General features: G+C 37.7%; 1 protein-coding gene across 3 annotated transcripts; it reads left to right on the top strand.

Annotated features, from left to right (window-relative positions):
• The first annotated feature begins 9,287 nt into the window (after positions 1-9,287).
• On the top strand, positions 9,288-47,952 carry MMP27 (matrix metallopeptidase 27). 3 transcript variants are annotated; one of them, XM_027849481.1, is made up of 10 exons: positions 9,288-9,424; positions 10,426-10,664; positions 16,639-16,787; positions 17,168-17,296; positions 21,639-21,800; positions 21,993-22,113; positions 22,878-23,008; positions 24,154-24,313; positions 24,742-24,845; positions 47,487-47,952. In XM_027849481.1, the coding sequence occupies exons 1-10, from the start codon at positions 9,323-9,325 to the stop codon at positions 47,552-47,554; spliced, it is 1,365 nt and encodes a 454-aa protein (XP_027705282.1). In that variant the 5' UTR covers positions 9,288-9,322; the 3' UTR covers positions 47,555-47,952. The 3 variants fall into 3 exon arrangements, with proteins under 3 accessions (XP_027705282.1, XP_027705280.1, XP_027705283.1); XM_027849479.1 differs by lacking the exon at positions 47,487-47,952 and adding an exon at positions 29,492-31,889; XM_027849482.1 differs by lacking the exon at positions 47,487-47,952 and adding an exon at positions 25,657-25,711.
• Positions 47,953-62,993: the final 15,041 nt, after the last annotated feature.

Below are 62,993 nucleotides of genomic sequence, written 5' to 3'. Positions count from 1 at the left end.
TAAGAGACTAACTATAGTTCCTTCCATCCTATCTTGGCCCCCATTTATTCTATTCTCTCCTTTGATCTGCCCTTCCTCAAAAATGTTTGCTTCTTATTATCCCCTCCCCAATCTGCCCTCCCTTCTATCACCCCTCCCTCTCTTATCTACTTCCCCCCTAATTTCCTATAGGGGAACATAGATTTCCATACACAATTGGGTGTGTATTTGACTCTCTTTTTTGAAAATATTATCTAGAGTATCTAGACAGGGGTGGGGAACAAATCTCCTTCTATGATTTGGATTCAGTTTGGGTTCAAACAAAGGGCCGCACTTGAGGACCTAGAGGGCCACATGTGGCCTCAAGGCCACAGGTTTCCCACCTCTGACTGGGATTTAGAAATAACATTCAAATATCAAATGTCTCACAACTTTTTATTTTTAATTGTTGGAATATAATGATGAATCAACATACTGTTTCATATCGATGATCAAGTAGAATTTTAAACATCTCTAACCATCAGTCTGTTTTATATATATTCCATATTTCTAAGTTTTTATAATGAGTAAATCATTGATTTATTAGTTTTCCTCTTTATTTCTACTCAAATAAAATTTGAAGTTGATTTCAAAATCAAATGTTGATTGAAATCATGACTAATTTATATTTTCAATTTGGTTTTCTTTCATCAGAGTATTACTACCATATTTATTGGGTCTTGTTGGGTCAATGAGAATTATAGGATATCTGGTTGCCTTTTCTGGTCTCTAGAATAAGGAAAATGCCAAGAGTAAGGCTCTGTGAGCTCCTTATGGGCAATATGAATACTGCTCCAGAAAGGGACTTTAGAGCTCAATTGATTCGTCTTCCCTGGTGGCACCCCTAGGCCTTTTTAATAAGTTACCAATAAAGTGATGGACTATCTGGATCTCCCTCAATAAGATAGACTGAATAAAGCAAACTGGAAGAGCTTACTGTTACTTTTCAGAAATCTTTGTAGAGGAAGAGCATGCTGATGAACACTTGAAAATATGCCCAAAGAGTTATTAAACTACCTATACCCTTTGAAAAAGCAATACCATTACTTAGTCTCTTTCCAACAATGATTAGGGAAAATGGAAAAGAACCTACATGTTCTAAAATGTTTGTAGCAGCTATCTTTGTGGTGGCAAAGAATTGGAAATTGCAGGGTTGCCCATCAATTGGAGAATGGCTGAAGAAGTGGTATATGATTATGATGGAATACTACTTTGCTGTAAGAAATGATGAACTCAATGATTTTAGAAAAACATGGAAAGACTTGCATGAAATAATGAAGAGAGAAATGAGCAGAACCAAGAGGATGTTGTATACCATAACAGCAATATTGTTTTAAGAATGACATTGAAAGAATTATTTTGCCTATTATAAGTACCCAAATTAACTATTAAAAGACATATTAAGAAAAATGCTATCTGCATCCAGAGAAAGAACTGATAAATAGAAGTATGTAAAATAATTTTACATGCACACACACATACACATCTATTTGTGTCTAATGATAGCCATCTCTAGGGTGTAGGAGGAGGGAAAAATTACATGATAATTTTGTTGTATATTTGAAAGGAATATCAAGTTGTGCAGAGTAGATTTGTAGTTTCATGTACAATTATCTTCTTATTATGCCATAGAAATGCTTGTTTTATTCCATATAAATGCTATAGAAATGTTTGCTTTATTCCATAAATTAAAAATAAAATAAAAAAAGAAGGTATGTGAGAACCAGAATGGCATAATGTTTAGAAAACTAGCTAGAAAGACCTGAGTTCAAGTCTCGCCTTTGACAAATACTGAACAAGTCACTTAACCTCTCATTGCTCTAGAAAATACTATAAGCCTCTAAGTAACAGAGAAGACCCTGATTTTCCTTGGTAGAAGAAGGTTCCTTCCCCAAGAATTCCCTATGCCAATGAAATCACAGTTTCAGACTTTGTTCCTTTCCCTTGAAAATACACAGACATTCAGGGAAAGTTCTAGTTTAATCCAAATGTAAGTCTTTCAAAAGTAACCTCAACAATCTAATAATTGTCATGTATAATCATTTTCCCCATTGTTAGAGTCTCTTATGCTTGCTCCAAAACTCCCCTTGATATATGTGTCTGGAAAGTCAAATGGCGGGGAGGGGCAGAAATCACATTATTTATATTTCAAACATTACAGATTTGAGGGCCAATGGGGTTCAGGTCAGTTTTGAGCCAAGAAGGTCCAATCCTGCTAATAAAAGGAAGCTACCTCTTCGATCACTCTGGGAGACTATGCTTCCATGTTTCCTAAAAGGTATTGTTATGGCATAGGCTGATGAAGGGAATATAAATGATCATATTCCATCTTAAAATAGCTAGAAGATACTTGACCCAGAGAATAGAGCACCAGGCCTGGATTCAAGAAAGCCTGAGCTCAAATTTGGCCTCATACATTTACTGGCTATGTGGCTCTGGGCAAATCATTTAACCCTGTTTGCCTCAGTTTCTTCATCTGTAAAAGCAGCAGAAGAAGGAAATGGCAAACCACTCCAGTATCTTTGCCAAGAAAACTACAAATGGGGTCACAAACAGTCAGACACTACTGAAAAACAATTCAACAACTCAATTATTGTTATTTTCATTAAAAATATATGAACCAACAATTACTATTGTAATTATATTACAATATATTGTATTATATTAGGCTATATTAATAGCCTCTTAAGAGTAAAAAAAAAATAAAATTTACCCTGGAGACCTTGTCTGCTAACAGGCAAATGTTGAGACAGGGAGTAAGTTTGTCCCTTTAGTAAGTTGTGCTGGACAGTTACTTCCATTTAAGAATAAATCAAGAGGAGAACCTATCTATCAAGAGACACATGGATCCATCATTGTGTATGGGGAAGTTAGGAGAGTGAGTTTCAAGCCCCCAAACTGGTTTCTTGTTAGTCTAGAATAAATCATTAAGTGACAACTCTACTCCATTAGGTAACGAGAAAAGGGTGGGATGAACCAAGGACCTTGTGTCTCAAGTGCTTTCACCTTAAAGATTCCAAAGGGGGATTTTGAAGCTCCAGGTGCCAAGAGAGACTACAAAAGGAGTTGAAGAATGAGCCAGTAAAGAAAGTGATCAGGAATTTAGCCTGAATTAGAACTTTAGGAAGAGAAGGAAGAAGGAGAGAGAAGGGGGAACATGGGATAATGGCATTAGGGTATGTGTGTATGTTTTCTGAGGATATATGTTTTATGGTCGACAGAATGGAAAGGCCTGGACTGGTGATCCTTGTGATGACCCATGTCACCTATACTCACTGGCATAGAAAACTGAACTGAAAAACAGCAGCATTCATGATGTTTGGCTTAGAAATAGGACTATGTTGGGAAAAGCTGAATGGTTCAGGACTGGAACTTTGAAACTGTATTAAAATTAGCACTTTTAAGTAGCCTGCCATTTTACCTACCTAGGGGTTCAAGGAAGTCAAGGAAGATTGAGCTGGGACTCCCAATTGAACCAGATACTGAGATATTTCAGGAATCTGAGAGTTATAGGTCACTATGGATGAAATGAACATGTTCCAGGCCAGTATCTTGCCAATCAATCCAGTGTTGAGTGTGTATATCTTCCTTGGCTCAAACCCAAACCCCAAAATCTCACTGGATTGATCCAATTGACCCAACAATCTGCTGGCCCAGTCAGAAAACTGATATCAATTCCCTGTTGGTCATACTATAATATGTATAGTCAAATCTGTCATATTTCATATTATATCAAGTACTGTAATGTTCCCCTTTCAATTATTTAATAGGGCTTAAGATTCTAGAAAAATGTCATATACATGAAAAAAATCCACTTTCTTGGCAAAGATACTGAAGTGGTTTGCAATTTCCTTCTCCAGTGGATTAGGCAAACAGAGGTTAAGTGACTTGCCAAGAATACCCCAGATGGGATCATGAAGAGTCAGACACAACTGATGTAAGTGAACAACAATCATAATTTTTATTTGCCATTGAAACAGCTATATAACTTTAGGCAAACTATTTGATCCACTGAAAAGGGGAGTTAGTCCTTCCTATGTCCCTTTCCTCTAACTCACCTTGAAGCAAATTAGAATGCAATGAGGACTCAGGAGTAAAAGTCATGATGGCAGCCATCCAAAGGCTGCCCAGTGGCAGTAACAGGAAAACAGTGAAAAAAGGGAATGAAATAAAGTGAGTAAAGAGTTCAGTGAAATACAGTAAGGGAAACTAATAAGGAGTAGGACCCAGAAAGAAGCATTGAAACTTTACAAACCCAGAGCAGAGAAAATCCAGAACATTGAACCTTTACAGACGTGAATCAGGCAAAGGTCTAAATGTAAAATTGCAGCTTTCTCTTGCGGACTATAATGTGGGAACATGGACTGGAAAGTCACTGGAGATGTCTCAGAACATTCTTCATTCATCAACATCATTGAGAAAGAAAATATAGGAGAGTATATTGGCAGACAAATAAATTTTTGAATCCTGGAGTCTCAGAGTTGCAAAGGAACTTAGAGGCCACATTGTACAACTTGTATCTTAGACAAGAATCTCTCTACCACACACCTGAAGAGTGGTTACCTGGTCTTTGCATGAAAGACTCCAGTGAAAGGAAACCCATTACCTCCTGAGGCAGCCCATTCCACTCTGAGATAGCTCTAATTGTTAGAAAGTTTCTTCTTACATATATCTTGAAAGAGAAGAAAAGAAAATTAAACAAGATATGGGCACCTAGGATCAAGAAGAGAAGATCTTTGGTAGTGGTGGTGTTTTTGTAATTTCCTCGGAAAATATCCTGGGGGAAGAGAATAAGACAAACCAGTAGAGTTAAGGAGCCTACAATGACTCCATATTCCTTATTATAGGATCATAAATCAAGAGCTGAAAGGGATCTGGGGGAGTCACCTAGTCCAGCATCTTCATTTTACAGTTAGAGGCCTATGAAAATTTTTCAATTTTTATCATTCTTTTTTCCCCTTTTTCCATCTTTCTCCATACACTGGGATAAAAGATAGAAAGGAGGACAGGAAAGAAAAGGAAGAGAAGGAAGGAAGGAAAGAAAAAAGGAAGGAAGGAAAGAAAGATTCTTATATCACTTAAGTAGTCAAGAAAAACAAATACCCACTTTGGTCATATCCAAAAACAATTCTGCGTATTAGCCCATCATGTCTCTGTCATGAAGTAGTCAGTGTTCTTCTTTGTCAGTCCTCTGGAATCACAATTGATTATTTAGTCGATCAAAGTTCTTAAGTGTTTCAGAACTGTCCATTCTTACAATAATAATGTTAAAGTATAAACTTTTTTTTGTTTCTGCTCTACAGCTCAGTTCATGAAAATTGGTCTCTTTAAAATCATCTTTTTCCGAGGTTACATAGTTAAGGAGCAAGAAGAAAATTTGAACTCATATTCTTTTACTCTATAGAAAATGCTCTTTCTACCATACCATGCTGTCTTACATTTTAATTCAGGTCTTCCTGACGCCAAGGCCAGAACTCTTTCCACTACACTAAGGTGCCTTTTAGGTAACCTAGCAGATCAAAGCCAAAACCTTCAATTAAAGATAGTGTGTTCTCTCTTTAAAACTTTATATGGGTACCATTCTTTGCAAATTAAGTCATACTGAACAAAGAAGAGATTGGGTCTATCATTGTTTCTCCCTTTCCTTTTCCCTCACAATAACTTGTGATCTTCTATGTCAGCAGTCTCCATTTTTTTAATGTGCATCCCCATCAGTTATAAAAATAACATATACCTCTGGTATATGTATTATCATACATTATATATTGCTATACTAATACTTATTTATATTGTAAAACTTACACCAAAAATAAATGTAAAATACTGAGGCAAAAGTGAAATAATATTAGATCTTGAAGTCAAGTTGGAAACTACTGGAGTTTATTGAATGGGGGTTAGAATTTATTGAATAGAGAGAATTATATAATCAGACTTGAAAAACCACTTTATTAGTGGACTGAAGGATGGATTGGAGTGGAAAGAGACTTTAAGCAGGAAGACTAACTAGGAGACTATCACAATAGTCCAGGCAAAAGGTAATAAAGGCCTGAATTAGGGTGATGAATGATTAGGAGATGATGGATTTGACAAATGTTGTCAAGGTAGGAACAATAAGATTTAGGAAATGAGTGGATATGTGGGGGGAGGGAGAGTGATGATTCAAACATGACATGGAGATTGCAGTGAAGACACCAAAGAGGCAACCTGGATAACTGGAAGGATGGCAATGTCCTTGCTAAAAATACAATATTCAAGCTCAGAAGAGGTATGGGTTTGAGAAAAAACATGTATAATAGGCCTTACAATGCATATTGCAATCCAGCCATCCAGCTTAGCCTTTACAACTCACTCTGTCCCACTCAAAATAAAAAAGGATTGTGATATTCTTAACTTATTGGTAAATGCCCAGAAACCAGAGCTCACCCTTCAAGGGGCACCTGCCACAGCCACAAGGGGATCCAAGGGAAAAGAAAGGGGTATCAATTTTTCCTATGACATTTGCTACTGCTACTGGTAACAATTAGTTCTATCCCTTCTCCATAATTACCCTGAGGGGCTAAATGCCAATGCAGAAGTAGGAAGGTTGGGAATTTGCACAGTGGAGTAAGGACAGAGAATATTAAAAGATAAAGGTCAGTACAGCTGTGTTGGAGACAAACCCCAGGATTGGCTGTCACAGGGTAAATCGGAAATAAAGTCATTTTTACACTCTCTAATTGTTTCATGACCCCCTTGGAATCAGGCCATGAGCCCCCAGATGGCCCCAGGCTCTACTTTGGAAGTCATTGTTATATCTAGGCAATGAAGAAATAAATGTTTGACATATTGGACTACATTGAATAAACAACTTTACAAACAAATGAGAGAGAAACGTTTAATGAGTACTTGAAGACAAAAGGACTTTCTGGGAAATTTCTAATTCAGTACCAATATGCAAACCAATCAAAATTATCTATATTAACCAAAAGAATGTAATGCAATAAATGAGAAAATAAATAAATTAGAATAAATAGACAAAATTCCTGTTGGAAATTTAGAAGGGACTGAAAAAATGTTATGATACTTTGTGTTGAAATTAATGTAGCATCCTCTTGAGACATGCTGAGAGCACAGAAAAGCATATGGAAGCTTGGAGTGTATTGCTTCTGTGTACCCCACTCCAGACCATGCACAGATATCCTCTGCCTACTTCCTATTGGCCATAATGACTAAGGTCTGAACAGTGTAATCATGAAAAGTCTTAACTGGCTACTGAGCTGGCACTCCATAGATATATAGGGGCAATTCCTGTTCCTCAGACTTTCCTCTACTTGTTGGCTTTGACAAATAAGGACAACACTCAGAGCTGTCCAGAGGATTAGGTATATCTCTATATACCTAATATATAGGCATAGGAGTACAGTGCCCATGCATATTTATTCAAGGCATCCTCTCAGGGAAATATCCTTCCAGACAAAATATTTCATCTTGATGAGTCAAAGAAGAGACTGAAATCTGAGAACACCATTGTCACAGGGGATTCTTTAGTTAAAATAAATGGAATTTGTCTGACAGAATTAAATCCCATTGTCCATTTTAACAGTAATAATCTTCAGTTAACACATGATGGAGATGTTAACACATATTATAGGGGGGCAAATCTCTCCCTAACCAGTCACAAGTCATGAGCTCCTGGCCTCCTGGGCAAACCTTTGCAGGGTAGTAGATCACCTTCCATTTATGTCTTCTTTCCTTTGGTCCAGAGCCTTTGAGAGCCCAGTCAGCTGGCCTCTTCCTCTTCCTTAGCACCTGAGCAACAGGACAGTGGTTTTCAAGATGTAGTGACAGCTATCTCCTACACGTAGCATAGTGATGTCATTGTGTGGCTCAAAGGGAGACAGAATTGACATTTCTAGCCTCTTCGTCCCCCACCCTTCTCCAAGAGAGACTTTAGTTCCTGCCAAAAGGGGAAGCAGGAGATTGGATCCAGAAGGTTGGCCACTCTACTCTCTCAGAGAGGGGGTACCAGGTTAGAATTATATCTATCTTACACTAATGCACTGTTGGTGGAGTTGTGAACTGGCCCAACCATTCTGGAGAACAATTTGTAAGTATGCTCAAAGGGCTATAAAATTGTGCAGATGCTTTGACCAGGTAATACTACAACTAGGTCTGTATCCCAAAGAGATAGAAGAAAAAGGTCTCAAAGAGCTCACATTTTAATGAAATATGTAATGCATAAAGAAGGAAGGTGTGTGCGGGGGCTAGCTCAAACCGATTTGAGAAAGCCAATCGTTAAATTTCCAGTGTGAGCATTTTTACCTCAGAAATGGACACGCTATAAATCAGGGCTTGATTTATTGCTTTGTTGATTGTCACAAAGTGATGGAGAAAATGCTAATGATGTGGATTAAACTTAAAAATGTGTTCTGATCACAATTCTGTTTTGACGATCTCCTTATTAAATATTTTCCAGCACACACCCCTAAATTGAAGATTTCAGTTGCAAATCAAATTGAAAGGTCCCATGGTCTTTTTATTTTTTTTTAATTTTCTTTTATTTCTCCATCTCTATCTCTACCTCTCTATTTGTGGGCCTCTGTCTTTGTCTCTCTGTCTCTGTTTCTGTGTATTTGTCTATGTGTTTCAGTATCTGTGTGTCTGTTTGAAGTGAAGAATTAAATTAAGTTCAAGGGAAAAGAAGATGAATATTTCTTTCAAAGTATATCTCTTTGCTAATATATGTTTATGACTGAAACAAATGAAAATACAGAACCTATATGGTGAGAGTGTTAATCATTCATTCATTCTCTTTCTTTCTTTGTGTGTTTCTAATAATGAGGTTGGGTACTTTGAATGTGTATGGTTCTTCAGGAAAAAAATGTGTGAAATAGAGGCTACAAAAATACTTTGAACTATTTAGAGGAAAATATATCTTGTTAATCTCATTGATTTCAATTGAACTGAAAGTGCTTTTATAAAATCTATTCAGTATTTCTATATTTAAAAGTCAACTTTATAAAAAGCAAAGTTACACTTACATGGTCAACTTCACAACTGAGTTAAGTGGGCCATGGAGAATGGTTGTGTCTAATTATTAAAAGGAAATTTTGGGGTTTCAAAATGAAGTTTGAGAGGAAAATAAAACTCTATCATGGCAAGCTTTATGAGAAATGCATTTCTCTGTTGTTAATTAAAAGATGATACAATCAATGAGTCATGGCCCTGCTGACTTATGTTGCTGAAGTTCTGTACAAGCAGGATTGGCTTCATGTGAAGAGAGGAAGGCGTCCTGCAAAAACAAGGCACAGAAGTGGGGACCAAGATGAAGATCTTGCCCTTCCTCTGCTTGTTCTCTCTAGCGTCCTCTTCTGCTTTTCCTGCAGATCCCAAGAGGGAGCATGAAGAAAGCAGGCAGCTTGCTCAGGTACTTACTCAATGAGTGTTGTTGACTGACAGACTAAATACAATGAAAACTAGGAGCTACTTTTGTAACCATCATCTAAGGACCTGCAGCATTAGCAAAATGAGTCCCTGACCTTTCTAAGGGGAAGAAGCTCCTAGGAAGAGGCAATGAATAGGGGTGGAGTGGGTGGGTGGGGGACAAATAGTTAAGTTAAACAGTTAAGTTCTGAGCAAAGAAGTCCAATGCTGGACTGCTGGAATTTCAGGGAATGTGAGAAAGAAAGAGAGAGAGAGAGACAGAGAGAGAGACAGAGAGAGAAAGAGAGTCAGAGACAGAGAGACAGACAGACAGACAGAGACAGAGAGAGACACAGACACAGACACACACAGAGACAGAGAAAGAGACAAAGACCAGAGATAGAGAGATAGACACAGACAGAGATACAGATACACAAACACATAGAAAAACACACAGACAGAAACAGAGATAGAGACAGAGACAAAGACAGAGGTCCACAAATACAGAAATAGAGGTAGAGACGGAAAAACAAAAGCATAGTAGTAGCAACTACCATAAGGATGCACCAGGAAGGATTTTGAGATTGACTAGAATGGCCTAAGATGCTGGTTTATAATATCTGTTCACAATGGGAACTCAGGAAGGGGCTTATAGAAATCATCACAATTTGATGGTCCCATGTGACTGAAACTGATTGTATTTACAAAGCAAAGAATTTGTACATAGAAAATCTGTTTCTAGGAAACACCAGGCTGAACATAGCAGCCAAGACAGTTAAAAACATAAACATTACCCAACAAGCAAAAGAGGCCTAACATCCTCTTGGGTGTGGTTGGAGTTTGAGAAATTTTAGGGTTTGTTTTCTTTGGTCAATTCCAATTCATTCTGTTCAATGAGTTTAATTTAGAGCTCACTATGTCCTAAAGTGTGTTGTTGTATTTTTATATTTGTATCTTTGTGTGCACATATATGTGTTTTGTTTTGTTTTTTATCTTTTGGGTCAGGCATATTTAGGACAGTTCTATACACTTGAAACAGAAGGGAGTCATCTTGTTCAAAACAAGAGCAACGTATCCTTAGATGGAAAACTCCGGGAAATGCAAGCATTTTTTGGATTGACAGTGACTGGGAGACTTGACTCTAACACCCTTGAGACCATGAAACAGCCCAGATGTGGGATGCCTGATGTGGGTCAATATGGCTATATTCTACCTGGGTGGAGAAAACACAGCCTCACATATAGGTAATGCTTCTGTCTTCTTTAACACCCTGTAACTATTCTACTCTCACATTACACATGTGTACTTGACTGTATGAAATGTGTCTAAAAATAAATGGAAACTAGAAGATGGCCAGTTTAAGTTGGAAATGGAGAACTTCCCAACTGTGAGGGCTATTAAATATTAGAATGGATTTTGAGGAAAGTTATGGAATCCTCTACTTAAAGCTGTTATAAAATAAGCTGTTACAATAATTATTGTAACTGGCTTGAAATAAATTATATATGTTCCTGATTCACAATGAAGGAAATGGGCAAAGTCTATACATCTTCTAAGAGTCTTATCTTTTCCACAGCTCTCTTGTCTTGCTCTATCTAGGTGGCTAAGGAGATAGAGTGCTGGACCTGAAATCAAGAAGACCTGAATTCAAATCCAGCATCAGAATTTACTAACTGTGTGACCCTGGACAAATCACTTAATCTCTACTTGCTTGAGTTTCCTCATCTGTAATATGGGGATAATAATCTACCTCCCAGGTTGTTGTGAGGATCAAATTAGATTATATTTGTAAAATGTTTGGTTAGCCTTAAAGCATTACATAAATGCTCACTATTATTTTTATTACTATACCTTAGAGACATGGGTAGCAAACAGCAGGCTCAGAAAGATAATATAATGGTTCTAAATCTGCTCCTAAGTGCAGCAAAAAGATTGATAGATCGAAGGACACCAAGGAAAATGTGGGAGGTGACAAGGGCACAAAACTGTTTACAGCTACCAGTTATTCCCCAGGTGTATTTATGCCCTACAGGAATTATTCTCAGTGCTAGTGTTAAAAGTTTCTTGGTGGAAACCAGCCTCCTTTATGGTAAGAAAACATATGCCAGATAACTGATGTTCTTATAGTTTGCATCAGTAGCTCACCTAGTGCTAGGCAGCTAGGATGACAATGGATAGAATGTTGAACTTGGAGTAAGAAAGACCTGAGTTCTAATACTTCCTCAGATCCTTACTAGCTGTATGGTTCTGAGCCTGGGTAAGTCACTTAACCTCCCAACCACAGTTTCCTCATCTGTAAAATGGGGATAATAATAGAATCTACCTCACAGGGTTGTTGTGAAGATCAAATGAGATAATGTAAGTAAAGCATTTTATATAAATGCTAGCTATTAGTGTCACCACCACCACCATCACCACTACCACCACCACCACCATCATCATCATCATCATCATCATTTTCATTCAGAAGGCATGAATTAAAGTGCAACATGGAAAGAGAATGACTATAGCTGAGGGTACAGGAAAAGATACAATGCGTCTGTATAGAGGAAAAGATACAATGCATCTGTATATAGAAAAAAGAATGATTACTAAAGTAATCATTAAGGCTGACATGTCTAGCTCTGCATTGGTCCCTGAATGGAAAGAGCATTATGTTTAAGTTTGGGTTCCAATGTCTTTCATATTCAATGATACAAGTTGGGAGCCAATAAGAATGTCCAGTCAAACACTATGTATCTGACCAATTTTCCCCTCCTCTAGAGAGCCCTGAATTTAAAGTCAATAGACTTCATGTCTGCCATTTCATTACTCATGATCCTACCTCCTCCAAATACAGACCTCTTCCATTTTTTCCCTTTTCACCATCCTTCCAGTCACACAGATTCACAATCATTACGCAGTTCTATCCTCCTCACTCTTCCTCAGTTCACATGTTCAATCAGCTCAGTCCAATGCCAGGTCTTGTTGATTCCAGCTCAACAGCATCTCTACTTCATCTCGTTCTCTCCATTCATATGGCTACCCCCTCTAAGTTTAGGATTCTATCACCTCCTTCCTGGAATACTGCAAAAACTTTCTAATTGATTTCTCTGCCTCCAGTCTCTCCTATCTTTACTGTACCAACAGTTCATTAATGTATCTATTTTCCTTCATCCTCTTCAGCATTTGTCATTTCTGATAGGTGTGAGGTGGTACCTCAGAGCTGTTTTAATTTGCCTTTCTCTAATCAACAGTAGAGTATTTTTTTTCATACAGCTATAGATATCTTTGATTTCTTCTTCTGAAAACTTCCTGTTCATCTTTGAGCAATTATCAATTGGAGAATATTTCTTATTTTTATAAATTTGACTCAGTTCCCAACATATGTGAGAAATGAGGCCTTTATCAGGAAAACTTGCTGTAAAAGTTTTTTATATTATTTCATTGTCTATGGTACCTTTTAGCTAAATGTATTTTCCTTGATAATCTCTTATAATTAGATCTATTTTTGTTTTTACTTTATCTGAGATCATGATTGCTGCTTCTACCCTCTTCACATCAGCTGAAGCATAATAGATTCTGCTCCAGTCCTTCATTTCAACTCTCTGTGTGTTTCCGTCCCAAGTGTGTCTTTTATACACAATGTGTTGTTGGATTCTGGTTTCTAATCCATTCTGCTATATGCTTCCCTTCTATGGATTAGTCCATCCCATTCACATTCACAGTTATGATCACTAACTGTATTTTCCCCCATTCTATTTTCCTCTGTTAATTCTTCTCTCTCTTTTTTATCCTATCCCTCCTCAAAAGTTTATCTTGCTTCTGACCACTGCTTTGCCCATTCTATCCTCATCTTTATCATGCCCCCCCGTCATGTGTCTTATCTCCTTCTCCTATCTCCCTATTGGGTAAATAGATCTATATACCCAACTAAATGTGTGTGTATATGTATATGTACATGTGTGTGTGTGCATATATACATACATACATACATATATATATTTTTTCTTCCCATTGAACCAATTTCTATAAGAGTGAGGTTCAAACATTGTGCCCTAGCCCCCATTTTCCCCACCCACTACAAAAGTTCCTCCTTGTGCATCTCTTTTATGTGGGAAAGTTTGCCCCACTCTACCTTCCCCCTTCTCTCACCCCTATATTATCTTTTTAGAGCTCATTCCAACATAATTGACTTACACCTTACTGCTTTTAATAGCCCTAATAATAATAAAATTCTTAGGAGACACATGTATCATCTTCCCACATGGGAATGTAAACAGTTAACTTCATTGAGTCCCTTATAAGGGGCTTTTTTTATGTTTACCTTTTTATGCTTCTCTTGAGTTTGAATGTAAAATTTTCTATTTGGTTCTGGTATTTTTATCAGGAATGCTTGGAACTCCTCTATTTTATTAGATATGCACTTTTCCTCCTGAAGTATTATATTCAGTTTTGCTGGGTAGGTTATGCTTGGTTGTAACCCTAGTTCCTTTGCCCTCTGGAATATCATATTCCAAGCCCTCCACTCTTTCATGTGGAAGTTACTAAATCTTCTGTAATCCTGACTGTGGCTTCACAAACTTTGAATTATTTTTCTGGCTGCTTGCAATATTTTTCTTTTGACAGGAAGCTCTGGAATTTGAGAGTTTTCATTTGGAGATCTCTTTCAGGAGGTGATCAGTGGTGTTTTTTTTTCAATTTCCATTTTACCTTCTGGATCTAAGATATTAGAGCAATTTTCCTTAATAATTTCTTAAATTATAATGCATAAGCTCTTATTTTATAATGGCTTTCAGGTAGTCCAATAATTCTTAAAATATATCTCCTGGATTTGTTTTTCAGGTCAGTTGTTTTTCCAATAAGGTAGTTCACATTTTCTTTTATCTTTTCATTCTTTTAATCTTGTTTTATTGTTTCTTGAAGTTTCATGGAGTCATTAGCTTCCACTTGTCTAATTTGAATTTTTAAGAAATTATTTTCTTCAGTGAATATTTGACCACTTTTCCATTTGTCCAATTCTTCTTTTTAAAAAGTTCTTTTCTTCAGTGAGTTTTTTTTAAACCCCTTTTCCATTTGGCCTATTCTGCTTTTAAAGGAGTTACTTTTATCACTGAATTTTTGTGCCTCTTTTACCATTAGGCCAATTCTTTTTTTAAGGTGGCATTTTCTTCAGGATTTTTTTTGTTCCTCTTTTACTCAACTGTTAATTCTCTTTTCATAATTTTCTCAACTCTTATTTCTTTTCCTAATTTTTCTTCTACCACTCTTATCTCTTTCTTTAACAGAAATTCTTGCTGACCTTGGGTCCAATTAGCATTTTTTCTTTAAGGCTTTGTTTGTGGCTATTTTCATATTCTTGTCTTTTTTTGAGTTTATGCCTTGGTCTTCTCTTCCACCAAAGTAATTTTTTATGATCAAGTTGTGGGTTTGGTATTTTTTCTTTTTTTTCTTTTTCTATTTTCTCATTTTCCCAGCCTATTTCTTGACTTTAAACTTTATGTTAAAGTTAGGCTCTGACTACCTGGTTGGGGAGACACTGTGCAAGTTTCAGACTTTTTCATGCTGCTGTTTTCAGAACCAGTTCTGGGAGTCTGCAAGTTTTCAGTGCTTCCAAGTTAGTGTTATCCTGGGAGAGGTGTGGTCATGCTCTCTTTGTCTATGCTCTGGTCTTTACCCAGGAAGGGTCCCTGCTCCCCTGCAGCCACAAGTACTGGTGCTCATCTTGACCCTAGAACTATGACCAGGTCCTCTGTTCTCCTGCAGCTGCAAGTACTCATGCTTCCCTTAGCCCTGGAACTGTGCCCTTGGTGTCTGCTCCCTTGTGACTGATCACAAGTGCTCCTCTCTATCCTGGAACTGAGATCCAGAACTGCATAGGGGTAATAAAGTTGCCAGTCAGCACCAGCTGCAACTAGTGTCATCAAAAGGTCCCCTATAATCTCTTTATGAACAGCTGTCTAACCCCCTTATAGTCTCTGGGTTGAGAGCTCCCAAAGCTGCTGCTTTTGTACTGAGGTTGTGGTTACCTCCAAGACTGTACCCACCTCAGTGTTACAGATTTCTCCTTTGGGCTTCCTAAATTTTCTTAGGCTATAAAAAAGTCTCCTTCTCACTTTTTGTTGGCTTTATCTCTCCAAAATTTGATTTGAGGTGTTATTTTAAAGTTGGGGAAGAATATTGGGAGAGTTCAGCTGGGTCCTGGCCTGTACTCCACCATCTTGACATAATTTCTTTTCAATAGTCTATAGTCTAATCAAATTGGCTTTCTTTTTTTAAATAGTATTTTATTTTTTCTGATAGTTTACAAAGTGACTTTCTAGATTTTCTTTATACATAACATTCCACCTCTCATCTCCATGTCTTTGCACAGACTGCCCACCCCCCTGCTATGCCTGGAATGCACTTATCTCTCACCCCCATCTCTAAGGAATGCTAGTTTCTTAAAAGTTCTCACATGAGGCCTTTCCTGATCCCCTCAGTTGTTAGTACCTCTCCCAAATAAAATAAAAATTGCTTTGTATTTATTCTGTATATACTCCATGTATATGTGCCTCCCACAATAAAATTCAAGTTCTTCTGGGAAGCAGAGTGTTTTATTTTTGTCTGTATCCCCAACAATTAGCACATTGGCAAGTCCCCTCATTTCCCTAGGCTCTAGTTTCCTCATCTGTAAAATAAAGATGTGGAACTGATATGACTTCGAAGGTCAATCCCAATTCTAATAAAGTTATGATATAAAATTAGACTATAAGCTTCTTGAGAACAAGGATTATCTTTTACCTTTCTTTGTATCCCTAGAGCTTAGGACAGTGCCTGACACATGGTAGGCACTTTCTAAATGCTTGTTGATTAACTAGTAAATAACATTTTCCCTTGGTTAACTCTTAGTGGTTGGAGGGGAGAATTTTAATGAGTAGAAACATACATTAATTAGCCAATGATGTGTGTGTACATGGCTATATACACAGGTATTATAAAGATGATTTCTATAAGCCCTTCAAGAATGTAAGTCTCATTACTTTATAGCCATACCAAGTATGTATATTTGTAAATACATATGTGTATACATACAGATTTATCAAGTATATGCATTTGTATTTCTAACAGGGAATTAGACAAAAAAGTCTGAGAAGCAAATGTGGACCTTGTGTAATAGGACATCAGTGATTTAGTTATCTATATACCTATATGGATATGGAATACATATTTGCATGAATGTTTATGTTAACTTTCAAGGATATTGAACTATACTCCTGATATGGAAAATTCTGATGTGGATGAAGCCATCCAAAAAGCTCTGGAAGTGTGGAGCAAGGTGACCCCACTAACATTCACCAGGATTTCCAAAGGCATTGCTGACATCATGGTTGCTTTTAGGACCAGAGGTATAGTTACAATATGATTGAGTAATAAATCAGGGTGTTTTCATCTTGGGTTGTGTGAATTAGATGAGACTTAGCCCCTGCTTAGCCCCAGAGGGAAGCAATGGGTGCCAACTGTAAAATACAGTTCAGGTAAAGAGGGTTAAACCTTCTCTAATAATTAGATTCTCAAAGTAAAATGGGCTGCCTTGAGAGGAAGTGAGTTCCCTATCACCAGAGGTTTGCAAGGAAAGGCTATCTGACCACTTTTTAGGGATATTACAGAGTGGATCTTTTGTAGATACTGGTTCCAACATTGAAATTCTGAGATAACATTTGTAAGATGCTTTGTAAATTTAAAATATTATATAAATGCTAGTCTGTTATTGTTGTTAATTTTACAGCCCATGGTAAATGTCCGCGGCAATTTGATGGTCCACTAGGAGTGCTGGGCCATGCTTTTCCTCCTGGCTGGGGAATTGGTGGAGATACCCACTTTGATGAAGATGAAAATTGGACCAAAGATTCAAGTGGTGAGTTCTGGGGATTCTTAATAGCCAACATTTCTTTTTAAGGAATTACTTTAAATCAGTCTAGGAATAGAGTAATAGTCCTAGAGTCAGGAGGACAGGAGTTCAAACCTGGCTTAAGACATTAGCTCTATGACCCTGGGCAAGTCACTCACCTTCTGTCTGGTTCAGTTCCCTCAACTGTGAAATGAGGATAATAACAGTACCTATTTTACAGTGTTGTTCTAAGTATGAAATGAGGTAATATTTGTAAAGCACTTAGTACAGTGCCTGGAAAATAGTAAGTACTTAAAAATGCTAGTTCCCCCTGTCCATCCTAGTTTCTTCAACTACAAAATGGAAATAATAACACCTATATCTCAGTCTTGCTCTAGGCTCAAATGAGATAATAGTTGTGAATTGCTTAGCATAATGCCTAACTCATGGTAGATATTTAATAAATATTCGTTTCCTTCCTTCATTCCCTCTTCTCTTCCTTCTTCCTTCTCTCTCCCTCCCTTCTTTTCTTCTTTCTCCTTTCCTCCTTTCCTTCCTTCTTCCCTTCTTTCCTCAATTCTTCTCTCCATCCCTTCCTTCCTCCCTCCCTTCCTTCCCCATTCGCCAAAATAGTAGTTTGCCAATAATAGTTTTTCTCCAAATTCTCAAAGTTGCCTCAAGGCTCTAGCCTCCATATTACAGAATGATTTTACCAACTGCAAATACCAACTTTGTTGTTTGAAAATAAATAAAAGAAGAGCCTTCTCCACACTGTTCATTTATGGGCTGGTTATCCTGCATGTAGAGGACAGTCGTTCTTTCATGTGTGTGTGTATTTTTAATGCCTACCATAGATGGAGATTCCCAATCTTTTTTAGTCCTTATACTGCTAGACTTCCAGGTAATCTTTGTGTACCCTTTATTTAATGGGAAAGGAAATAAATTCTGTTGCTTACCATACACCTAAATATAAGTAAAAGATCAAATAGCTTCAAGAATATAGTATAGTCATTTACCAAATATTCTCCATAGCCCTTGACAAGCTTTTAGGATGTCCTGTGAATAAATGCACAACTGGTTGGGAATACTTGACTTACTATCTGCAAAGCACTAGGTGAGTGCTATGCAGACTGACAACTTATATAATACAATATAATGCATAGCTTTGAGGTGCTTCATGTCTAGTAATTAAGATAAGGAAGATACACAACAATATGTAATATGAGTGAGGATGGTTATAAGAGTGGTGCAGTGGACAATGTTGGACTTGGTGTCAGGAAGACCTGAATTCAAAGCCTGATTCAAACACCTACTGTGTCTGAGCTCAATCAGTCTCAATTCCCTCATGTATAAAATGGAGATAACAATAGCACCTATTTTTCAGGGTTAATGTGAGGGTCAAATTGGACATGCTTAAAGCACTATATAAATGTTAGCTATTACAATTATTCTTGTTACAAACTATGATACGCTGTGGAAGTTCAATGAGGAAGGAATGATAATTTCTGGCTAAGGAGGATCAGGGAATGTGTCTTGGAGAAGATGGCATTCGAGCCAAGATTTCAAGGACAGATAAGATTTCCATACTTGACCATTGTAGGGAGGATATTCCACTAAAGTCAGCCAGTCACTTAAGAGTCAGAAGCATTTATTAAGCACCTGGCATTGTGCTAAGCACTGGAGATACAAAAAAGGGCAAAAGATAATAGTCAAATGAGGGAGACAAAATAAAAAAAGACCCTATATGCACATGTAAAATATATACAGGACCATTGGTGATAATCACCAGAGGAAAGAAACTAGCATCAAGGGGAACTGGAAAAGTCTTCTGGAAAAAGCAAGGATTTTGCTGAAACTTGCAAAAAGTCAAGGAAAGCAGGAGATAGAGATGAAGAGGAAGAGTATTATAGGCATGAAGGATGGCCAGTGAAGTTTCACTGAGTTAAGAGATAAAGTGTCTTGTTTGAGAAATAGCAAGGAAGCCAGTCACTGGACTGAAGAGTACAGGTTGGGATTTAAGGTGTAAGAAGACTGGAAAGGTAGGAAGGTTGTGTAGGATTTTGAATGCCAAAAAGATGACTTTGTATCCTAGAGGTGAACAAAAGCAACTCAAGTTTATTTTTTTTTTGAGAGCAGTAAGATGCTTTATTGTTTCTGCATTTCTACCAATGCAACTCAAGTTTATTGAATGAGAGAGGGCGAGCAGTGTGTGTGTGACATGGTAAGACCTGCATTTTAGGAAGATCAATTTGACTGCTGAGTGGAGAACAGGCTCAATTGGGGTGATACTTAAGGCAGAGAGACCATAGTCTAAGAGTGAGGTGATAAGGGCCTTAAACAAAGTGGTGACATTGTCAAAGGAGAGAAAGGGAAATGTTACGGAGGTAAAATCCACAGGATGATAGGTGTGAATAGAATGGGAGTAAAAAATGCCATTGAGAAATTGCTTCACAGAAGAAAAAATGGGCTGGTCCTGTGCAAGAGTGATAGATAATAGGCAGACAGAAAGTGCTCCACTGGAATTCTCAGGATATCAGGGGAAAGTTTTGAAGACCTCTGCTTCACTGAATGGACTTTTCTGTGGCAAACTTATGTGAGGATATAGACAAAAAGCACATAATCATGGGCAGGTACAGCTGGATTATAATTATGGATTCATTGTCTAAATCAATGAGTTTATAAATCCATATGAGTATTTGAGTGGCACCATCAGCAGCATTGTCTAAAATGCAGGATAGTAATTTATAGTCCTAACAGCAAATAATTATAGGTTCTCTTCCTAAAGTAGCAATCATAAGGGTTTCTGAGACTCCAATGTGCAGAGACATAAGTAGCAATTTTCATACATGGGACAATTCAGTTAGGGAAGGGTGAGGATTAAAGGATGATGAGCAGAGTGGTCTAAGGAGTTTCTCTCGCAGGCTATGGACCATGAAGGAGAAGAAATATGTGATCCTGAGGCTTCCTACTTTATCTAATCCTTGCTAATTAGGTGCTTCATAGCTGTTTCTGCACAGCAAGTCTAAGAGTACAAGTGCTGTCAAACACCCTTTCCATTTCAGTGTTTGTGGCAAAGGACCAGCAACCTCACTCTAACTGCAGCTCTGTCAGGAAAAATCACCTTACTTCCATATGCTGAATTTCATCTTGTCTACCAGAATGAAAAGATACCTTGATGGATTGCATGGAATACTGGGCTTAGTACCTCTGAAACTTTATTAGATGGTGTGGCCCTGGACAAAGCATTTAACCTTTATGTACCTCCCTAACGCTTACCTATTAAATCATAAAGGAGTTGTAAGAACCTCAATAGTCTTATCCTGCTAAATGAAGAAGGCCTAGGAAAACTCAAATGCCTTGAGTCAAGGCATTAGTCAAAAGAAGATCATCCGTAACAACTGAAAGCCCCTTTCCCAAAGAGTTCAAATATTACCGAGTTACCAATTCCCCAGGAGTTTCCCTCTTCCCACCCCACCACTATCATGCATCAGCACCAGTTCCTAAGCCCAGGCTCCTTCCTCCTTCTCCCCAGTGTCTGGTCCTGTTTGACCTTAGATAAGAACGCTATAAAAACACAGGAGACTTTACCAGCTTGAGCTCCCAATTCTAAGCAGGGATCCAGAGAACTTGACCCGTATCTATTGTTCCTGATTGCCCTTCTTTACTGTAGGTCCCCTCAATAATGTTTTTTCAGTAATGTTGTGTGCTCATGTTTCCTTGAAGTGAACTTTGGTATTCCAAACTTCATTAAATCTGCAATAAGACAGCTATCTTTCAATAGTGAATTTGAGTAATTCCTGAATGAATTCTAGCCCATAAAAGTATTGTCTTTACTGTGACAATCCTATGTTCATCTCACCTAAGCCAACCTTTCATCTAACATGCAAGTGATCTAATTTACCTATGTTTATTATTCATTCAAAAGTATCTATTAAGCTCAATAAAGTTGAGTATCGTATTTTTTACACTATACTGCACAGCTATTTATCTCATAGTATTCTACCTCCTGACTCAGCATATTTATGGTATGTTATGGAATACTCTCCCTGCCCACCTTTGACTCTTGCTTGGCTCATTGGTTTCTTTGAAGGCTCAGTTCAAATTCTACCTTCTGCAGGAGATCTTTTCCACCCCTATCTTCTCTCTGAGATTATTTCCCACCTATCCTATATACATCTTGTATTTACATAGTGATTTACATGTTTTATCCCCCTTTAGACTGTGAGCTACTTAAGAGAAGGGACTGGTTTTGCTATTCTTTGTACTCATAGTGCTTGGTGCAATACCTGGCATGCAGTAGACAAACAGGTAGTTCTTAATAAGCACTTGTTGACTGACTGGCTAATTGTCTGTTTCTATTTTTTTTAAGGATTCAATTTGTTTCTTGTAGCTGCTCATGAGTTTGGCCATTCCCTGGGCCTCTCTCATTCCAACGATCCAAGTGCCTTGATGTTCCCAAATTACGCCTTCACTGATCTCAGCAAATCTCCCCTTTCTCAGGATGATATCAAGGGCATTCAGGCCATCTATGGTAAGTGGAGTTCCAGACTTTACACAAATGTGTTGAACAAGAAGACTTTCAGAAAGGAAATTAGGTAAATCATTTCTTAAATTTTTTCATAAAAAAACTCCCATTGTGCAAGCCTCCTCTGTACTCATGTTGTTTCCTCACAATCTTGTCATTCATTATGGCTGTTTCAAATGCATTGTTCTCTCACTGAAGGATCCTCACCTAAGGTATCTGCTAAGCCAAAGAGACCCACTATCCCCCAAGCCTGTGACCCTAATTTGACTTTCGATGCTGTCACCACCTTCCGTAGAGAAGTAATGTTCTTTAAAGACAGGTAAACCATTTTTCTCTCAACCAGATCTCTTCCTTTTCTGGAACTTGTTCTTTTTAAATGAATTTTTCTTTTGTTGAGTGTCCATTGTGCCAAAGGGCAAAATGTCTATTTTAAGCAATTATTTTGAAGGATACTGAACAAATATTTAAATCCTATCCTAGAACACTGTAATCTGTGGTAGGGACTTGTGCCATATTGAATTACTTAGGCTTTGATTGACCACAGTGCCTCACTTTTGTTCCTTATGTCATTTCTGCATTTGTTAATAGATTCCTAACTTTTAGTGTTCAAGCAGACACTGGAGAACTACCTGGATGACTAGACTAGAGAGTTTTCCTACTTTGGGTGGGAGGCAGACTAGGCAACCTCCAAAGTCCCTTCCAAAGTTAAAACTGACTCTAGCATCCTATGGCTGCAAAGAAGACATTTTTCAATCCAACAAATGACAGAGCTGAAAGTGCCATCACAGAAGGCCAACCCCAAGCCACGTAGGCTTTGGCCTCCTAGAGTTGTGGTCCTGTCTGAGAAATGCCTTCACTAGTACGGACTCTTTAGAGAGTTCATAAGGAGTACAATCTCTTCCGCCCAGCCCACAGAGGTAAAAACAAGTTCTTATCCCTTTAGAGTTGCTCAGTGAGGGTAGTTTCAATGCTATTACATCCTTATAAATCATGATGATGATGATTTAGAATATTTACATGCACCTCTTTGCCATCAATATCTATACTGTATATACACCTAAGATTGTCTTATGTCTGAAACAGGCATTTGTGGAGAATTTATCTTGAAGTCTCAGGAGTTGAATTTGAATTAATCTCTTCATTTTGGCCATCTCTACCAGATGGTATTCAAGCTGCATATGAAAATAACAGGGATGAAACTCTGATTTTTAAAGGTAACTTCTTACATTGTATTTTTCTGTCATTTGTAGCTAATTCAAATATTAGGAAAACAGATATCACCATTGATCCAGAATGAAAGTGCTTCCCTATTATAAAGTAAGGAAATATCACACATTGTGCTAGTTACTTTATAACTGTCTCATTTAATCTTCACAACAACCCTAGGAGGTAGGTGCTACTATTATCCCACTTTTAAGCTGAGGAAATTGAGCCAGACAGAGGTTAAATGACTTGTCCAGGCCACACAGCTAGTAGGTTGCTGAGGCCATGTTTGAAATCAGGTCCCTCTGACTCTAGACCCAGCACTCCATTCATGGCACCATTTAGTTGCCCTCAGTTCAGCCTTAGCTTCTTAACCGTAAAGAAAATTATAACAAGCATATCATAAACAGTTTCCAGTATTTCAATGTGTATATATTTCTGAGGTGATAGCGGAAATGTAATGTGAAGAGCATTTGACTTGGAATCAGAAGACCTGACTTTGATTTTTGACTGTCGCTCAATTTCTAGGTGACCTTGGACAAGTCCCTTCACTTCTCATTCTCTCAGTTTCTAAACCTGTAAAATGATGATGATAATACTTGCACTAACTACCTCAAAGGGCTATGGTGAAGAGCATATAAGACAATGTGTACACCTTAAAGTTGTATCTACAAATATCAGGTCTTTCCTATACAGTTTTGAAAATAAACACCAAGGTACCCAGGGCCTGCATGGGTATCATAAGAAATGAGACCCTTTCCTAAAAAAAACAGCATGCATTTTCTCTCCTTTCTGTTTCCCTTTTATTTGGCTTCCAGTAAGAAGATGTGTCTCTAGTGATACTTTGATTGGATATGCTCAGACTAATGTGGCTATTTTGACTTCTACAACTGGTCAAAGTTGACCAGAGAAATCAAAGTATTTCTCTTATGTAGACATAACCTCAAGGTGTTTTCTATAAGTAGCTGTTTATTTCCCTAAGTCTAGTGATTTGATGAGCAGAAGTAAGAGATTAGATATGAAGGGGATAAAATGAATAATCATGTCAGTAAGCAGAATTGACCTTGTGACCTACAGATTTTTCAAGACTCTGAAGACAATTTTTTTTCACCCTGAGAGTAAGACATTCAAATATTATCTCTTTTCCTCATTCTAGATGGACATTTCTGGATCATCAGTTCAAATGCCATTCTGCCAGGTTATCCCAAACCCATCTACAACCTTGGCTTTTCAAGGCGCACACAAAAGATAGATGCTGCTCTCTTTAACAGGAACACAGGAAAAACCTATTTCTTTGTTGAAGATAAGTACTGGAGGTAAACCCAGAATGCACTGTGTTCTTTGTCCTAGAGTGAAAAGTACCCGTACAACTTTAGGCCCATAGAGAGGAAGCAAGATGTTCCAGTATTGGCTTGTATTCTTTGGTGGTGCACATTTTGATCAATAGGGCTTTTTGCTGTCAGCATCTTTTGGGGCACAAGCTGTGTGCCAATTACAAATCTCCAGGTTTGAAGGCACCTTGGGGTCTATATAGTCCAATGCACTCCTGAATAAGAATCCTCTCTCAAAGATACCCAACAGAGAACCAACAAAACTTTTCTTGAGGAAGAAATCGGTATCTTCGGAAGCATCCTATTCTATCTGACTCAAATTATCTTAAATTGTTAGGAACTATTTCTCTTTTTAAAAAAGTCTAAATTTGCCTCTTTGAAACTTCCACTCCTTGCTCCATTTTATATTGCAGATATGATGAAATAAACCAAACCATGGAAAAAGGTTACCCTAGACGAATATCAGGACTCTTTCCAGGAATTGGCCTCCCAGTTGATGCTGCATTCCAGTATAAGAGTAAGTAGAAATTCCAAACAGGATATGTGGGAAAGCTATTCTAAATGACTAAAAGTCTGAATCCTTCTTAAAGATACGTACTTTCATTGCTTTCAAGAAAATATAGTTGCCAAGCGAACCAAGTGATTTTGGTGTCTCTGTCACTAAGGGAAAGATACCCAGCATAAGAGAATAGACAATGGTATCAAGAACTACAAAGAAGTCAAGGAGTATGAGAAGTGGGGGGAAAGGCCACTGGATATAAAAATTGGGAAGTCATTGGTGGTTGGTGTAAACACAGGTTCACTGGAATGGTGAGGTCAAAAACTACATCACAGGGGGAATGAGGAAAGAATAAATAGTAAGGAAGTAAAACCACTATATAAACAACACTTTTTCAATTAATTCAGTATTAAAAGGGAAAAGAGAAATGACACAGTCACTGAATGGAGCAGAAGCGTCAAGAGAAGGCTTGTTTTTGAGACTAGCTCACCCTCTCTCACCTAGATTGTAATTTCAGTAGCCACTCTTGCCAATCCTACTGTTGACTGGTGCAGAAACATTGATTTTCTCCATTTCCAGTCTGAGCCCAATCTCTACCCCTTGGGCAGCCTGGTAGCCCTTCTGCTCCCACAGGCTTATCATCTTGATGCTGGAGTTAGTGAGGATGCACATTTGGCTTTAGCCTTACTACATCTCAAAACTCCTCAGCTCAAGCAATACACTGGCTCTAAGCACCTCAGTATCAGGGCATATACATAGGCATTTGGCACCACACTCAGTTGAGAAAAAGCTTTTTTTTTGGACATGGGAGATTTGACTATTTTTGCAGGAAGATGGTAAGGAACCACTGGTGAAAAAGAAATTGAAGATGCTTAAATGAGAAGAAATAATAATAACAGTAGGAGGAGGAGGAGGAGGAGAAGAAGAAGGAAGAAGAAGAAGAAGAAGAAGAAGAAGAAGAAGAAGAAGAAGAAGACACCATAGCAGAAGCATCAACACGTAAGAATTCTAAGTAGCATTGAAGAATAGAATGTCAAGAAAAGTGGCTTGACCAGACCAACATAGAACAAGGAAATCTATACTGGAGGTGATACAATCTTGAAAACATTGGGAGGGATTACTTTATAAGAGGGCAAGATTTCAAAAGAACAGAAAAGAAAACACAGAAAAATTTGATAACCACTCCAAAGTGACTGAGAATGCTGCAACACCTAAATACCTACATATTTTGCTTTCTCTTTTTTATTCAATTCTTATGACAATAATCTACAAGTATAGAAACCTTTTGCAATTGATTTTCTTCAATAAGTCACAGCTTCATAGTCATTCATCTGACTGCAAGGTGCAGAGAACAAGATCCTACTGTGTTTATTATTTGTAAATTATTTTTAAAGTGGAAAAGTTTTTGACTCAGTAGAACAAAAGACGACCTTAGAAGCTCTCCTCCATTAAGGAGTGTTTTGTGACCACATTAAGATGATATAAGTTATCCTGATAAATGAAACTACAGAGATAAATGTTTCAATTGAATCTGGTTATTACTGTCAAGTAAGGTACAAAGCAAGGAGACATATCTTAGCTAAAGTTGTTCCTCACTATCGTAGAGGATGCCCTGTTCATGGTACAAATAGAGGAAAGATTCCACATAGATGATTCTCTGATGATCCTGTTTGTAGATGATAGTGTTTGATAACATCAAACTCCAAAAGATTACAGGGCTTCCTCAAAGAGATCCAAGGTTACTTAAAAGAGTTTTGGCCTAACAATTCACCTAGGAAAAACTAAATGAATGAAAAATGATTGTTGCTCAAACTGTGACATATTGTATCATCAGATCCTTGAGTTTGTATGTCAGTTACATACAGCTGGGATAGGCATCCTAGGAAGGCAATGACTTGAACCTATAAATAGATAGAAGAAAGAGTAGAGGCAATTGCATTTTGGAACTCGTACAATGCTTTGAAGATGTCAAACTAGTTCTCAACAAAAAAAAACCTATGTTGTAACATAAATGCTCTCCTGGCAATTTTGTTTAGCTTAAAATCTTCGAACACCACAGTGTCTGAATAATCAAAGTTATGGCTAACTCAAAGAGAAATAGATATTCAGTGGGCATATAATTGACTGCAGAATATTTTCAGTGATGACCAGCATGAAACAAATGGTAAAAAGGAAAATTGTTAAGGAAATGTGTGATTTGAAAATAAGGAAAGTTGATAAGAGCAATCAAAAAATGGATGGCTCAGCAGTGCCACTGGTACTCATGCCTCTGATTGATTCAGAGATGGGGACTGTCTTTACTTACTAAGCCTGTTCTATTTTAAGACAGCTCCAATTGTTGAAACAGTTTCCATATATTAAACTGTAATCCACTTCTTTGCAATTTCCATCTCTTTTTTGTACTTTGTTTTGCCCTCTGGAACCAACCAGAGCAAATCTAGCTACTTTTCTAGATGACCATCCTTCAAATGGGACACTTATCACAAAGGCTGAGTTCGTTTTTTTTTTTCCCTTTAAGCTCTGTCAAGGAAACAGATCAAAGAAGAGATGGGACCCTTGCTAGAATTATGATAATGTATAATGAAGGGAATACAGAATTATTCTTTTTTTTGCTTTGTTTCTATTTTCTTACTCTGAAAAAATATCTCTGGATTCAGGAGAGAACAAAAATTGTTAAAAATAGAACTGTACCCCCAAGAGAAGTGAGGAGATGGTATCTATCTTCAATGAGTTCATGTCAGTAAATGAACTATAACCTAATTTACCGAAAGGACTTATGGATGTGAATTCTGAGATATTATCAGGGATCTCCGAAAAACTGGAGAATAGGAAAGGGGCTGAAATATGTAATATGGACATATTTTGTCTACAACTTATAGGTTGCAGAACTTGACTTTGATTCTTTATAAATATTCTAAAGAATGTTATAAAAGGGATCACTTGTGAGCATTTAAAGAAGAAAAAGAATTGATTACTACTTACCGATTACTAGAAGCCACCATGATTTTATCAAGAACAGGCATAACAAAATACCTTCATTTACTTTTTTGACAGGATTTTGCACTGGTAGGTCAGGGTGCAATGGATTTCAGCAAAGTATTTTACAAACAACTATATTAAATTGAAGATGTGTTGGAGAAATGTGCCTAAACAAGAGTATGGCTAGGTGGATATGGAACCAATTGGATGACCTGCAAAGTAGACATTAGTGGGTTGAAATTAACCTAGAAGGAGCATTATAGTAGAATTCCCCAAAGATCACTCCTTCCTTTGCTGTTCGAAATCTTTATCAATAAGTCAAAGACATAGATGGCATGCTTACCAAATTTAACACAAAGCTGGGGAGGATAGCAAACTTGTGAGATGACAGTGTAAGAATTCCAAAGGGTCTTGATAGACTATAAAGATGGGTCAAACTTAATAAATATAATTGAATACAGATAAATTTACATTCCTAAATTTGGACTTTTCATAATTAACCACACAAGTATATGATAGGAAGTTGTGGCTAGACAACAGCTAATGTGAAAAAAGATCTCAGAGTTTTGGTATACTGCAAATACAAGATGAGTCAAGTATGTTTTTTAAGTAAAAAATTCTATCGTGAAGTTTGGCTGCACAAGAGAAGGGTGGTGTCCTGGCTTAGGAAAGTGATTATCTCACTGTGCTCCACACTACTAAGTTCTCTGCTAGAATATTGCCTTCAGTTCTGGCTGCCAAATTTTAGGAAGGATTTGATAAGTTACAGCATGTCCAGTGGTAAGCTAAAAGGATAGTGAGAAGGACCAAAGGCTTTACTAAGGGAGGTGGTTGTTCTTCATTCTCAAAGAGGACCATGACATCAGGGAGGTGATGCTGTGACATGCAAGTGAATTGGATTTAAGTGAGAGAGGGCTGTGCAAAATCACTAGCCTCACTTTCTCCTCTGGAGGCATCTGGGTTCAGTGGCAAGATATAGACCAGGATGACTGGAGATGGCCCTCTACAGGAGAGTTATTGAAGGAACTAAGGATGTTTAGCTTGGAGAAAATACAAGAGGACATGATAAATATTTTCGATGTTCCAGGACAGAACCACTGGAAATTACAGAAAGGCTTTGATGTAAGGGCAAACTTTCTTACAGTTTAAGTTATCCAAAATTGGATCAGGCTGCCTGGGGATGGAAGGGGCTCTGCTTCTTTGGAAATCTTCAAATGAACTCTAAATGCTGTTGTTGTTTTTGTTCAGTCATTTCAGTCATGTCCAACTCTTTGTGATCCCATCTGGGGTTTGTTTGTTTTTTTTTTTTTGGCAAAGGTCCTTCTACAGCTCATTTTACGTATGAGGTAATTGAGATAAACAGAGTTCAATGACTAGCCCAGAGTCGCATAGCTAGTAAGTGTCTGAGGCCAGATTTGAACTCAGGAAGATGAGTCTTCCTGCCTCCAGCCCCTGCACTATGCATTTCACCACCTAGCCATATACTCCAGATGACTATCTGTCAGTGATAATGTAGAAGAAATTTCTGTTCAGGTATAGTTGGTTTAGATCAGCAGTTCTCAAAATTTTTGGTCTAGGGACCCCTTTACACTCTCAAAATTATTAAGGACCTTCCCCAAAGTGAGAGACAGAGATATGACTACTTAACTGTACAAGGTAATAATTGGGCTTAATTTTCTTTCTAGGATTCTTCTATTTCTTCAGTGGGACAAAACAATTTGAGTTTAACCCTTATACCAAGAATATTACTCGAGTTTTGGAGGCCAACAGCTGGTTCAAGTGTCAAAAAACATTCAACTCATCACCTTATTATGGTTTTAGCCAGGAAAACAATTCAAATTCAAAATCAATGCAAGTGATTTCTCAACAGAGTTTTATATTAGTTATTTACTGTATCACTTATCTGCTGACAGAAATCTACAGTTGATGGAAGAGTTGTCAAATAATAGATGGGGAAGGGATTTCAAAAAGTCATCAATTCTAGACTTGTGCCCCAAAATATTCCTGAATCATTCCTGATGGATAGCCATAAATCCTTTCCTTAAAGACTAAGGATGGTGACTCTACGTCCTTTGGGAGTTACCAGGTTCAGTGTTTTATTATGCTTACTGTTAAGTTGTTCTTAAATCTCCCATATGACAATCCCAGTACTTTGTTGGCATAAAGAAGACTCGAGTAAGTGACTAATAATGACCAAATACTAACAACATTTATTAAGCAAAACTCAGAATTGTTTTTCAACTAGATCAAATAACCCCAATCTAACTATAACTTACATGTGTTAAAACTGAGTAATATGCAAATTGCAAGCGTGTGTACATGAACAATAGATATTTGATTTGAGGCATGTGAATGTGAAGAGTGTCCTTTCTCATATTTATCATTTCTCTTATAAACCATATTCTTGGATACCCTTCAAATTCTAATAATAACTGACGTTCATAGAGTGCTCTAAAGTTGAAAGTTGCAAAGTGCTTTACATATATTTTATCACTTGAACCTCATGATAACCCTATGAGATAGGTACTACAGGTATTATCATCCCTATTTTATGATGAGAAAATGGAGGTTCAGAAAATTTAAGTGACGACCAAAATCACACAACTGGTTAACCAGCAGAGGCAAGATTTCAACTGTGGTCCTTCTGATTCTACATCTAGCATTTTTTTGCCCTCTATCACACAAATTTCTACAGCAAGTTCTCTATCTCTAGCATTTATTTTTTCATACTATTAGTCACCAACCTAAATTCTAGTTCTTTTCTTAGTAGCAAAGCTCTCAATGCATTATCTTGGAAGATGTGAGAATCTCATTCTCATTTAATGTTAATTGGGTGTGGATATAGGAACTACAAACCACTAGAGACAGTACAGAAACTGAAAAATGTCACAGGTGCTATATACATTTTCACGAGACTCATTCTTACTTCTTCTCTAAATAGTTATTTTCCCTGAGACCAGAATTTTTCCAACTACCAAAGACATTTTAGTGAGTTCCATGTAAATATACATAACTCACATTTCTGCATAGCTGAACAGGTTGATAGAATATATTCCTTACTACAACCATGTAAGGTAGGTAGTGGAAATGTAGTTATTCCCATTTTACTAAGAAGGAATAAGGAAACTGAGTCTCAAAATGGTGAAGTGACTAGTCAAAGTGAGAAACCAGGCCTTGAACCCAGATTTTTTTAGTAGAAATTCACTATTCATTATGCCGCACTGCTGCCTATAAAACTTTGCACCACCTGCGAAGTGAAAAATGTTTTTATAAACATAATGTCTCTCTTATTAGGCACTCAATAAATATTTGTTGAATGAGTGGTTTTGTTTTTGTTATCATGGAATGGGGAAGGGAGAGAGGGAGAGAGACTTACAGACTCAATAAAAGAACATGAATGTAGATGAATGTAGAGTTGGAAAGAATCACAGATGTCATTTTGTATAACCTCATTTTATAGCTAAGGAACTGAGGCTCAAGGAGACTAATCATCTGAAGGTCCTCTGACTTTAACTCAGTACTTTTCCCAGCAAACTGTACTCTTTTCCACATATAGGTGTTACTATCCCCAAAGCTAATTAATCTGGTGAGTATCTGAAATTCCAGGCAGCTATTCTTAACTTTAAAGAAAGAGAATCTTCATAGGAAATATCAAGAATGATACAAGAGGGTCAATCTCTTGGAATATTAGAGGATCACACATTAAGAGCTAGAAGAAACCTTGGAGTTCATCTTGTCCAAAATCTCTCATTTTTCTGATTAGAAAACAGACCCAGAGAGCTTAAAAGACTTAGCCAATGTCACAGAGGGAGTAATTGGCAGAGCCAGTATTGGTACCCAGGTTCTCAGACTTTAAATCCCTCCTTCTTTCCCCTTTACCACTCTGACTCCTACTATTTATTTCTGCTAAAAATCCAGACATATCACTGCAGATTTCTAATATAGATCTAAATATTAGAACAATTAGAATGGCAGGTGGAATAGTAGATAAATCATTGAGCCTGCAGTCATAAAGACCTTAGTTTAACTATGACCTCAGATATTTACTAGCTGTGTGACCTTGGGTAAATTACTTAAATTCTATCTGCCTCATTTTTTCTTATCTGTAAAATGGAGATCATGACAGCACCTACATCCCAGGGTTATTGTTAGAATAAAATGAGATAATTTGTTTAAAGCACTTTGCAAACTTTAAATATATAAACATGTATAAGCTATAATATATAAATATATAAAAGTATATATTAGTATATAATTATTAGCTATATCAACAATTATTATTATTATCTAAAAGATTAAAAGAAAGGCATTGGGTGCACCCTTCTTTCCACCCCATTTGAACAGGTGGAAAACCAAGGCTGAAATTAGGCAATGTATGTATGACCTCAAGTAAGTTATTCCACTTTTCCAGGCTCCAGGATCATACCAGATGATTTCTGACACTTCTCCCAACTTTAGATCTATGATGCTATTATCCTATAAGTCCTCATGGAAGAAATGTTGAGCTCAGAAAGAGATTAGCAGGCTCCTTGGTTGTTTCCCTACTGTGCTCCATAGCTAACAGAAAACTAGGGCTATGCCCTTGACTCTGTCTTATTTTCTTCAAGTCAGTATGACTGGAGCTCAAAGAAATTCTCTCATGGACAAGTAAGATGACTTTGTGACATTTATCATTCTGTCTCGGAGATCTCACCTACATAAACCATGTTGATCCAAGATAGTAAATTTAATCATCACCATGGAATGGAAATGAATGCACACTCATTAAGCAGAGATAACTTTTTCACCCCTTACATCAAGCCAAAGAGAGAAATTCATGAAAGGTGAACCTCAAAAATGAATCACTTGCTTAGAGAGCTAGTTTTGTGTGCTGACTTGTAGAGATTTCTGATCAAATATTGTTAAGACCACACTTTCGTATGAAATCCACATCCTCAAATGTTGGTCTTTAGATATATAGGGAAGTTCCTAAATAGATAAATCTGTGTCTACAGAATATGTTTTTAGGCTGTTTTTTTCCTATATCTGACCTACAAGCTGCATCTGACTCACAATCACATATATTCTGTCCCTATCCAACATTCATTCCAAATCTGTCCACCTTCAGAACACATCCCAGAACCATGTCTTACTGGCATCACATAGGGAGAGCTGGGCGGCTGTATTTATGCATGGAAAGAAGAGCTTGAGCCTTAGTAAAGAAAAGGCACATATATATATATATATATATATATGTATATGTATATGTATATGTGTATATGTATATATGTATATATATGTGTATGTATGTATACACACACACATATACAGAGGGAGAGAGAGAGAGAGCAGTATAACAGAATTTTCACTGTTATATTCTTCTTCTAAGGACCAGTGGACAATTTATTGCATAGTAACTAGTAACCAATTTTTTTTAATCACATTTTGGAGTCAAGAGATACAACTACTGCTGTACCTTCCTCTTCCCTACCAAATGACAGAAAACGGGTGGTCAGAGGTAATCAATTTTTTTGTATATGATATTTCATAAAATATTTATAATTATAATAATTTAATGTAGTTTTTATCCATCATGATTATAAGCTTTTGAAAATAATAGCAGGAAATGATAATTGCTAACATTTACAGAGTTTACTATGCAATGGGCACTGTGCTAAGCATTTTACAATTACTATCTCATTTGATCCTCACAACAACCCTATGAAGTAGGTGCTATTATTATCCTCATTTTATAGATAAGGAACCTGAGGCAAGCAGAAGTGACTTGCCCAATGTCATACAGCTAGTGCTTAAGGTCAAATTTGAACTCAGGTCTTCCTGACTCTAGGCCCAGTACTCTACCCACTGGGCCACCTAGCTGATAACCAGTGTATTCAGTTTATTTGGTGAATTTTCATTTTTATTGTGTTTTGAGATCACCAAGGATAAAAGTAGAGAAAAATAAAAGAAGTTTAAAAAAGAGAATTTAGGGAAATATATTATTAATGGGACAGGAAGAAAAAGATCAGTCATCAAAGGTTATAGGGAAATAGTGTCAGAGACATGGGAAGAAAACAAAGTTATGGAAGGAAGTAGACAAAAAGGGGGCTCATCACCAGAAGCAATTCTTATAAAAAGTGAAGGATGATGAGTAAAAGAAAAGGCCATTGAATTTGGCAGTTTGGGTTTCTGCTCTGCTTGGAATAGAGTTCCCTGTGGTGCTATATTCCATTTCCACTATGACGTTAAAGCAAAACTTTCACAATTTCTATAACCCTAGAGTTCTTAATGAAGAAGGAGGTAGCCTCAAATTCTTTGCTACATGAAATCACTTAGGTGGCATCTACTTGTACTTCCAAATATCTACAAAAGAGTAATGATATCTATACCACAAATCTGAAGAGAACTTGGGAAAAACTTCTGCTAGTGACTTGTGCCATTATTGGCTTTCAAAATTCAACTGCTATTGTATTTCACTCACTGTTCTGACTAGCATGATGTTTTAAAATGTGTTGCTGCCAATGGAGCCACACCTATTGCTGGGAGTTTCACACTGGATACTTTCACTCCCCAGATCCAGGCAGCTTTCTGAGAGCTTCTCTTTTTGTGACCTACTGATCCCACCAGCCCTCAGGGGAGCTTATGTTAGCCTCCCAACTACTGCACTGTGTCGTAGACTCCCCTCTTTGATATATGGTAATTGCCATTTCATGGAATGGTAAAAGAGCTTACTCATTGGCTGTAATGTAGTGGATGCTGGTCCATGAAGCCCTTATTAGATATGGTACCATCCTTTGTGAACACCCATGAGAGATTACATCTGATTTTACTTTTACTGGGGTCTAGAGAAGATTGAAAAGAAGGAGTAAGTAGTAGTTGAAAAGACAGTCACAAAAGGGAAGTTTCAGGGTGAATGGACGGCCCCAGCCCCAGGACTCACTGTATATTGATCTGAAGGAGTACAGGTGCCAGGAGTGCCCATTTGGTACTCCACTGAGGATGGTAGTACTCAATTTGCTACTGAAGACTGGTCCACAGCTCCTTCTGGGTAGGAACTACCATAGAATGCTCTTAATTTTGGGGCCAGATGAACTTAATAATGTTGAAATAAACTGAATAAAAATAATAATGCCCCCCCCCAGGAATCTGGTGACCTCTCAGAGAGGATAGACAAAGATATACACAAGTTTTGAGGTTGTGAGGAAATAAACATTCATTAAGTGCCTAATTTGTGCCAAACACTTTACAAATATTATTTTATTTGATCCTCATGACGAGCCTGGAAGGTAGATACTATTATTATTCCCATTTCACAATTGAGGAAAACTGAGACAGACAGAAGTTAAGTGACTTGCCCAGTATCACATAGCTTATAAATGTCTGAGACTGGATTTGAACTTAAGTCTTCCTAACTCCAGAGCCAATGCTCTATCCATTGCACATCTTATGCCTCTCCACAACTCATGAAAAGTTGAGGAAATTCATAGGGAATGTCCTTTTCTCAGTAGAATAGAAAAAGAAGTCAACCACTGAGTGTGGGAAAGGACTATGAGGACTTAGGAAGAGTAAAAAAATGTTTAACATTGGTGCTATGCAGCAAGTGAAAAGTGGGGGGGTGGCAACTATACAAGATGAATAAAAGTATTTCCTAGAAGGACCAGCTAAGTTTATTTAGCATACAACAATAATGGACAAAAATCAGCTCACTTTTGTGATTTTCTTTAGGCATGTTTGATAGTCTGGGGTCAAGAATGAAAAACAATAAATGAGGTTTACTGGCATTAGAGCTTAGCAGGGCAGGAATGACAGAAGGTCACGAGTAAGGAATTCTTAGGTGGTATTAAGCACATCACTGAAATGAATGAGCATGTATCTAGACTGAGTAGGAAGATTAGAAAAGACAGAGCAGCAGGGAGGCGGGGGGAAGGACTGGGCAGAGCATAATGGAAAAAGTCCTAGACTTGTAGTCAGGAAGGCATGGGTTCATATTCTTCCTCTCATGCTTATTAACATTGGACAAGTCATTTAACCTCTCTGAGCTTCCATTTCCTAAACTGTAAAATGATAGAATTATACTACAATGGCCAATAAGGTCCTTTCCAGCTATGATCTTATGATCCTATAACCCAAGGTCACCATGAAAATAAAGGGCAGCAGAAGAGAGGGATTGGGAGATGTGGGATTATATGAGGTTATAGTAACTGACAATAGATAAGGTTATACCCATGGATTTTGTTATTGGGTTTGCAAAACACTAGACAGCCCCAGGAAGTAAGACACTGCTATTAGGATAGGCTTTTTACAAAAGAATTTCCATCCTCCCCTATTACACGTACACACACACACACAAACATTTATTAAGCACTTACAATGTGTCAGACACTGTCCAAGCAAAAATACAAAGTAATAGCAGAGTGGTACAATAGAGAACTAACCTCTGGGAAAATCAAGAAAGACCTCTTATAGGATGTATTATAAGCACTTGATCTGAGTCAGGAAGGGAACTAGAATGTGGAGCTTAGCAGGCAACTCATTTCAGGTTTGTAAGACATCCTGTACACAGAGACAGGAGATGGTATGTCACGTGTAAGAAATAGGAAATAGATGAGTTTGGCTGATACAAGGAGGTGTGAAGGGTGTAATATATAATCAACTATAACAGTAGGCTGGAGCCAGACTGCTAAGGACTTTAACCTAGAGGCAATATGGACCTACTGAAGCTTCTTGAGCAGGGGAATGATGCCATGGTCAGTTCCTTCAAATGATTCACAAATGGCACGATTCCCAGTTTTCTTTCCATCCTGCTCACTGTCCTTAAACCAACCAAAATTGTTCATCCTCAGAAGGATGGCCACCAGGCAATGAATCCGGAGGGTCGTAGTAACTGATGAAGCTGTCAAGGTGAGGAGGGTTTGTGATCTGCATCAGTGAAGTAATACTAATACCAATGAAATTATAGCTGCCCTAAAATCTAGTCACATCGGCTTAGTCATCATAGTTTGTTCCTCGCGATCCATAATCCCTTCCTTACAGTCTAAAAAATGTTAAAGGAACCATTACCTGTCATTAAGCTGTCACCTGATTCAGCTATTGCAAAACATTCTGGCTTTCAAATTTACCTTTGGGTAGTGGGGACACACTGTTCATGTAGAAGTCTTAGTCTTTTATTGATATTGGCTATGAACTAATCCACTGGATTGCAAGCTCCTTGAGGACAGGGACTGTTTTTTTTGCTTCTTTTTATATCCCCAGCACGTAGCAAGTGCCTGACACATAGTAGACACTTACTAAATGTTTATTGATGGATTGATTGGGTAGAGGGTAGGGGAAAACAATCCATATCTGTGATTTCATTGTGATAGAAAACTCCCTCCATAAATACAGATCAGTAACTGCTCTGCAACTCATTATCTCAGTTGTCTGAGACACTAAGACATTAAAAGACCTGTCCAGGGTCATACAGCCTCTAGGTAGAACTTGAGCCCAGCTCTTCCTGAGGCCAAAACTGGCTCTCTCTCTTTCTCTCTCTCTCTCTCTCTCTCTCTCTCTCTCTCTCTCTCTCTCTCTGTGTCTCTCTCTCTCACCAGCTCATCACGCTTCTTCTTGGATCTCAGATGGAAAATGCAAACATAAATTAAGAAACTGCTTGGAAAATACTTCCAACACTTGAAACTGTCTGTTTCTGGACTTCAGGAATTCATTTATTGTACAAACTTTCCTCTCGTAAGGGAAGTTATTACTCGTCTTCTTGTACTCTCTACCCTGCTTCCCTTTGGGACCACATCCACACACACATATGCAGATACATACATGCTAGAGCACACACACTTATGCACATGCACATGCCAGTGCATGGTCTTCCATCTAATCCATTTGCTTTGCAGAAGTATCAAGAAGCTTCTTTGCAACGCGTGTTTCCTGGCATTTCCACAACTCATTTCTCTAAAGTTCTGGTTTTATAATCACTGTGGTTTCTTTGCACAATTTCTTTAAAGAACATAGCGGGGATGCACCACACCTTTAAGCAATCCTAGTAAAAAGCTGAGGAGCTAAATATATTAACCTCAGAGATGCCAGACTCCTAAGTCATATTGTGAACAGAGCCGAGTTTATGTCACCTCAAGCTCTTCCACCTGTGGATCTTACATTGCACACAGAACACTAGGAAACATAAATTGCTTTCATCAGATCTGTACTGAAACTGAGTATGTTAGCTCCCTAAACCTCTCAGTGCAGCCACACTAAGCTTCATGCAGGAGTGGGACAAGCAGCCTACAAATTCCTTTAAGAATGTAACAGCATCAATCCTTCTCTATCTTCTTCTTCCTTCCCTGTAAACATTTCTCTTATCTTAAATTTTTATGAATTCTTCCAAGCTATAGCTCTTGTTCATTTCACTGTGACATTCCTAAAAGAACTTGACTACACCTGATGCCTCCATTTCCTTGCCACTCACTCACACCTCAATTCCTTGCAATCACACTTCCAATCCCATGACTACTGAAACTGGTCTCACTACTCTCAGGGCTCCTTCACACCCTCCTCCTCCCCCTGAGTGTGGGCATCTCCCAAGACTCTGCTCAGGGATCTCTTCTCTCACATCCTCCTTCCCTTGTTGATTTCATCAATGGCAGTAGGTTCTACAGGTTCCATAGGTTCAAATCTCTCCACAGATAACTCTCAAAACATTCTATCGGCCATAATCTGTCCCCTAAACACTAGTTGTGAATTTCCATATCTTTGCTGGACATTTGCGGTTGAATGTCACAACAAACCCTCAAATTTGATATGCATAAAATGGAAGTTTTCAACACTTTTCCAAAACCAATCCCCCTTCCTAGTATCCCAACATCTTTCCTGTCACACAGGTTCAAAATCTCACTTATTTTGACTTCCTTCTCCTTTCCCCTCCCCACATACAATTAGTTTCCCAGTCTTGCTGACTTTACTTCCTGAACATCTCTCCCTTCTTTGCCACTCAAACAGCCTCCACTCTAGTTTATCCCTTCATAATCTCTCTCCTGTACTGTTACAGTAGTCTTCTACTTTAACTTACTGCCTCTAGACTATCCCCTCTCCAATTCTTCATTCCTGAAATTGCCAAAATAATCTTCCTAGTTTATGAGTTAGACTATGTCACTCCCCTGTTCAAAAACCTTCCATGGCTCATTGGTTAAAATACAAATTCCTTAAATTGGTATTTAAAGTCCCCAGCATATGGTTCCAGCCTTATTTCACATTAATGTACTCTTTTATATAATCTTTTTTCCAATCAAACTGCACTATACCTTGTACCCAATCTCAACCCATATTCTGCTACCTGTGTGCAAGCTGTTTCCTATGGTTGGATTATATACCCCTATCTTATTCCTATCTGTTAAACTCCTTCTTCATTGCTTAAATATTCTATGAAACCTTTCCCAAATCCTCCCATTTGAAAATGTTCTCTCCTTAAAGTTTTCCTAGAGCATTTTGTCTATATTTTTCCTTTGACCCTATCAGATTCTACCTTGTATTACACTTATCTATATACCTTCTCCCCCCCATTAGTAGATTATAACTTCTCTGAGGATGCGGAATATGTCTTTTTTCAAGTTCATATTTACAGCATCTAGCACAATGCTACAGACTTAATATTTCTTGAATTGTTACTGTTGTTGTTGAAATGGCAAACTTTTTAAATCAATTTTATCCCTAAGCTATTATAATTAGTGGTTATCAGATGAGCACAACCAATTCAGAAAAAAAAAACTGCAAAAACGGTTAAGTGTGTCTTCAACTCTTCTCTCACTTTCCCCTTCAGTGTCATTCCACAGAACTATTACCCTGAGTATGGCTTCCTTGCCTGGTATCTACAGGCAGCCCTCAGTTATTCAAGAACTGTGTTCTAGAGTCCTACTTTGAGCCTGTCAGACAGTCATACACTAACTTACCTTTTCTACATTCTATGCTGGACTTAACAAGGCCGTAACTAGCTAATTTTTTCATGAATGTGTGTGTGTGTGTATGTGTGGGTGTGTGGGTGTGTGGGTGTGTGGGTGTGTAATGGCAGCAGCAGAGGGCTCTATCTCCTTTGCCAAGAAACATACACAACCTTTTAAAGAGGTAGTGACTCCATCTTTGCTGTCTAACTTAGAAGTGACGAGATGTTGAAGAACAGAAAGGAGTTCAGGGAAATGAAAGGACCTCAGAACATACTACACAGGCAACCACTTACTTAGCCCATACATAAACTCCAGTTTACGATTCATATCAACAAGTCATCTAACAATTTTTGCATTTATCCTGTGCTTTCAACAATTCTCATGTGAGCCCCAGATGTATACCAAACGCAAGTTGGCATGCCACTCATCCAGCTTTCTAAGCCAATATCTTTCCAATCCCTGGAGTTAAAAAACTTGGCACCTGGAATGCATTGATATGGTCTATGAAACCTAAGGTGCCAATTTGAACAGAGCCATGTGAGGACAGCGTAGCTTGCAGTTTCAGGAACTGATTTGAGGAATCTATGCACTCATTGCATTAATATGATTTGGAAAAGGGACTTGTTTTTGAGTTTAGTTTGAGAAAAGAGACTAGAGCCAGGGCTACAGGTGAGCAAGGTAAGCAGCTGCCCAGGCAAAACATGTAGGAAGCAAAATGAAAGGTACTTAAAAATGTATTTATATCTTTTGTTTTTATGTAACCTATACTTCCTCCTCTATCCCTTCCCTTTCTGAGAGACTTCCCCTATTACAAATAATTTTTAAAAGAAGAAAAAAATTCAGCAAAACCAATCAACACACTAAAAAATAATCTAATGCCATATGCAATGTTATACGCACCTGTGACATCCCACCTCTGCAAAGGAGTGGGGCAGAGGTAGCCTTTCATATTCTTCTTTGAAGCCAAGTTTATAATGTTAAATCTCTATGCGTTTGTGGTTGTTCTCTTTCCCTTTAACATTATAGTCTCTTTCCATTGTTGTATTGCTTTCATGGCTCTACCTATTTCACTTTGGATCAGTTCATGAAAGATTTTCCATGATTCTCTGCATCTATACAATTGATCCTTTCTGACAGCAGAATCACGTTCTGTTACACTGATGTACCACAACTGGTGGTTATTCACCCAAGAGATAGTTTAACGTTTCTTTTATCTAAATGTAGACATTCCTAATGCCAGAAAATTCTGCTTTCCATGTACATAGCTATATATTTTACAAGTAGTCAAGTTGCCCATTATATGAGAACTCAAAACCTTTGATAAGTAGTAATATATAGGGGCTGCAATTTTCAAACCATTCATGGTGTACAAAAGGCCTTTGGCTCAGCTCTGAAAGAGATCTTACTTTCTCTACCCAGAAAAAGTTTGGTCATCTGACACATTGGAGAAGTAGGAAATGCTAAGTGGTACTGAGGATAATGTGTGTTTTTGCAAGTGGTCTTAATCATTCAACAAAAGTTGATGAAGTCCTCACTATGTGGTCTACTTATGTGTTCTGTACATCTGGTGCTTCATCTTCTGTCTTTGTGCTATCCCATTGACTTGCTCCCATGTCTAGAAGGCCCTTTCTCCTTACTTATGATTCCTGGAATTCTTGGTTTCCTTCAAGATCTAGCTTAATCTACCTTCCATGGAAGATCTTTCTTGGTCTCCTCAACTATCAACCTTCCCCTCCAAGATTACTTTATATCTATGTCTTATATTTATCTTACTTTGTATGTGTCTTAATATGAACACACTTATATATGTACCTATTTATACATATATATTTACTTATATATAAATATAAATGTGTGTGTACATGTTTTCTTCCCCTTTAGAAAGTAAGTTCTTTTAGGGTAAGGACTTGTTCATTTTGTCTTTGTATCCACAGTCACCTGATGGTTGCTAATTGAGTGGCTGATTGATTATTTGTTCATCCTAGACCCTTGTGTCTCTGTTCTAAAATTCATCTTTCAAACAGCCAGACTGATATTCCTAAAGCACACTTCTGATCTTGTCACTCTTCTGCTCAAGGAGTTTCAATGGTCCGTCATGTCCTTTAAGATAAAATACAACTTCCTCTGCTTGGCATTTAAAGCCCTTCACAATCTGGCTATAGTAGATCATCACAGATTGACTACATAGTAATCTACTTCATACACTCTACAATCCACTCAAATTGGCCTACTTTGTGGTCTCCAGTCAGGGCATTCCATCATCTGCCTTGATGTCTTACTCCATGAAGTCCTTCCTCACCTCGAGGCAGAGCCAAGGTCCATCTCCTCTAAGAGGCCTTTGTGATTCCCTTATTTATTACTGCTGTCCTCCAAATCACTGTGTATTTACATTTATGTTTCTGTTTTATATATTTTGCTTTACATACTTAATGGTGAGCATGTCATATTCCACTCTATGATCAGAGACTTACGATGTATGATACATAGTAGTTGCTTAATAAATTATATTTATTAAAATTAAACTTATTAAATATTAAAATTTAATTGTAGTGCTTTGAAAACTTTATAGTACAATATTCATGTGTAATAAGCTTAAGAATTACATATAATCTTGGTACATAACTGGGGCTATGTGGTGCCCTGTTCTAGATGATAATAATACCAATTCTTACCCTTTTCTACTTGATTCTAGCTCATTTCCTTCTAAATTCTCCACCTAGGTTCTCAGGCAAAGAAAGAGTATATTCTGATAGTTACTCATAATAGAATTACACAACTTCTCTAATTATTTAATTAGCTGAGTACTCACCATAGTTTAGAAATTAAACTTTTGCCCATACCTCTCTCTCTCTCTCTCCCCTCCTTCTCTCTCTCCCTCTCTCCTTCAATATCAAACTCTAGTCTCACAGACTTAAAAACATCAGTGTCACTAGCTATATAAATTATTTGCAGAGTACTTAACAACACAAAGATATATTTTTAGCTATTTCAATAATATAGTAGCTGTAAAAAGGATCACAGCTATTCATCAACTGCAATTGCAAACTCCTTCACAGACAGTGGAACCACAGCTCCATCATTTAGCTTTCTTAGGATGTTAATTAAAGTCTTTCTCAGGATATTTTCTCCATAGAATAAAAGTTAAACCTAAGTCTCTCAAAATGTCATTTTAGACTTTCTCCACGACAGTTGTCACTCTATCTTTCATGAAAGAACTTCTCTAAGTTTTTTTTTCCCTCCAGTCCCTAAGTTATGACAGTAAACTCTCCTCAAATGACACATAAATTGTCTGTCCTCAAGACTCCATTCTTTCTCTCTTAAAAATGCAGTAATATCCCTAGTTTCTGTGAGTTAAGCTATTTCAGCCAGAATGACACCTCAGCTATTACTAGCAGGCAAAGGAAAGGTCAGAGAATCATAAATTTAGAGCTGGAAAGAAAATCTGAGAAGGCCTAGAGAAGGCCCAGATGATCTCACTCAGATCACACAAACATAAAGGGACAGGACTGGAATTTGAATCTAGGTGCTTAGATTTAAAATTCGATACTTTTCTCTCTCTACCATGAAGTTGCTAACTAAATACTAACAAATTAATAAATTGTGGACATTTAAAACCATCCCCCTCCCATTTTACATATCAGGGAATAGAAATGCCCTGTCTAGTCACACAGTTAGTATTAGAAGTCAAACATAAACCCAGGTCTCCTAACTGTAAGTTAAGTGGTAGGTTCCAACCGGGCTTGAATCACTTCCAAGCACAGAGTTCTAGACAAACTTTGTTTTCTCTTTTCATGTGAACCTGCCAATGCGGTGGCTGCAGTGATCACAGACCTCCTGATTTTCACGTTTCCAAGCAATGGCATTATTTGAAGCTCTCCATATGCCACCTAGTGGTAACTCCCTCATATAAAAAGTATTTTATGTTCCAACTTGTTTTCTTCAACCAAGGCTCCAGTCAAATTAGATTATATTTGTTCCTGAAATAGAGTCCCTGGCTTTCCATACTTAGTCTTCTTGTTAAAAACATCTGTAATCTCTGTGTTAAAGAATTTGTAAAAAAAAAAAAAAAGAAAAAAAAGGTTGACATGGTACAATCCTGTGTTATTTTATAATGATATTTCATTGCTACTAAAATGTAGAAAACTTGGATGAAAACTGATTTCAAACATTCTAGTCCCACCACAAATATCAAAGATAGAGAAGCCTAGTGAAGCTTCTCTAGAGCAGAACAGGGTTCTCTTCTCTTTTCTCTACTTTTCTCTTCTTTATACAAAGACTTTTTGTCTTCTGCCATTCACCCACCCCATGCCTCAGCTGCCTCTTGTGTCTATGGGCCCCTTCTCTCCTTGATGAGTTCTTCCAGAAACTTCCATCTTGGGGAAAGGCTCAAACCAGCCATCTCTCATTCACCAGGCTTAGTCACCATTCTTCTGTGTGGATACCTCCTTTCTCTCCTCTCTCATTTTTCAGTTCTCTTTTTTTTTGTTTTGTCTTCTCCCATTAGAATTTAGGCTCCTTAAGGGAAGGAATTATCTTTCTTTTTGCTTGTATTTATATTCTCAGCATTTAGTACAGTACCTGGCACACAGTAAGCATTTAATAAATGTTTGTTGACTGACTGATGGCTTCATAAACTTCATGACTTTCCATTTTCATCATCTAGGAAGGAAGGAAGAGAGAAATAAAAGAAAGAAGAGGAAGGAAGGAAACAAGCATTTATGAAGCACCTGCTATGTGTCAAGTACTGTGCAAAGCACCTTATAAATAATATGTCATTTGATCTTAACGATAACCTTAGAAGGTAGGTGCTAGTATTATTCTCATTTTATAGTTGAAGAAACTTAGGCAAACAGAGGCTAAGTGATTTGTCCAGGATCATCCACTATGCCACCTAGCTGATGGAAGGAAAGAAGGAAGCAAGCAAGGAAGGAAGAAAAGAAGGAAGGAAGGAGGGAGGGAGGAAAGAAAAAGGAAGGAAAGCATATGAGAGAAATTAATTTTATGCAATATAGCCATATAGAAGGAAATAAGGCCCTATCACCAATTAGATGTATGACTTCAGCCACATCTTTTAATTTTTTCAGGCCTCAGTTTTCTTACCTATAAAATGAGACTGGCGTCTTACTTCATAGACTCCTTCCAGATCCAGGATTTTAAGTCCTTACGTAAAGGACCAAGTAAATTTATTCCACAACGTTCCTCTCAACTCAGCAAGGGAACGTTGTCCATAATTTCCTTTACCAGGTCAATAGACCATTGTGGTAGAGATAATAGGCTCATTTTTGGATGCCCATGCTTCAATCCTCTGTGAATCTGTGATCTTATCAGGCTAGTTAATATCTCAGCTTATACAGGTGCATTTCATCCATGCTTTTATGGTTAGTACAAATCTTTCTTCAATGCCTCACTATAATAATATAATAATACTTATTTATGTAACAATTTATATATATATATGCATATATATATATATATATATATATATACACATATCTTCACACTTGAGCCTCACAAACTAAGGAACATACTACAGGCATCACAATCTTCCATTTAAAGATGAAGAAACTAAGGCAGAAAGGAATTAAAAGGTTCACCCTTGGTCGCACATCTAGTAAGGTCAAAAGCAAGATTCAAACTCAGGTCTTCCATGATCAGCCATCTTTCCATTCCACCATGCTTCCTCAATCATTAATCATGGCATGAAGATAACTGGATTTTATCTGCCACTGAGGGAGAAGCAATAATAGGTCTTACCAAATTAGAAAGTCTTCATATATGATGGCCCCATAATTTGTTGTGTTGTAATAAGACAAAATACAACACCAAAGTAATCAGGCCTTGTTGCTGAACAATATTCATAATAAAGGAATTTAGGTTAAGCATATATAATGATAATAATAATGATAATAATGATCATGATCATGATAGCTAGCATTTATGTAGAACTATAAGGTTTGCAAAGCACTTTATTAATATTATCTCAGGGAGCAGAGCAAATATAGCAGAGTAAAAGCAGTGACTTGTTTGAGTTCTCCCCCACACCCCTCCAAATATTTGTAAAAAATTACTCTAAACAAACTTTAGAGCAGTGGAACCCACAAAAAGACAGAGTGAAACAAATTTCCAGCCCAAGACAACCTGGATGATTGATAGGAAAGGTCTGTTGCACCAAGCTGGGAGAGGAGCACAGTTCAGCATGGGCTTCACAGGGAAAGACCAGACCTCGGTCAACCTGGAGCAGCCCTCAGGGGACTGAATCACGGGCAGCTATGGCAGTTTCCAGACTTCTCAACCCACAAACACCAAAAACAACTTAGAAGGTCAGTAGGAAAGGTCTGGTGGATCTGGGTGAGAGGGGAGCATGGTCTGGCTCCAGCCCCAGGGCAGCAGCTGGAGCAGCTTCTTCCAGAGTTCTCAGCCAACAGATGGTGGAGGGATCAAGTGGCTGATCAGAGGGGGATTGCAGGGATCTCTCTGCTGGTGCTGAAGCAGACAGAATTCTCTTGCTTGGCCTGTGCTTAGATCTGGGTCACAGTTCTGGGTGGTGGTCCTAGGGCAAGAAGGAGTGCTGGTGTGGTGGAGTTTGTGGTGTGGTAGAGAGGAAATCCTCTTCATAGTTCCAAGGCAGAAATGAGTGCTTGTGGTCACTCATAGACCAGAGCACAGGCCAGGAAAGGAGTAAATACCTCTCTTTTGATCATATTACCTTGGAAGACCTCAAAATTTACAGGTCCCTGGGGGCAGCTAGGTGGTATAGTGGATAGAGGACCGGCCTGAAATCAGGAGGACCTGAGTTCAAATCCAGCCTCAGAACAAACACTTCACACTTACTAGCTGTGTGACCCTGGCCAAGTCACTGAAACCCAATTGCCAAAAAAATTAAAAATTAAAAAAAAATTACAGGTCTCTAGAAGTATCTCTGAAAACAGCTGCACAAAATCCCCAAAGCTTGGGACAGTACACCCTCCACACTGGAAGTAAAGCTTTACCTTAACAAAGAGTTTAAAAGTCAAGTAATTGGCTGGGAACATGAGCAAACAAACTCAGACTATAGAATCTTACTTTGATGACAAAGAAGATCAAAACATACAGCCAGAAGAAGACAACAAAGTCAAAGCTCCTACATCCAAAGCCTACAAGAAGAATATGAATTGGTCTCAGGCCATGGAAGAGCTCAAAAAGGATTCTGAGAAGCAAGTAAGAGAAGTAGAGGAAAAATTGGGAAGAGAAATGAGAGTGATGCCAGAAAATAATTAAAAAAAGGTCAGCAGCTTGCTAAAGGAGACCCAAAAAAATACTGCAGAAAATAACACCTTAAAAAATAGACTAACCCAAAAAGCAAAAGAGGTTCAAAAAGCCAATGAGGAGAAGAATGCCTTAAAAAACAGAATTGGTCAAATAGAAATGGAGGTCCAAAATCTCACTGAAGAAAATAATTCCTTAAAAATTAGAATGGAATATTATCTTATTTTATCCTCACAAAAATCTGAGGAGGAAGGTACTTTTATAATTCTCATTAAACAGATGAGGAAACAGAGGCAGACAGAGGTCAAGTGACTTGCCCAGGGTCACATAGCTAACCTGAGATCAGATTCAAACTCATGACTTCAGATGCAATGCTTTAATCTTGCCTCTTTAGTCTATCTTTTTTCTGATTCAAATTTTTCACAACTGATCTACAGAGAGTCTTATAATCTATAGGGAATATTTAAGACTATTTGAATTTTGAGTTAGATAGGTTTTTTTCCCCTAACACGTGACTTTGATCTCCTTCCAGATATCTGTGGAAAAGGAAAGACCTATCTTAGCGTTGGGGCTTTTGTTATGGGAGTGTGGTGGCCATGACTAAAAAGCTGTCAATCTGCCCTTGCCAGAAAGTTCTATCCACCAGACCCTAGTAGAATGGAAGTGAGATGGCCTGGCTAGCTCTGAAGGGATGAGCCCAAAAGACAGAAAGGAGAAATTCCCAGCAGAAACCTAAGACCAGCAAAAAGAAATCTCCCTAAGCCAAGACTAGAAGGGAGCAGCAAAGCCCAGCAGAGATGCTATGTCCTATGAGGAATAGACATACTTAGGGAGACACCATGTCATCACCAGAAGACACCAGGGATCCTGCAATATCAGAGGTGTGAACTCCTACTGTTCTACAACTTCCCTAAATGTGAGTCCGTTATGCATTTTCATTCTCCTCACTGATGCTACATATTTATAGAACCATGTCTGCAATGTTTATGAGGAGACTATTCAACTGTAAACCATTTTATTGTAGGATTTCATTAAATAGCTCTTCTTTGAACTGTGTCCTTTGGTTAATCAAAGAAAAAGCAAACACATGAGCAGAGGTTTGTAAGCTATTATTTTAAGTGGATGTGGACTCACATTAAGACCTTGAACCCAGGGTAGTTATTCTAAGGTTCCTGAATATGAGAGGGGAGTAACCCAAATATTACATATGTTTCTCTCATCCAAGGACCAGATTATCTAAGTTTAAAGAACTAGGCCATGATTTGTTTTTGTCATAGTAACCTTCACAGACTTTGAGCGTGGTAATCCATAAACATTTTTAATATATTTTAGGTCCTAGGACAATAGATTTAGAGCTGGATGGAGCCTCATAAATAATTTAGTTCAAATACATTATTTTCTAAATGAGGAAACTAAGGAAAGTGAAGTAGTTTGTCCAAGGTCACTAGAAAGTGTACAAGCAGGGTTCAAACCCAGGTTATCTGACTCAAAATATAGTGCTTTTCTCACTATATACATAGGGACTGGATTAGACCATCAGTACAGGGAACTCTTAGGTGAGGAAACTCCCTCTGTCAAGGCAATGGACACCTTCTCTGCGATTTATATATTTAGAGAGCACTGAGAAATTAGGCTAGGGACTCCCAATGGATGGGCAGATGCCCAAATGTACTCTCATTTGTGACCTGTATAATACACCAGAGTGGCTCCTCATTTCTTTCTGTAACCCTGTAATCATACCTCATCAGCTATGTAATCATGTGATTAAGATGTTACAAATGCTTGTGTTCTTATTAGAATAGATAGCAAGCTTTGAAAACCATGAATGCTAGGCATATGCATTAGCAATCATCTTGAAAACATCATGGACCATCTCAAATGTTCTGCAGAAATGAATCTTATATTGCTTCTCATCACAATGTTAAAGCTGTTTCCAATTTTAAACTTATCCTTTGCTTATGTTACTGTTCTGTCTGGTGGGTTTTCAAGTAAACTGGTTGGCATCACTGGTCAGCCATTCAGTAGAGTTTCTGTGAGATTGTTTTGGTGTGCCAGTGGAGTGGTTGAAGAGAAGAAAGACATGGCTGAAGAAAGTCTTTCCTTACAAAAGTTAGTTTACATATAAACATTGTTAAAAGAAAAAAAGAAGCAATACATACAATTGAATTTTAAGCACATTTACCATTTAATGTAGTGCTTATCATCAGCCAGTGAAAAAGTAAATCTTTTATATTGTAACTAGCTATTTATTTTCACCAATTGGATAAAAATAAATTTCTATCTCTAAACAAGAGCACTTGTAAAATTCTCCTACTGTTTTCCCCCACATATTTGTATGCACGAGACTTTTCCCTCAATTTTATTTTAAATGAAAATATAGAAATAAACTCAGTGAGGAACTAGATTGAAGACTGGTGCTGAGACAAATGTTGCAAACTTTTGTTCAAATAAAAAAAAAACACATCAAAATTAAGTTTACATATGATTATTACATTATGGTAAATATCTCCTAAAGTGTAAGTTATTTCATTAAAATGTTATTTATATTAAAAAACTCTGTAAAATGAATTTAATATAATTTATTGCAGATAGTAATCATATGAGGTTTTATTGTATTGCTTCTTTTAATTCTTACAGAATGTCTCATATAAAATATTCATACTTATTTTATCTTGGAGTTTTCATTTTGAGGAGAATAAAACTTTAAATTTTATTATCATAATTATATTACATAAGTTTAATCTGGAGCTTGGGGAACATATTACCATAATTATTTTAAGTATTTAACAAATAAATCTAAAATAGTACAGTAGATTACCCTGGGAGATCATAACCTATTTTTTTTAATAAAAAGTGTTTACAGAACAAAAATATTGGGAACCACCACACTATAGCATGCTGCCTTTCCACTTGTATGTATTTACTATTTATTTGTTGGGAGATAAAAGATTGAAGGATGAGTAGGGAATTGTACAAACTATATTGCATTTATTTATAAGAATGTCTATATACCTATTTCAGAAGGCTTTACAGACTAGAACTGTAAGTAGTAGTTGACAGATTTTACTTAGAAGTAAAGAAAAAAATCCTAATGATTGAAAGCTACTCCAAAAGGGAATAGGCCACCTCAGGCATGGATAGGTTCTTCTTTCCTCAGAGCCTTCAAGAGAATGTTGGAATGCCATTGTTGGGGATGTTATAGAGGAAATTTGGGTTCAACATTGAACTCAACATAAAGCTAAGTAAACTAGCAAGGCATTGTGCTAAACACTGTGGCATTGGTTGTTTGTCTTTCATTTTCAAAGAGAACCAATAACATCACAGGGTGAGGTCTTGACTCATGGGGGAACTGGATTTAAGTGAGGCAGAGTTACACTAAATCATGAGCCTCACTCTTCCTTCCAGAGTCAGCAAAGTCCAGTGGCAAGACAAAAGTCAAAATGACTGGCAAGCCTTGGTATTTTTTACGTCTGACCAAGCTCTAAGAACTGCAAAGTGCCTGCTTCAGTCACCTGCATGGTGACTGGAACAAAATTGTTTTCATCCACCTATTCCTTTGGGGGAAGTTTTCCCATGCTTGAGGTAGACGCCGCCTAACTCACCAACAGGGTTACCCTCCACTTGGGTTAGGCCATCTGCTGAGATGGTTTGCCAGAGGGTGGCCACTGTATATGCTATAGTTTCTTGAGGCCACTACCAGATATACACCAAAAGTAGATGAGCAGCCTGGGAAAGGGGTGGGCAAGCCCTCACAACTGAGGTGTAGTCTTACTTGAGCACCCCATATACCCCAAAACACTAAGGATACAAAAAAAGGCAAAAATAGTCTCTGGCCTTAGGGAGCATTCATTCTAATGAGGAGGATAAAATGAAAATAACTAAGTACACGCAATACACACAGCTATATACATATATGTGTATATATATATATACATATATACACACAGCTATATACACATATGTATGAACATATGTATACACACATATATATGCATATATGTGTGTGTATCTGTGTGTGTGTTTATATGGGGTAGATAGATGGAAGGTTATCTGAGAGGGGAAAGCATTCGCATCTGGGGAGACTGGGAAAAACCTCTTACAGAAGGTATGATTTGAGCTACTTCTTGAAGAAAGTCAGAGAAACCAGGGGTAAAGATGAGAGAATTAAGCACTCCAGGCCTTGGGGACAGGTAGAGATGGAGTGTGGTGTTTGAGGACCTAACAGTACTACAGTATGACTAGATTATAGAGGGTACAGAAGGGAGCAAAGAGTAGAAGGATAAGAAAGGTAGAAAGAAGCCAAGCTATGAAGATCTTAAATGCCAAGCAGAGGAGTTTACTATTTAATGATAGAGAAAATGGAGCTCCATTAGAGCTCAATGAGCAGGGGGTGACATGGTCAGATCTATACTTAGTAAAAATCATGTGAGCAGCTAAGTAGAAGATGGACAGAATGGAGAGAGACTGAAGGGAGGCATTCCCCTCCAAACAACTTTAAAATAACACCTCAAATCAAGTTTTGGAGTGGCAGAGTCAACAAAAGTTCAGGGTGAGACATTTTTCTAGACTAAGACAACCTAAGAGGTCAACAGGAGAGGTCTATGACATCTGGGTGGAGGTCAGCCCACAGCAGCAGTGTGCCTTGGAGGAGACCACAGAAGCAGCAGCAGCAACAGCTTTGGGAGCTCTCAGCCCAGAAGGAGTAAGGAGGTGGGACCACTGGTCAGAAAGAAATTATAGTGAACCCTTTGCTGGCCCTGGATGAAGCTGATGCTAACTGTCAACTCTTTGCCTATGTACAGTTCCAGGTCACAGTTCCAGGGCAGAGAAGATAGGTGATGGTTGTTCACAAGGGAGCAGGGCCTTCGTCACAGTTCCAAGGCAAGAGAGGGGTTGTACCTGTGGCAGCAGTGGATCAGAAGCCCTTCCTGGGTAAAGACCAGAACACAGATTAGTAGAGCAGTAACCACACCTCTTACTGAATCACACCAACGTGCAAACACTGAAAACTTGCAAACCCCTAGAATTAGCTCTGAAAATAGCTAATTGAAAGAAACAATTCAAATATTGTGGAGCCACAAGATTCAGTAGCTTCCATGTTAAAGGAGCGAAGGGCTTAGAACATGATATTCCAGGAGGCAAAAGAGTTAGGAATTCAACCAAGACTGACCTACTCTGCAAAACTGAACATAATCCTTCAAGGGAAAAAATGGAAATTTCATGAAATAGAGGACTTTCAAGCATTCCTAATGAAAAGACTATAGATGAATAGAAAGTTTGGCATTCAAACACAAGATTCAAGAGAAGCATAAAAAGGTAAACAGGAGAGAGAATTCATGAGTGATTCAAAAAGCTAAACTGTTTACATTCCTTTATGGGAAGATGATACACATAATTCCTAAGAAATTTATCATTATTAGGGCGGTTACAAGGAGACTCCATAGACAGAGGACATTGGTGTGAGTCAATTATATTGGAATGACCTCAAAAAAAGAAGGGGTGAGAAAGAGGGACAGGGAAAAGGGGAAAGGAGAGATAGAATGGGGGAATTTCCTCACATAAAAGAGGCACATAAGGAAGAATGTTCACAGTGGAGGGGGAAATGGGGGTGGTGGTGGACAATGTTCGAACCTCACTGTCATCAGAATTAGTTCAAAGAGGAAAGAATATAAATGCACAGTCTTTTGGGTATTGAAATCTACCTTATTCATTTGGGAAATAGGAGGGGAAGGGATAAATGAAAAGTGGAGGATGAAAAAAGGAGAATGGATCAAGGGAGGCAGTAGTCAGAAGCAAAACAGACTTTTGGGGAGGGGCAGGATAAAAAGAGAGAGTAGGATAATGAGAAGAAAATGAGATGGACAATAAGTGATTATAACTAATTTTGTTTTTGTTTTTTTGTTTCATTTTGTTTTGATTTGGATAGGCAATGAGGTTAAGTGACTTGCCCAGGGCCACACAGCTAGTAAGGGTTATGTGTCTGAGGCTGGATTTGAACTCAGGTCCTCCTGAATGCAGGGCCAGTGTTCTATCCACTGTGCCACCTCGCTGCCCCAATTATAACTAATTTTGAATGAGATGAGCTAACCCATAAAGTGAAAGTGGATAGTAGGATGCATTAGACTAGAATCTAATAATATGTTGTTTACAAGAGATACCCTTGAAACGGAAAGATATGCTCAGAGTCAAAATAAGGGACTGGAGCAGAATCTATTAAGCTTGAGGTAAAGTAAGAAAGACAGGGGTGGCAATCATGATCTCAGACAAAGCAAAAGCAAAAATGGACTAATTATGAGATAATCAGGAAAACCACATTTTGATAAAAGGTACCACAAATAATGAAGTGATATAAAAAATTTACGGCTAACTTCTCTGATAAAGGTCTCATTTTTCAAATATATAAGAAACTGAGTCAAATTTATAAAAAAACAAGAGCCGTTCTTTAATTGGTAAGAGGCTAAAGGTGATAAATAAGCAGTTTTCAGAAGAAGAAATCAAAGTTATCTATAGTTATATAAAAAAATGCTCTAAATCACTAATGGTCAGAGAAATGCAAATTAAAATAACTATGAGATACTGCCTCACACCTACCAGAAATGACAAAATGCTGGAGGAGCTGAGTAAAAATAACTATTGGTGGAGTTGTGAACTGCTCTAACCATTCTGGAGTACAATTTGGAACTATGCTCAAACGGCTATAAAACTGTATATGCCCTTTGAACCACTACTAGGTCTGCACCCCAAAGAGATCAAAGAAAAAGAAAAAAGATCTATATGTACAAAAATATTTATAACAGTTTGTTTGTGATGGAAAAGAATTGGAAATTAAGAGGATGTCCATCAATTGAGGAATGGCTGAAAAAGTTGCAGCATATGGTTGTGATGGAACAATATTGTGCAATAAGAAATGGTGAGGGGGATGGTTTCAGAAAAACATGTGAAGACCTACATGAACTGATGCAAAGTGGAGTGAGCAGAACCAGAAGATCATTGTACATAGTAACAACAATTTTGTAACAATGCTCAACTGTGAAAGACTTAGTCACTCTCACCAATGCACTGATCCAAAACATTTCTAGAGGATTCATGATGAAAAAATGTTATCTTCATCCAGAGAGAGAACTGATGAATTCCAAGTGCAAATTGAAGCATAATTTTCTCAATATCTTTATCTTTCTTGCCTTTTTAATGATATGACTAATATAGAAATATGTTTTGCATGATTTCACAGGTATATTTTATATCATATTGTTTGCCTTCTCAGTAGGTGGGGGAGGGCTTGAGAGGGAGGAAGAGAATTTGGAACACAAAATTAACTTTTAAAATGTGAAAAAAAACAAACAATAAATTTAAAGGAGAGAGAGACACACACAAAGAGTATTAGGGACTGAAGTTAGGGAGACCAGTTAGAATCTTGCTACAATAGTCTAATTCAGAGATAATGTGGGCTTAGGCTAAGACTGTTGTTGTATGAGTAGAGGGGAGGTATCCAAGATATGTTGTGGAGGTAAAAAGAATATTTGGCAACAGATTAGATAAGTAGAGTAACTAAGAGTGAAGAGTCAAGGATGACACCAAAGTTGTGAGCTTTTGTGTCTTAGAAGATAGTGATACCCTTGACTACACTGGCAGAGAAAACCAAGACACAAACTCAGAAGAAGAAAACCATGTGAAAACAGTTACAAGAAAAGCCTCAAAGAAAAAAAGTGCTAATCCGACACAAGCTCAAAAAGAATCCTTGAAAGGGGGTGGGTATGGGATGACACGATCATACCTGTATTTTAGAAAAAATCTCTTTAATGTCTGGAGAATCCCATTCCATTCCATTCTCACTAAGGTGTTTATTATTTAATTTATTGTTATTTGGTCAGAGATACATCTACCTGAACCAATAATCAGGCTTCTCAAATTCAGGGCAATTATCAGGAATTAAAAGAAGAGTGTTAAGACCAGAGCTCCCAAGCAGCAAATAGTTGTGTTGTTGAATACAGCAGGGAAAATGGCCTACTTTGGGGAAATGATTTGGTCAGCATTATGCAGCTAGAAATCACATTCCATGATTCTCAATATGCTGTCCTTCCTCATCTATATCTCTGCTCTTTGTTACCTATTTTCTTTTCCTAGCTACCTTTTTGATTAACATATATTTCTACTCTCATCCTTGTATATACTTGTTTTAACTGTAGGGAAGTTGACATTTCATTATCAAATAAAGGCATTCATCTTGCCTACTGCAACAGGATTTGATTTGAAGTTATTTGCAGTAGTAACTTACAGAATTGGCCAAACTTGAGTTTTTATCATTATTCTCACTATAATAAGATTCTTTCCAATTCTTATAAGTTATCATACTCCTAATGGGATATTTTTTATTGATATAGCTATGCATTTGTCATCTTAGTAATATGAACACTATCACCCAAAGACAGATAACAAGCCCTTTATCCCGAACTTCTCATCCTGTGTTATTCCTGGTTAACATTTTTCTGTACCTCTTCCACACTGTGCAAGAATAAGAAAGCAATAGCCCTGTTGTAGCCTGGCTTGGTCAGACTATGTCTGTGGTTGTGTGTTCAGTTACCCATGCCGTAGCTAAGGCAAGCTGTTAATAAATTAGAGAGAAGTCAAAGAACAACCAGAATCATGAAGGGCCTTGGGTCCATGCCCTATGGGGTTTATTATTGGAACTTCCTAATGTTCTATTCACTTCTCAGCTAATCTACCTACCCACTCTGTTGTGTGACTGTAATTGTTCTCTCAAAGATTACTAAGTATCTCATCATATAATTCAATAGCTCAGGAGGACATCAAGATGGTGGAGTAAAAAAAAGCATTGCAATTCAACTCCTCCACAACTACTCCAGTAAGATCTAGGATTGCAGGAGCAAGTAGTGATTTGGAAATTGAAAGAAAAACTATGCTAACTAACCATGATTCCAGAGGATGAATGATGAAGCGTGCTATCCAACTCATGATAGAAATGTAATGGACTCATGGTGAAGGATGAGATGTGTTTTGGACATGAGTTTGTTTCATTGAACTATACTTATTTGTTACAAGGGCTTTGTTTTGGTTTTGGATTTTTTTCCAATAGAGGTATAATGGAGGTAAAAATCAATTTTTATTAACTGAAAAAACATTTAGTTTTAAAAAAATTCAATGGTCCTCCCATTGGCCCTTACCCTTCTTGACCTCTTTTGACATTTGACATTGTTGACACTCCTTATTCCTGATTAGTCTGTCCTTTCGGGCTTTTCATGACGCTGCTCTTCTGCTTCTCTTCCTACCTGTCTGACCAGTCATTTCCAGTCTCCTTTCTGGATAATCATTCACAATCTTCCCCCATACTAGGGTATGTATACTAGGCCTCAGTCCTAGGTTTTCTCTCTCTCTACACTCTCCATAACCTCATCAGTTTCCTTGGGTTCAATTATCATGCCTGTGTAGACAACACCCAAATCTATATATCCAGTTCTTATTTCTCGCCTTATTTCCAATCCCAAATCATCAACTATTTATTTGACTCATTTGTCAGGATGTTCCACAGGCATCTCAAACTTAATATGCCCAAAATGGAACTCATAAAAGACCCCTCAACACTTGCTCATTTTTCTGCCTTCCCTATTTTTCCTGTTACCCAGGTTTGCAAAGTAATGTAGGATAAAATGCAAATTTCTCATTTGACATATGAAGTCTTTCTGGTTACAACCTCTCTGTGTCTAGACTAATTTCATATTATTCTTCCTCATGCACATTAAAGTCTAGCCATACTAGCTAACTTACATATATTATATCCTATCTCACACGTCTGTGCCCCAGGGGTAGAATGTTCCCTCCTCTTCTCCACATCTTGGAAGCCCTAGGTCTCTTCTAGGCTCAGCTCAAGTGTACTCCTGTAAATAAGGCTTTCCTGATCCCTCGACCCTTCAATGCCCTTCTTTCCCCCTCTAAAAAAATTACTATATATAAGTATACAGGAAGTAGTTTCTCTTATCTCTGGTCTTCTTTGATTCCTGTTCCAGCTCCTCAGAAATTCCATTATTGCTTCTTTCCTTTAAGAATGTTTCTCCAGAGTAACTTTGGCTAAAGGTGGGAATTTTCTCTGGGGCTTCAGTATGTTCAGAATAATGAGAAGCCCTTTAAATGCTAAATACCTAACCAGTTGGAATCCTGCTCTACCTAGGACCAGACTAAGAGAGAATTACCAAGGAGTAAACACCTATCTTGAGATTCTTTCACCTTCTTTCTTAGCACCTTTTTTTTAATGTTAGTCCCTCCCTTTCTTCTACTTCTGCCCTCACTCCCTCAAGACACCTGCTGTCCTTCTGGTATTCTTGGCTAAATAAAGTTCCACCCCTTCCCTCCCCACCAAACCTGTTGTTGCAGAAGCAACATCTACTATACACACAGGGAAATTTTTCTCTAAAAGGTAATGAAACCATTCTTGAGATCTGATTGGTCCAGGGGACTAAATATTAACTAACTTCTGGTCATTTAAGTACAAAAACGTTCAATGCAGGAGTGAATTTGTTTCTCAAGTTTGACAAATGTTGCTGACCAGAATGGGGCCTCTATGGCAAAACAGTGTCAGGAAAGCTGCCCCCAATTGCATCACTGCTGTATCCTTGCTTAATATTCTTCCATGCTATTGTTAAGTAAACTTGACTGTGGGATGTTACGTGGTCTATGAGTGCCTCATTTTTGTTTTAATTCTAAACTTGAACCAGTGGGCCAACCTGAATTAGGTCTACAACACCTGTCCCTCTAGGGAAATTCCCAAGTCTAAAGTTCTCTTTCTATGTCCAGTCTGCTTTTCCCCAAACCCAAAAATTTTATCTATTCTGCCTCTTCTTTTGAAAAAAACTGCTTTCTGCAAGCTATTACATTGAAAAGGATGTAGAAAAATTCATTCAAAGGTATTAATACCTCATAAGGCTTAATATGATACTCTTCCATAGGGTATTTACATTGTACTGACCCAAAGGAATGAATCTCTAATCATAAAATATGAAGCATTAGGGTCTAAGAGGTTGGAGAGAGGCAGCTTGAAGATGTCCCTCCAGCCATACTATCTTTGGCAATAATATATTCTACTTATGTAGAAGATGGGTCCTTTTTCTACCTCTATAAAAGATTTGGGAATTGTTTCTCAGATGGAATTTGACAATTTAGATCTCTAAATCGTAGATTCTTAAAGCAAGGAGAGATCACTCCCCTTCCCCTACATTTAGTAGAAAACTACAGCATAAAGGCAATGGGACCCTAGGAACATAGATTTAAAGCTGGAAGGAAACTGAGAAGCCATTTGGTCCAGTCCTTTTATTTTCACAAATAAAGAAATTGAGGTCCAGAGAGGTGAAGTAACCTGTTCTAGATCATACATGTAATTAATGACCAAGCCAAGGCTAGAATCCAGGCTTTGTTACTTCATTTCATGGCCTTCAGACAGGCAATCTCCTTTATTGTCAGGTCGTAAAAGAAAACAGTGAGGGAGTAATAAAAAAAAAAAAAACAGGCAGCAGGCTCAACCCTCACCTATCCAACACATTTTTCCTTTGGTTTCCATGGGAACCTGTGTCAGTTAGGGAGAACTTGGTGTAATGACTGCAAATAGACACTTAGAAGCTCAGTCTGTGATATGGCAAGTGTTGAAGTTGGGAAGGGGGCAGGGAGGTGGTTATTGTCTCAGGACTGGGGGAGGATGTGTGTGGTATAGAGAGATGTTGGTGTGGGTGGGTGGGCTAACACACCCAAGCTCTGTGAGACAGATGGAAATTCTATGAGTCTAATGTTTTGGGAAAGCTAGCCAGGCTATTCTCTGGAGTCTGTAGTGAAAATCCCATAAGGCTCATCTCTTTTGGTCTGCCCAGTTGGCAGCACAGATGTACAACAAATGTTCCCATCACTCACTGTAATTTTTTCAGTTTGCATTAACAAAGGCACTCACTTTCCACTTCCATTTCCATGCTATGGAGTATGGTCTCAAATTTACTGAAACAATAATATTAACATGCTGCTATTTTATGAGACAGAAAATGATTTTCCAAGGAGAAAGCTAGCCAGATTCCCATGCTAAGAAAAGTAGCTCTCCAGTGACATAAGTGAGGGCCAATGGTACCATTTTCTTTATGCTGCAAGGATAACTAAACTTCGTTCATAGAGGCTAATGATGGAAACAAGCTGTCCCAGCCATTCCCTTCACTCTATTGAACTCTACACTTCTACCCCATATCTAGTTCTTGTAAAATGAATGAATGATTGTAATAGAGTCTGAGAATACCAATAGAAAGAATAGTTGTGCGGCTACAGGGGCACAAGCTGCCCCCAGCTATCAGTTAATTACTGAGCTATTTAGGAAGTATTGAGATATACTCTTAACTGCTGAAGTGAGAGACATCTTGGGGGATAGAATACAAGGAAGGATGTAGTGAGAAAGAATGTGTATGGGGGCAGCTAGGTGGCACAGTGGGTAGAGCACCGGCTCTGAAGTCAGGAGGACATGAGTCCAAATCCAGCCTCAGATCAAACGTTTGACACTTACTAGTGTGTGACCCTGGGCAAGTCTCTTAACCCCAATTGCCTAAAAAAAAAGAAAGAAAGAAAGAATGTGTATAGTGGTCTATCAGGGAGAGTTCAAAGATCTAGGAGTCTAGGCATTTGTGTAACAGTCAAGAGTGTGGGCAGAAACAAAGAGTGTTAAGAGAATCAGTGTGTGTAGAGTTTAAGAAAATTAGTGTGCATGGAGACTGGGATTGGTATCTCCAGTATACACTAGGGAAATCGCTGGGATTCTGGCCAAGATGGCTGCCTGAGTGGTGGCAGACTGCCTAGCTCTCCCATACCTACCATAGAGATTCACACCAAACTGAATAATGATCAAAAAATTCAATGAGAAATTACAGTGGCTTCTTCCACCCCAGAACTGCACAGAAAATCAGCCAGAAGAGTGAGGGCAATAGGAAAGGGAACTACTAGCTCAGTCATTGCTTGTACTCAGGCGTACAAGTCAGCTGCTTCCAAGGGCAAGCACAGACCAGTCAGAAAACACAACTAACCTGTGGGCTTTGTGTCTGGAGGATGCATGAGCAGAGGGCTCCAGTGAGAAATCCCCAGGTTGGTCAGAAACCCAAATTAGGTTGTTGGAAACCACCAGGAATGGAAAGCAGTAGTATGGCAGTGCAGGACAAACCAGGTTCCCAGTATCCCTAGTACTCTGAACTTAGATGTCATAGGGGACCCTGAAGATGTAGCGCTGTGAACTGCAAACAGGCAGGGGATTGAACTCTAAGAAATAAAGTTCAGCTCAGGATTCCAGGTGAGCTCCTGAGATACCACCCTCCCAAAAGCACAGCAGAAGGCAGAGCCTGGCCCCAGGACCAAGTTTCAATCCAGAAATGAAAACTGGATTTAAATTGATATAAAAATGTTGATATAATTGATATAAAAATTATTGTGAATCTAGAGAGCCCCCAAAATTAAGGCTAGAAGAAGAAAGCAACTCTGCAAATCTTATAAGGAGAGATTCAAAAGAAAAAAAGGATTTTTCACCAGGACTATTAGGAATGCCAAGAAGAAGTGAAACAAGAGGAATGAATGAGGAAGAGAATAAGTAGTTTAGAATAGAAAGTGACAAATCTTACCCAAGTAATAGACTCACTGAAAACTAGCATAGACTTGCCACAGCAAGAAATATTAGAACATTTTTAAATGGAAAAAATGGGGAGAGATGTAGGACATCTGGTATCCAACTGACCTGGAAAACAGATAAAGGGGAGATCATTTAAGAATCACTGGGAATATCTGAAACTCATATTTTTTTAAAGTATGGACACTGTAGTTCAAAAAATTATAAGTAAAAACTACTCAGGTCTATTAGAACCGGAGAGCAAAGTAAAGACCCCCAAAAAAACTGCCAATTACTTCCTGAAAAAGGGTAGATTATCAATAGTGATACCCCTCCTCCCCCAAAAAAGGACGATTGAAGCATTTTAAATGAACAGAAGAAAAAGAAAGAAATTCAGAAAAGACAAGTAGGAAAGTTTTTAAACTAACACATAGAATTTATTATTTTTTTAAAAGAAAGTGATATTGAATGAATATTCTCAGTTCCATCCTCTTTTTGTCTTCTGCTGTATATATGAAAATCTCATTTTTTGGAGGTATTTAAGTTCAGAAGTTTTTTAAATAAAAATAAAAAAACAGTATGAGAGTGAGTATATGCACCCCTGGCGCATATACTCACTCTCATACTGTTCTAGCTGTTCTAACTGTGTTCTAGTTCCTGCTGCTTCAATATCACTATTATAAAACAAAGATGAGCAGCCATTGATCAGGTTTAATTGCATATAGTCATCTGAATCAGCTCTGTAGTGTCTACATAAGATAAGAGAGCACCTAGGATACTGAGGAGGATATAAGAAGTCTCTAACATTTGGGCATGCATGAATATATGTGGGTTCATAATAAAAAAATGATTTGCTATGATCTAACTTTTTTGGTGTTCTCTACCTTTGTAGAACAATGAAGAGAATATTGAACTGAAGAAAAAGTGCATCCCTTGCACAAAGGTGCAAGCTGGCATCTATGGAAACAAAGAGGAGGGGAATAGCAGGCAACTTGAACCTCACTTTCATTTGAATGGGTCAAAAGAGGGAATACACACACACACACACATATACACACATATTGAGTTGGATTAAATAAACACATTTCACTCAACAGGGAAATAGGAGGAAAAAGGGAAAATGAGGAATGAGGAGGGTAGATTAAGCAAGGGATTAGTACTAAGAAAAGCAAACTCTTACCTATCAGATCTCTGGATTAGGGAAGAATTTAGGACCAAACAAGATATATAGAAAATTATGAAATGTAAAATGGATAATTTTGATTATATTAAATTAAAAAGGGGTTGCACAAATAAAGCCAATGCAACTGAAATTAGAAGGAAATCAGAGAACTGAAGAAAAAAATTTTTACAGCAAGTATCTCTGATAAAGGACTCATTTTTCAAATATATAGAGAATTGAGTCAAATTTATAAGAATACAAGCCATTCTCAATTTATAAATGGTCAAAGGATATGAACAAGCAGTTTTCAGACAAAGAAATCAAAGTTATTTATAGTCATATGAAAAAATGCTCTTAATCACTATTGATTAGAGAAATGCAAATTAAAATAACTCTGAGGTACCTCCCGCAATACCACTACTAGATCTATATTTCAAAGAGATTTTTTTAAAAGGGGAGGGAAGGACCCATTTGTATAAAAATATTTATTGCAGCTCTTTTTGTGGTGGCTAAGAATTGGAAATTGAAAAGATGCCCATCAATTGGGGAATAGCTGCACACGTATATGATTGTGGTAGAATATTATTGTGCTATAAAAATGATGAGCAGCATTATTTCAGAAAAATCTAGAAAGACTTACACGAACTGATACAGAGTGAAGTGAGCAGAACCAGGAGAACGCTGTACACAGTAACAGCAATATTGTATGATGAACAACTGTGCATGACTTAGCTATTCTCCACAATACAATGATACAAGAAAATCGCAAAGGAATCATGATGAAAAATGTTGTCTGCACCCAGAAAGAACCGATGGCATCTGAATACAGACCAAAGCATTCCTTCTTTCTTCCTATCTTTCTTTCTTTCCTTCTTTTTTCTTTCTTTCCTTTCTTCTTTTTTTCTTCCTTTCTTTTCAGTTCAAGTTTTTTTTCTACAAAATGACTAATATGGAAATATGTTATACATGATTGCACATGTATAATCTGTATCAGATTGCATACTATCTCAAAGATAAGGGAGGTAAGGGAGGGGGAAATAGAATTTGGAACTCAAAACTTTTTTTAAATGAATGTTTTACATGAAATTGAGGAAAACATAAAATATTATTTCAAGGGAAAAAACAGTGTCTATTAGAAGAAGAAGAAGAAAAGGAAAGAAGGGAGAAATAAAGAAAGGAAGGAAGGAAGGAAGAAAGAAAGAAAGAAAGAAAGAAAGAAAGAAAGAAAGAAAGAAAGAAAGAAAGAAAGAAAG

This window comes from Vombatus ursinus, unplaced genomic scaffold (assembly GCF_900497805.2).
Source record: "Vombatus ursinus unplaced genomic scaffold, bare-nosed wombat genome assembly UNPS02007612.1, whole genome shotgun sequence".
Classification (NCBI taxonomy): Eukaryota; Metazoa; Chordata; class Mammalia; order Diprotodontia; family Vombatidae; genus Vombatus; species Vombatus ursinus.
The sequence above is the reverse complement of the archived record's forward strand: the minus strand, read 5'-3'. Positions and strand labels throughout refer to the sequence as shown.

Coding starts and splice junctions, on each gene's coding strand:
- MMP27 (XM_027849479.1), top strand. CDS start 9,323: ATGAAGATCTTGCCCTTCCTCTGCTTGTTCTCTCTAGCGTCCTCTTCT. Junction 9,425..10,425: donor AAAGCAGGCAGCTTGCTCAG/GTACTTACTCAA, acceptor CTTTTGGGTCAG/GCATATTTAGGACAGTTCTA. Junction 16,788..17,167: donor GGTTGCTTTTAGGACCAGAG/GTATAGTTACAA, acceptor TTAATTTTACAG/CCCATGGTAAATGTCCGCGG.